The 72,089-nt window shown below is 34.3% G+C and overlaps 1 pseudogene; it reads left to right on the forward strand.

The window, feature by feature from the left end:
• The first annotated feature begins 9,250 nt into the window (after positions 1–9,250).
• LOC131054633 (uncharacterized) lies at positions 9,251–60,519 on the forward strand (annotated as a pseudogene).
• Positions 60,520–72,089: the final 11,570 nt, after the last annotated feature.

Here is a 72,089-nt window from a genome sequence, read left to right on the forward strand (position 1 = left end):
AAAATGTAGATTTTGAAAGTGAAAATATTGAAAATTTTGAAAATGTTGAAGTGATAATGAAAATGCTCAACATGTGGAAAATGTGCCACAAGTTATTGAAAATGAAAATGTAGATTTTGAAAGTGAAAATATTGAAAATTTTGAAAATGTTGAAAGTTATGATGAAAATGCTCAACATGTGGAAAATCTGCCACAAGTTATTGAAAATGAAAATGTAGATTTTGAAAGTGAAAATATTGAAAATTTTGAAAATGTTGAAAGTGATAATGAAAATGCTCAACATGTGGAAAATTTTGACATAGGAGGTGAAAATGTGGAAAACTTTAACATTGAAGGTGGAATTGCCTCACCAAGTGTGTTGAAATGTGGCGACTGATCAGCAAAGTACTGTACACTCAGCACGTATCCTCGCCGGGGTCCGGGGCCGGGCCGGGCCCCGAGCAGGGGTTCAGGGGCGGCAGCCCCCGAGAAAAATTTTTTTTTTTGCCGTTTTTGTTGATGAAAACCAACATTGTAATAAAACCCTAAAAAGGCCGACTTTGTTTGTTGCCCTAAAAATGCATGTTATAAGTGGCTGGGATGCTTAAGGCATTGTAAGGTTGATGTACTATTTTTGCTGGATAATAAGAAAGATTGGACGGCTGTGTATGGTGGACATAACCCATTCTGGGTGAACCACGTTAAATCTCTGTGTTATCTGTGTCCTGTTTTATTTCTTTATCTTTTGTATTTAAATCTGCATATAATTGTTAGTTCATATTTGCTTCGGATCTGCTTGAAACCCTAACAATTGGTATCAGAGCAAGGTTTTCTGTAAATTGGCAGGACTTTCAGATTTGAGTGGGAGCAATGGAGGATTCCAAATTCAAGGTCGAAAAGTTTAACGGCCAGAATTATCAGTTATGGAAAATGCAGATGGAGGATTACCTGTATCAAAAGGATTTGTGGCGGCCATTGGAAGGAAAGGCAAAGAAACCGACCACAATATCAGATGAAGAGTGGGACATTTTAGATAGAAAGGCACTGGGATCCATTCGATTGTGCCTTGCAGCGTCTGTAGCATTCAATATAACAGAAGCAAAAACGACTGTAGATTTGATGGCAACATTGGCTAAGCTGTATGAGAAATCCTCGGCTTCAAATAAGGTATTTCTTATGAAGCGTTTGTTTAATTTGAAAATGAGTGAGGGAGGATCTGTAGCGGAGCACTTAAATGAATTTAATACAATTACCAGTCAATTGTCTTCGGTAAAAATTACCTTTGCAGAAGAGGTTAGGGCTCTCTTGATTTTATGTTCTTTGCCAGAAAGCTGGAATAGCTTGGTTATGGCTGTAAGTAACTCTGTCTCTGGTAAAAATACTTTGGTATTTGATGATATTGTTGGTGTTATCCTAAGCGAGGAAATGCGAAGGAAAAGCACAGGTGAGACTCCAACATCATCGGGTAGTGTTTTGAATGTGGAGAACAGAGGAAGATCAAAGGAAAGAGGAAAAGGCCCTGGAAATGAGAAGTCACGAGGGAAGTCAAAGAAAGGACGCTCTCAATCTAGAGGAAAGAAAGATTGCTGGTACTGGGGAAAACCTGGTCATCTAAAGAAAGACTGTTGGTCTCGGAAAAACAAAGAAGGAGACAAAAATGAAAATGACAGTAAGGAAGCTAATATTGCAAGTAATACTCTACAAGATGCTTTAATCTTATGTTTGGATAATGTTAATGATTCCTGGGTAATAGATTCTGGGGCTTCATTTCATGCTACACCCCATAGAAAATATTTTCTAGATTATGTTCAAGGTGATTTTGGACAGGTATATTTGGGTGATGATGAGCCCTGTCAAATTGTTGGAAAAGGAAAGATAAAGATCAAGTTGCAGAATGGTAATGACTGGTTTCTGCAGGAGGTAAGACATGTTCCTAATTTAAGAAGAAATTTAATTTCTGCAGGGCAACTAGGTAGTGAAGGTTGCATAGTTACCTTCTCAGATAGTATGTGGAAGGTCACTAAAGGATCGTTAGTAGTAGCTAAAGGTGCGAAGGTAGGCACATTATATCTGTGTACTGGTAACACTTACTCTACCTTAGCTGCTACAGATAAAGTTACTGCAGGGACAACAACAATAAATGTTGCAAGAACAAATTCGATAATGTGGCACCATAGGCTTGGGCACATGAGTGAGAAAGGGATGAAAATCCTTCACTCCAAAAATCTATTGCCAGGACTAAAGAAGATTGATTTAGAGTTCTGTGAAAACTGTGTTTATGGTAAACAGAAAAGAGTCAGATTTCTCAAGGTTGGGAAAGAGAAGAAGAGTGAGAAGTTAGAGCTTGTACATTCAGATGTATGGGGACCGGCTCAAGTATCATCTCTTGGTGGCTCATGTTATTATGTTATTTTTATTGATGACTCAACTAGAAAAACATGGGTATATTTCCTAAAACAAAAATCAGATGTTTTTGAAACTTTTAAGAGATGGAAAGCTCTGGTTGAGAATGAGACAGGAAAAAAGTTGAAGTGTCTCAGATCGGATAATGGAGGTGAGTATTGCAGCAAAGCATTTGAAGATTACTGTTCCTTAAATGGGATTCGAAAGCAGAAGACAGTTCCAGGAACTCCACAGGAAAATGGTGTGTCAGAGAGAATGAATAGGACCATCATGGAACGTGCGAGGAGCATGAGATTGCATGCTGGATTGCCCTTACATTTTTGGGCAGATGCTGTACATACTGCTGTCTATTTGATAAATAGCGGACCTTCAACCCCTTTGGATGGTGGTATTCCAGAGGAGGCATGGACTGGTAAAAAGGTAAATTATTCTTTTCTAAAAACTTTTGGTTGCGAAGTTTTTGTCCATGTTGATAAAGAAAACAGAACCAAGCTTGATGCTAAATCTCATAAATGTACCTTCATTGGATATGGGATAGATGAATATGGCTATCGGTTATGGGATTTTGAAAATAAGAAAATAATTAGAAGTAGAGATGTTATATTCAATGAGAAGGTTATGTATAAAGAACAGATGCAGGAAAAGAAGCATGAACAGGACAAACAAGAATATGTGGTGTTGGATGAGATTCCTGAAAATGAAATGCCACAGGTACCTGATGCTCAGCAACAACAGATTGTCCCACAAACTCCTGCAAGTGTTAGACGTTCTAGGAGGACAAGTAGACCCCCTGAAAGATTTTCTCCTTCTTTGTATTCTATTTTATTAACAGATTCTGGTGAACCAGAAGAATATGAAGAAGCAATGCAGGTGGATGCCAAACAACAATGGCAACTAGGCATGAAAGAGGAGATGGACTCCTTGATGAAAAATAAGACTTGGGACTTAGTCCCTTTACCTGCAGGAAAAAGAGCCTTGCCTAACAAATGGGTTTATCGGCTGAAGGAGGAGGAAGGAGGTCAGAAAAGATATAAGGCCAGACTTGTGGTAAAAGGTTTTGCACAGAAAAAGGGTATAGATTATGATGAAATATTTTCTCCAGTTGTAAAAATGACTTCAATTAGAACTGTACTTAGTCTTGTGGCTGCAGATGATTTACATCTTGAACAATTAGATGTCAAAACAGCTTTTCTCCATGGAGATTTGGAGGAGGAAATTTACATGTTGCAACCACAGGGATATGAGGTCAAAGGTAAGGAGAACTTGGTGTGCAGGTTGAAGAAAAGTCTGTATGGCCTAAAGCAAGCACCCCGACAATGGTATTTAAAATTTGATAGTTTCATGGCTGAACACGGTTATCATAGATGTCATTCTGATCATTGTGTATATTTTAAGAGATTTGATAATGGCAGTTATATTATCCTGTTGCTTTATGTTGATGACATGCTTGTTGCTGGGTCTAACATGCAACATATAAATGATCTTAAACAAAAATTAGCCAGGTCATTTGCTATGAAGGATTTGGGTGCAGCTAAGCAAATTCTCGGTATGAGGATTACACGGGACAGGAAAAATAGAACCTTGAATTTGTCCCAAAGTGAGTATATAAAGAAGGTGTTGAAAAGATTTAACATGCAGGATGCAAAAGCAGTTAGTACACCTTTGGCTAGTCATTTCAAATTGACTAAGGAGATGTGTCCAAAGGCACAGGAAGAGGTTAATAAAATGTCTAACATCCCGTATTCATCAGCTGTTGGCAGTCTGATGTATGCAATGGTATGCACAAGGCCAGATATTGCACATGCAGTGGGAGTTGTGAGCAGGTTTATGAGTAATCCGGGTATGGAACATTGGAATGCTGTGAAATGGATTCTTCGGTATTTGAAAGGAACTACTACGAAGGCATTATGTTTCAAAGGATCTAATGCTGCTCTAAGTGGATTTGTTGACTCTGATCTGGCAGGTGATATTGATTCACGGAGGAGTACTACAGGGTATGTTTTTACTATAGGGGGAACTGCAGTCAGTTGGATTTCTAGGCTGCAAAAGGTTGTTGCACTTTCAACCACTGAAGCTGAGTATGTTGCTGCTACAGAAGCCAGCAAAGAGATGATTTGGTTGCAATGTTTTCTGAAGGAATTGGGTCAGACACAAGAGGATAGCCCATTGTATACTGATAGCCAGAGTGCCATTCATCTTGCGAAGAACTCTGCTTTTCATTCAAGGACAAAGCACATTCAGCTCAGGTACCACTTCATTCGGACTATTTTGGAGGAGGGTCAGTTACGGCTTGAGAAGATTCACACAAGTGAGAATCCTGCCGATATGTTCACAAAGGCAGTTCCACAAGAGAAGCTGATTTCTTCATCAGTTTCTGTTGGTCTTCTTGATTAATAATTGTGGAATTTATACCAGTCAAGTCCTAGTGTTTTATCCAGTGGATGTTGCATGTACAGTGGTGTCGTGTAGTATCAGTCTCCAAGTGGGAGATTGTTTGGTGTGGAGCCTGATCAGTCTCCAAGTGGGAGATTGTTGAAATGTGGCGACTGATCAGCAAAGTACTGTACACTCAGCACGTATTTTGCCGTTTTTGTTGATGAAAACCGACATTGTAATAAAACCCTAAAAAGGCCGACTTTGTTTGTTGCCCTAAAAACGCATGTTATAAGTGGCTGGGATGCTTAAGGCATTGTAAGGTTGATGTACTATTTTTGCTGGATAATAAGAAAGATTGGACGACTGTGTATGGTGGACGTAACCCATTCTGGGTGAACCACGTTAAATCTCTGTGTTATCTGTGTCCTGTTTTATTTCTTTATCTTTTGTATTTAAATCTGCATATAATTGTTAGTTCATATTTGCTTCGGATCTGCTTGAAACCCTAACAAAGTGAACCATATGTAACACCTAATTACTTTAGAAATGAAGACCCTCTCATGGATGAAAGACAAATTCCAAATCCAAGACCTTCAAGAACCCCAAAATGGTTATTTGAAATCGATGAGAACATTATTGCGAATCTTGAAGGCAAGAGGTCAACAAGAACCATTCGGTTGTGGGCTATGAAACTTTTCAACCAAAATTTTAGTAATAAGACATTGACTAAGCAATGCCAACTCTTTGTTCAATTGCTAAAGATGATAAAGATGAGACCATTGCTAAACAAATTGAAGATTCATATGAACAAGAAAATGGAGTGAAATTCTATTATTGCAAAAAATCTATTTGACGCTCTCAATTCTATTGGAAAGTGTTAGATTTTGCCAAGATCAAGAGCTCAATGAAATATACAAAATAGAGACACAATATAGGACAAGAATAAACTGTATTCTCATCAATAGAAAATGATCAACAATATGATTCAATAGTTACATACAATGAATAGAGGCCTACTTATATAGGCAAGGCCATATGGATGTATGAGCACACAAATATGACATGTGGCTCAATGAGAAACAAGGGTAGGTAAGAAATAGGTATGGGTAGGTAGGAGAAATAATATAATATTCCACATGAGGTGGATCAGCCACCGAAGGTGGAATTATCACTCCACTATCCCACTGTGGCACAAACACCCAAGTGTCTCATATCCAAACTACTATGAAATACATTATCCTAAGTAAACTTAAGTAAAGTGTAATAATATCCAAGATGAATAATTATTTAGACCAACACCCCCCCTTAAGTGCAACTTAGGGGAATGCACTTAAGTCTACAATGCAACTAAGCAATGCAAGATGGGTCCCGACTACTAGGCCATGTTAGGTACCCATGTACAAATGCAAATGCATGCAAAGCAATGCAATGAAATCTCTCACAAAGTGGGGAAAGAGAGAAAAACCCAATGGGAAAAAACCCTCCCCCAAAAGAGAGAAGAAAGCTATACAAAAGAACTCTCATAGAAGAATGTGAGGAACAAAACCCCATGTGAGGAAATAGTCCCCCCCATATGAGAGAAGAAGAGAAGTCAAACTATGACCCCTCCTCAATGGACAATCTGCACCAATGGAAGAAGCTCGATGTATGAAGAAACTGCTCCATGAACGTCGAAAAACATTCCTCCCCTTAGGAAGAAACAAAACCAAAGGTGTATCCATGAAGTCTCCCCAATCATGAAGGGAAGATGTATGAAGAAAACTCATGATGAAAGGAATCTCTGAAAACTACTCAAGTGTCCCCATGTTGATGCTAAAAGATACCCCCTCCAAAGGTGGTTAACTGTTCCACACTACTGAAAAAGGAACTTCAACATCTAGTGAAGATGAATGTAGAACAATATCCAAAGACTCATGTGTCTCCTCAAAGCATAAAGAGACCTCGTCCAACTGCTATACATAAGTATCCACAATCATGTCAACCTCGGAAGAATGATCATGTAGAGAATGAACAAGAGGGTCAGAGTGTTCCCTTGCAATAATTGAAGAAGGATCATCTTCATCAAAGAGAAGATGAATGTCATCAATGATGTCTCCCAAATCTGCAATGTAGGATTCCATAAATAAACCTACAATGTCTATCAAGTAATAATCCCATGATTCTGAAGCTGGAAGACAATGAATATCTTGCTGCACTGAATCACATGAAGGCAAAACTGTCACACTATCTGCATCATCAGGTGCAATAGGTGATGTGATATCAATATGAGGAGATGAAATACAAGACTCAAGAATGGGGTCACATGTGAGAATCCCCATGTTCAAGTGTCCAAAGTTCTCCTCAAAAACTGAACCATCACAATAAGTGTGATCATCATATGTAGAATCATCAAATGTGAAATCATCATCATCAACAAAATCTGAAAAGGAGTATAACTGAGATGCATGATCAACCACCCCAGTTGCAATGATAGCTCTAGTCTCCATGTCTCTAATGAAAACTAAGTCAAGTGTGAACTCCACAACTCTCTTAGTTGCACCATCTGTGATTTGATAGATAAAGAGGAGATTGTTTGTCAAGTGGGGTACACACAACACATCATTGAAGGAGTTATCCCCAATGTCAATAGATCCTTTCCCAATCACATCCATGTATGTATGATTGCCCATCAAAATCTGTGGCATGGTGCAAGGCTCAAATGTAGAAAACATAGACTGCGAAGATGCCATATGATGAGAAGCCCCTGAATCTAGAAGCCATCTCTCTGAATTATGACTTGTAGTAGCACATAGAGCTTTTCCTTTTCTTATTCCAAAAGAGTGAGTCTTCCCACTTGTAGAAGCCATGAATGCTTTCCCTTTATCTTTTGAATGTGAGGAAGTGGAAGTTGATGAATCATCCTTCTTGTAGACTTTAGGCAAATCAATGTTATGCTTTTTGATGATATGTGTGAGCTCATCAATCTTCTTAGAATGGCAACGATGCTCCTCATGACCAATCTTTTTACAATAAGCACAAGTAGGTCTTTCCCTCTTTGGTGAATTATCTCTCTTGGAAGAGGATGAATCTCCTTGTTGTGGAGAAGATGGTGCTTTTTCTTTAGGCTTTGAATGCCATTTCTTCTTGTTTGAGTTGTCCTTTCCTTGATTTCCTTTGTTCCCTTGATTTGCCACTAATGCTTGAGACTTAGAAGCTTTAAGAATGCCCATGCTTATCAGCTTAGTTTGTTCCATCATCAACATTTCATTGAAAGCATCAAATGTAGGCATTTTGTAGCTTGAACCCATTGTCATCCTATGGGTTTGGAAACTAGAAACAAATGTTGCATATTTTTGTGGAAGCTTTCCTATCAAGTTGAATATCAATTGAGTATCCTTCTTATCAATGCCACAATCTTTGAGTTGTGCCCTCAACTCATTTGCCTTAGTGACATAATCTTGTATAGTATCAAAGTTCTTGGGATCCAACATGGTGAGATCACTATCAATTTGATATCCCCTAATCTCATCAACTTGACCATACAAGTCTTGAAACTTTTGCCAAGCATCCTTGATTAGAGTACATTTCTCAATATGAAAAATGAGATCCTTTGATACATACTTTCTTAAGGTACCAATTGCCATGATATTTTTAGTGAGCCAATCTAAGTGACCAACTGGATCAACCTTAGGATCAACGGGAGCAACAATAGTTCTATCAATGTAATGAGTGAGTCCTTTTTCCATAAGTTTACTCCATGCATCAATTTTCCAAGTAGCATAATTTTGTGGAGTTAAGAGAGGAAACTTAGAAGAACCCATAGCAGCAAAAAACGAAGGAACACAAGAGCACAAAAGCACAAGAGACACCCCCCCACATTCAATCAATCAAAGTACCCCCCCTAAAGTGATGATTTTGGCACTTTATACTTAGTGTGATTACAATGAGCCACTTGCAAAACAAGGCAAAGTGGACTTATGATGCAAATTTTACAAATTCTCATATGAGATACAAGAGACTTCAATCAATAGTGCAATGAATCTAACTGAGATTCAAACAAATATACAAGTACCAAGAGAGCCAAAAATGGCCAAGATCTGAAAGTACAATTTCTACTTACAATGGCATCAATCTGATAGTATCATGTGAAAGTAGACAAAAAAATACGCACTTTCAAAAAAAACGGTACCTAAAAAGGAGGTCGGATGACCCCAAACAAAGCCTCTGAAGTTGCAAAAACTGGGATTACTCAGGTACAATCACCAAAAACTGTATTTTATGAAAAATACATGTATCAAAATCAAAAAAAAATTTCACCACTGCGGAGAGCATGAAATTCTAGCCCATTTCAAAAAAAATTGCACCCAAAAAAGAGCAAAAATGAGCAAGTTATGGCCATTTGAAGTTGAACTGCAAAATCAAAAAGCTCAATGAGAGGGGGGTCCAAAAATTTTCAAACCCCGCTAATGTGGCGCTGATGTCAGCAATTCACTGGGTTAAATTTGACGACTGTATGACCATCGCAAAAACTTTGCCCTCTGCTGACTGGGGCGTCCGTATTGTATGGATAGATGATGTGGCAGTCGACTGTGCAGTCTGTACCGTACGGATTTGCTGATTGTACAAGCTGATTTGGCTGCTAATGTGGCAATGTACAAAAATCTGACTATGTGTATGGAAAAGCTGACTGGGTACTGTACGGATGCTGATGTGGCATGGTGATTGGGCAGGTCTGCGTGGCAGATGACGTGGCTGCCTACGTGTACGGGTGTACCCATGGGCTAGTGGCCGCCTACCACATGGCAGGTGCAGGTTTGCCAGTTTTCCGTGTGGCGGTGTGGGCACTGGGAGGCGGCGTGAGGAGCCGAGCTGCGGGCTTTCGGGTGGCGGTGGAGCACAGGCTGCGACAGAGTGGAGGCGCGTGGGAGGCTGGGGAGCTTGGCTCGGACGGTGGCGTCGTGGATGCGGTAGAGTACGACACATGTTGGCTCTGTAGACCTGCAACGCGCAGGTATGGGCGTCACGGGGGGGGGGGTCTGCGGACCCCCCAAAAAAAACAGTTTTTTTTGGATGATTTTTCAATTTTTTTTTTTTTTGCTTTCGGAATTTTTTTTTTGATTTTTTTTTTTTGAAAAATATATTTCAGAAAAAGAAATTTTTTTTTTCTGAGAAATAATAAAAATTTTCAAAATCCATACAATATTAGCAAAATTGGAGAAAAAAATTTTCTCACTAAAATAGGCCGACTTTATAACCAAAATTCATGGAAACGGCCTTCTGGATGCAATGACAAGGTCGGATCTGGTCTAGGACACCTCCAAAAGATGCTGCTCCTCAAATTTGCCTCTTGACGTCGCAATAATGCCTCTTCAAGATGAATCAATGAAGCCCCAATGGCTCTGATACCATGTTAGATTTTGCCAAGATCAAGAGCTCAATGAAATGTACAAAATAGAGACACAATATAGGACAAGAATAAACTGTATTCTCATCAATAGAAAATGATCAACAATATGATTCAATAGTTACATACAATGAATAGAGGCCTACTTATATAGGCAAGGCCATATGGATGTATGAGCACACAAATATGACATGTGGCTCAATGAAAAACAAGGGTAGGTAGGAAATAGGTGTGGGTAGGTAGGAGAAATAATATAATATTACACATGAGGTGGATCACCCACCGAAGGTGGAATTATCACTCCATTATAAGTGGATATGATAGTGTAATAACAAGATCAACACCATAAAAGGTGGAATTTCTCCTACACACACTATCCCAATGTGGCACAAACACCCAAGTGTCTCATATCCAAACTACTATGAAATGCATTATCCTAAGTAAACTTAAGTAAAGTGTAGTAATATCCAAGATGAATAATTATTTACACCAATAGAAAGAATACCAAAGAAAGAGATAAGAGAGCCGCTCGAAGAGTGATTACAACCTCCTTAGTAAGCCATCAATTGAGGAAGGCTCGTCAAATGAGACAAACTTGTGTTGATTTTAACATAAACCGTAAAACTTTGGATAGAGCACTTGCATGAAGACAAAGACTTGACAATCCACTTCAACAAGATACATGGGCATTTGGTGGGAGGCTTCCACGTGTTGATAGAAAGTTGACTGACAATGTGAAGGAAGAGATTCAACAATTTTGGCACTCTAATTCTAGAGTGTCACCCAATGTAAAGGACATTTTGAAATTAAGAATTGACAACTGAGACCGCACACCGCATCCCAAACATTTCTTGGAATCAAGCCAAACAATGTTGTACAAATTTTTTTGTGAATTACATCCAACTTTGCAAATATCACAAAGGGCCTTTGAATCTTTGAAACCATTTTATTGTGTTCCTCTTAAGATTCGCAATACTTGTTGTTGCAAGTACCATGTGGAGTTTTCAATGTACCATGAACTTTTATGTCATATTCGTTCTACGATGCATACTAATGAGATGTTGCAGGAGTGTGGTGCAATGTTATTTCTGAGATCATCAAGAGACTTGCAAGATCTATTTTTATGCCCTAGAGATGATGGCTGCTATTTCTATAGAAATTATTGTTTGAATGAGAAGTGCTCAGAATGAGGTGGGTTGTCAAAGTTTGTTTCATGTTTTCATGAGGGCAGCGAACATGAGTTTGGAAATAATTATGTTGAGAAAAAAAGATACGAGACAGTGAAATATACTATGAAGAGTGGAGGTGAAGGTTCTAGATGCGAATTAGTCTCAAGAGAAGTGAGTATTGCTGATTTTATTTTGGATTTTAAGGAAAATCTTTTCTACAAGTATGCAAGGCACACCCATAGGTCTTAGTGGTTGGATCAACAATTCAGGATGTGTAAGAACTCTTTCCCGATTGGCACTATTGTATCGGTGGTTGATTTTTCAGAGAACTATACATTGCAACCACAGAATGAGGTACAGTCTCAGTACTACAATTCAGTCCAGATTGCTATTTTTGTTCACATTACATATAGACATGCTCCTAATAGTATAGAAGAGGATAGGAAGATAATCAAGGAGTATCATTTTTATATGAGCAATGATAGATCACACTCCTCCGAGTATGTGCAACATTCTTTCGAGAATTTTTTTGAGTTCTTGCATGAGAAAGATATTGCAATTGACCGACATATAATATGGTCAGATAATTGTATGGGTCAATTCAAGAATGTGCATATGTTTTATTGGCTGAGTAGAATGCATGTGGAGAGGCATATAGCTCATATTTGGTGTTTTTTTGAGGCGGGGCATGGGAAGGGAGAGCATGATGGAGTAGGTGCATGTTTGAAGAGAGTTCTAGTTAAGGAGCAATTGAGGATTTCATGTGCAAATTTCTCTGATGCACATTCTATTGTTGATTGGTGTAGTTCAGCATTGTCACATGGAGGTACTCTTGATTCAGTAGTGAGCAGATTCTTTTGGTTGGTTGAGGAGGGAACAGTGGGAGATAGATTGGATTGTCAAACAATTAAAGATTCTTCAAAGATGCATTCATTTCTCAGCTCAGATGCAAGTACATGGACCATTTGGACACGAGCGTTGGCTTGTTTTTGTTAGAGTTGTCTTTGATGTGATTGGGATTAGTGTGAGTCAAGTGAGTGAGTTGATACATGGGTTCCCTACTATCTAACTCCTTTATATCAAACAATATCCTTGTCAAATGATGACATGGAAAGTTCACTTGAGTATGATAGTCTATCAGATCTTGTACAACCAGGACATGTTTTTGCAGTTGTTGCACCGCAAGGGAATGAAGAGAGATTAGAATATTGGTTGGCATGATGTGTATAGCGAAAACAAAAGCTAACACAACCAGTGACAGATGATGATGGGTTCACATATCCTACAGGTTCAATTGTTGTTGTGGGAACTTGGTTGCGAACATACATGATTAGAAAGAATGACATACCTGCATTTTAAGACTATGAGAGACACAAAACCATTATAATGTATTCACACCTTATTATAGCTACAAATGTCAAGTTGTTGAAGCATCAAGCAAAACCGAAGACCAAAGAGCTATGGACAGTGACTACTGCTGATCATGAAGCAATACTGGATACTCTTAAACAAAGAGGTGACCCTTCAGGCACACTTGAGTAGTAGGTCTTTAATGGTGCCTTATTTTTTTATCATGCATTTCATTTCAAACAATGATCATTAAACCTTAATGTTCAAGTTTGTTACGTGTATATTAAGGATGTGTTCAAAATGCAGGTCTATTGATGAACATTTTTTTTTGGCAACACAGTTTTTGCATGCACATAGCGAGTACACTCGATATAATTGGAAGGGACGTATTTTTGCAACACGACTTATTATCATGCATTTGATGAGCTTTACAATTTTTGTTATTAGAGAACACTATTTGATAATTTTTTATGATATAATTATCGCATAACCTTTATGCTCATGAAGGTATTTTTTGATGATATACAACAGTATCACATTATGATTTTTGCATCAACATAGTGGGTTTTGTTGATATAATTTGAAGGGACGTATTTTTATGGTATATGATCCCACCTTTTCATTTATTATCATGCATTTCAGTTGAAGTGATTATCATAAATCCGTTATGTTCATCCATGCATTTTATGTGTAGACTAACAATTCTTAAAAATACAAGTTCATGCTAGATCATTCGTTGTTGACGAGACCCTCTCTTGGTGATGGTACATATTCCTTTGTGCATTAATGAGATTAAATTATGGGTCTTGTTGTATTTATTATCATGAAGATGATTCAAATGCATGTGGCTAGGACACATCTGCAATGGATCAAATTGTCATGATAGATGATCTATTGAATCAAACATTTGACATTGATAGTTAGGTAAATAGGTTAATGTTGGGCCTTCAACATCAACACCTACTAGTCAAAGTGGTCATCAAACTTTCACTCAGGTAACCTTGTCTATTTTTACTCATTAATGGTTTATAAAATAAAGTCAGTTAGATTTTGGCAATTGAATAACATTGTTTCATTTTCAGATGCTGACATCAGATGCACCTAATATTCTCTCCACAATGGAGCATGGTGTTCTCTAGCAGTAGCATCTTTGATGCTTTTGATAGTAGTATGAGTCAGATTAATAAATTTCTAATTTGATGCTTCCCACAGGGCTTAGCAACTTTAGATTGTGAGTGTGCCCCTGTTACAAATGAATTGTACTTTAATTGACATAGATGGTCTATGATGGCTTTTTTGTAAGACTATATGGTTTTATTACATATATTGTACTTTAATCGACATATAACAATATCCAAGTGGTGGTTGGCATGAGCTTGAATATGGTAAGTTGTATGCATCTTGAAGTTGAATATGATATGTTGTATACATCTTGAAGTTGAACTTTGATTAGACTTTGTCAGCATTTGATGAATCATAAATGTCATTTTATTATTAATCTTGTGAGTGTGACGTGTAGGAATAAATATCAATTACTTTGAAAGTCATGGATGGTTGTCCTCATATGATAACCACCAGATGGTTGTGCCTTATGAAGAAAAGCTGAACAGATAATAACTAGTTCAGAACATCAATTCAAATCCATAATCTAGAGGATACTAATAACAGACCTTTGTATATTTATCTTTTCTAATAATGAAACAGGTACAACTGTATTGAGATAAAATGAAGCTTTTCTCTCATATGAAGATGTCACATTGGAAAATTGGTCTTTATTATAATACACAAGACATAAGTAAAATCAAAATGCTCTCAGGGTATAGTTTTGGACTTGAACCATATTGCATAAATCTCAAGGCTTCAACTTGATTATCATTAAAGGTTTCTGATTGTTTACAAAATATCCCTTCATATCCCTTCATGGATGTCACATGCATAGGGTATGACCCTGAGCGTCAGATCGAGTGGGGGGAGGGGGGCAAAGTAGGAGCATGCGTAGGGTAATTATGCCTAACTAGACATGTCAGAGCTAATGGTTCGTCATCACAATGAGCTGAATGAGAAATTGACTAGGCGACAACATTCCATTTAGTGAGACTAATGATTTTTTTGCCAACCAAAAAATTGCTGCCCTAATAAAACCGTAGGGCAACTTGAAATACCGAGATAGGCTTTTGTAGGGACCCCTCTCATGGCCCCGTAGGTTCAAACAGATTGTTCATAGGTGCCACAGATTCCGAGTTAGGGCCCGTCAAAGTTTGACAATTTTGAGCACTTAGGGGCTCAAGGGACGACGTTGGCAGGGTATGACCCCGAGTGTTCGATCGAGTGGGGGGGCAAAATAGAAGCATGAGTAGGGTAATTATGCCTAACTAGACATGTCAAAGCTAATGGTTTGTCATCACGAGGAGCTAAACGAGAAATCGACCAGGCAACAACATTCCATTGAGTGAGACTGATGATTTTTTGCCAACCGAAAAATTGTTGCCCTAATAAAACCGTAGGGAAACTTGAAATACCAAGATAGGATTTTGTATTGACCCCTCTCATGGCTTTGTAGGTTCAAACGGATCATTTGCAAGTGCCACAAATTCTGAGTTAGGGCCCATCAAAGTTTGACAATTTTGAGCACTTAGGGTGCTCAAGGGACGACGCCAATAGGGTATGACCCCGAGCATTCTATTGAATGGGGGAGCAAAATAGGAGCATGTGTAGGGTAATTATGCCTAACTGGACATGTCAAAGCTAACGATTCATCATTGCGACAAGCTGAATGAGAAATCGACCAGGCGACAACATTCCATTGAGTGAGACTGACGATTTTTTCGCCAACCGAAAAATTGCTGCCCTAATAAAATCGTAGGGCAACTTGAAATATCGAGATAGGATTTTGTAGGGACCCCTCTCATGGCCCCGTAGGTTCAAATGGATCATTCATAGGTGCCATAGATTTTGAGTTAGGGCCCATCAAAGTTTGACAATTTTGAGCACTTAATACGCTCAAGGGACGACGCTGGTAGGGTATGACCCCGAGCGTTCGATCAAGTGGGGGGGCAAAACAGGAGCATGCATAGGTTAATTATGCCTAACTGGACATGTCAGAGCCGACAGTTCATCATCGCGATGAGCTGAACAAGAAATCGACTAGTGGACAACATTCCATTGAGTGAGACTGATGATTTTTTCACCAACCGAAAAATTGCTGCCCTAATAAAACTGTAGGGAAACTTGAAATACCGAGATAGGCTTTTGTAGGGACCCCTCTTGTGGCCCTATAGGTTCAAATAGATCATTCGTAGGTGCCACAGATTCTGAGTTAGGGCCCGTCAAAGTTTGACAATTTTGAGCACTTAGGGCGCTCAAGGGACGACGTCGGTAGGGTATGACCCCAAGCATTCGATCAAGTGGGGGGGCAAAACAGGAGCATGCGTAGGGTATTGTTCATTAAATGAATTGTATTGTTTATGAATTGTATTGTTCATTGACTGGATTTTATTGTATTGTTGATTAAATGAATTGTATTGTTCATTAAATAAATTGTATTGTATTGTTCATTAAATGAATTATATTGTTCATTATAAAAACAACACTTATGATGAAATGAAATGAATTGTATTGTTCATTAAATAGCCATTATTAACCATTGTTAATTATTGGAATGAAGATTAAAGATTTCCATGATAACACCACACACAGATGAGCAACAATTTATATGATCGAATATCAACTTCAGTATATATAAAAATGTCGAATGATTACAAATGTATGTCCATACACAAATATCGCATAAACACCAACTGAAAAAAAATGTATGTCTAAATACGTGAATGTATGTCCATATACAAAATATACATGCCAACTAGGCATGTAAGCATCCCAAAACTATCTATAACATCCTAAGTTGTTGATGGATCATCAAAATCGATCCTCTTCGCTGCACTGCTCAGCTCTAAAGGATCCTGTAAAAGAAAAACAAACCATGATTAATATTAGTTATATTATATAATTCACATTCGAAAAGTTAACATAAAAATGAACTATTTAATTGAACTATTCATGTTTACCTCATCTCCATGTTTTCTTTTCAGCTTTGCAGGACTCTTGATGTATGTCTTCGGTAGAGGAGGTATGTTTTGAATATTTTCATAAACAACCTACATATGTTTAGAAACATGACATTGATACAAGTTAGCATATAATTGTCACTGATAATAACAAATTATATCTACTAATCAAAAAATAAAATAAACACACATCTACTCGAGGCATCTCTTCTTCTTCTTCGGGTATACTGGGTGTAGTCATCAAGGATGTGAAGCCAAGGATGCTCTGTATATATACACAACACGTATATGAAACTATCAATCTATGTCTAGACATGTATAATCACTATAAGTTATTTAAACTATTCATTCAATCATATTTGTATTCAATTACCTTTCCCTTGTCTCCAATTGCACTACCAGATCCTAGATCACACTGCACCGTACTCGTGCTGCTTGTGCCCTACAAGAGTAAAATAAGATATACATGCAAGTTACTACTTAATCTAATTAATACAAATATAAATGATGAGCATGTATGTGCAATAAAATACAAACGACTAGGTGCAATAATATATGTATCGTCAAGCTATCGAGGCCAAATGAAATGACCGACAAGGTGCCCTCCTGAATCTATCTCAACTCATCCTCGGTCATCAACTGTTAAATAGACCATGTAAATAAAAATTAGTACTTAATATTATCTAATTTATAAATATTTAATTAAAATATAACATGAACTGTGAAAACACAAATCTTACCAATACATCATCAATGTATGATGATGGTGCCTCCTCGCCTCTAGCATGTGAGGACTCCCCAGGGTATCCTCCAGTCTATGTAATAACCTCTGGTGCATCATACATCTCATGCACCTCATAATCTGCACTATCCACAATAGGATCAATGGGCTGTCCAACTGGACCCAAGCATACGTGCCCACACATGACACAACTATGTGGCATGCATATGTGTGGAGCCGAGGATGACATGTTAGCACCACCTGATGCACTGCTACCTGTTGAGAAAAATGGTGTCTCAACCTTGCATTTATGTGAGTTTACTATTTATAGTAAGTTTTCATTTAAGCACGAAATGGTGCGAAACTCTCCCTGAAGCTTCTGGTTGGTTAGATAAGTATTCCGGTAAAGTTGCATCACAAGGTCACAGCTAGTTTTGAAGATATTAAAGTTTTCGTCTTGGAGGGGTGCAATAAAATATTTAAACTTAATTTTGGGGACTTTAGAGGCTCCGAAATGCCCTGAAAAGTGGCCGTAACCAGCGAAGCGGTTACGAGGTGATAGAGCACTTCGCGAGCTTTCTGACACTTCAAACGGTTCGTCAATCAGACACCCGGTTCTCAAGTTATGGCCTCCAGAAGTTTGTACTCCTGAAATAGGAAAAATAATTTGTATCGGATACATAAATGAGCGGTAAAAGGGAGCGACATGTGTTGATGTGTGCTTTAACATGTCATAGGGAATCTAGAAGGGAGATAAGGTCGGCTACACTTTATTGGGTGGTTTTAGCCCATGGTTTTGTAATACCGTTTGACGGTTTCTTGTATTGTATCTCCTATTTATGAGGTGTGTGAGATAGAGGTTGTGTGTAAGAGTCCTATGGCTATTGAGTTGCCTCTGAATCTTTGATTAGTGATACTCCTGCGAAGAGCTTGCTCTGCGAGTATTTTGTAATCTATTTTTGATTGCTGAATAACATATTGAGCTGCTTTTGGAGGGTGGGGTTTTTCTCCTGAAAGGGTTTTCCCCACGTAAATCATTGTGTTGTGGTATGAATGCTATTATATCTATTTCTATTTTCTGTAACTGTTGTAATGATCTGAAAAAGTTTTGCATTACCCTCCTCTCAAGGTTAGTGTAGGAAGTTGTTTCCGCTACTTAACTTCCTTACACTACCATCAAAAGTAGGCTGAGCTATTGACGCAGCCTGAGAAACCAAAAGGCTACTCAAAGAGTGAATAGCCGATATGGTCCATGAAGCCGCCTCACAAATGATATCAGGATACTGAACTGCAAGTGGGGGGTCAACAGGAGGAGGGGGGACATATGGGCCCTGGACTACTCTGACTGCCCTAGGTCTATTTTGGGGCATACCTAAACCTACACCCTAGAAAGGTTGGATGCCAAAGTAGTTCACATGTTTCTGTAAAACAAACTCAGCATACAATTTTTTTATGAAATAGAAGGGGATATCAAGATTATTGTTGGGTGGTTTGTCGAAAACTATCCACCAACAATCCCAAAAGTTTTTCACAATCCCATCATTTGTGCACCATTTGATAGAAAGTTTTGTTTTTTTGGGATCTACAGGCTGACTAGTACGGGGATTGACAAACAATGAGGCGATTTCGGCTTTGGATATCTCAAGATCCTTGATATCCTTATACGACAAGCCATCTGCATATTTTTCCTTCATAGAATCTTGCCACAAAAGGGTGGCATCGTGCTCCTCAATCATGGTTTCCATACTTTTTACGATTGACGTGAGAGGATCAAACAATGGGTTTAGACGAGGGATCCTACGATATACTTCTGCAATCCCCCTCAATTCATTCAAATTTTGTGCAATCAAATCTTGAATTGAGGGGGGGTTTGGCAAATGAGGGTTTGGTTGTTGCAGTTGTGGTTGGTCAGTGTTTTCATTGTTATCTCCCATTTTTAACCTAATTGAATGTAAACAATTAAATTTAGTTAACAAATTTAAACAATTAGGTATTTGATTTAAAAAAAACCTAGTTTTCATGAAAAAAAACCATATTTTCAATGAAAAATCAAATAAACATTCACAAAAAATACAAAAAATGAATGAAAATGATTCAAAATGACAAAATTCTTACCTCTAAATCAATTTTTTAGCAATTTTTTGTCAAAAAACTGGATATCGGATTTTGACAAATTCACGCGACCCGTGAGTTAAAAATGACTCATGGGATTGTTGCTGTCTAAATATAAAAGTCTCAGAAAATTGGATATCCGATTTCAACACTTAAATTATTTTTAAATAACATATATAATATAATAATATATTATATAATATAATAATATATTATATAATATAATAATATATTATATAATATAATAATATATTATATAATATATTATTATATTATATAATACGTATTGTATTATATATAATATAATATAATATAATATAATATAATATAATATAATATAATATTATATTATATTATATAATATTATATTATATTATATTATATAATATTATATTATATTATAATATAATATAATATTATATTATATTATATTATATTATATTATATATTATATAATATTGTATTATATTATAATATAATATAATACAATATTATATAATATATAATATAATATAATATAATATAATATAATATTATATTATATTATATAATATAATATTATGTTATATTATATTATAATATAATATAATATAATATTATATTATATTATAATCTATAATCTAATACAATATTATATAATATATAATATAATTTAATATTATATTATGTAATATAATATTATATTATATATAATATAATATAATACGTATTATATAATATGTAACATATAATATATTTTTTAAATTAAAATTACAAATAAAAATCAGATATCCGATTTTATTCGATATCCGATTTGTATAGGTAATTACCAGGCCAAGGTGTACTGACACCTAGGCCAAGCAAAAAGTCAACACGGATTTTCACATTTTTAGGCAAGTGAGGAAGGCTATTTTTTTTACATCACCACTTTTTGGCCCCCCTTGATCCTGCACTAACCCTAATCCTCCATCTGCATTTTCCATAACTGATAATTCTAGCCGTTAAACTTTTCGACCTTGAATTTGGAATCCTCCATTGCTCCCACTTAAATCTAAGAGTCCTGCCAATTTATAGAATACCTTGCTCTAATACCAATTGTTAGGGTTTCAAGTAGATCCGAAGCAAATATGAACTAACAATTATATGCAGATTTAAATACAAAAGATAAAGGAATAAAATAGGACACAGATAACACAAAGATTTAACATGGTTCACCCAGAATGGGTTATGTCCACTATACACAGCCATCCAATCTTTCTTATTATCCAGCAAAAATAGTACATCAACCCTACAATGCTTTAAGCATCCCAGCCACTTATAACATGCATTTTTAGGGCAACAATCAAAGTCGGCATTTTTAGGGTTTTATTACAATGTCGGTTTTCATCAACAAAAAATACCCCAAATTTTTTTTTCTTGGGGGCTCCTTCCCTCGAACCCCCACTTTTCTCGGGGGCTGCCGCCCCCGAACCGCTGCCCGAGGCCCAGCCCGGCCCCAGACCCAGGCAAGGATACATACTGAGTGTACAGTACTTTGCTGATCAGTCACCACATTTTAACACCCACTAGAAATGGGTGCCCAATTTTTACAAATCGGGCACCTATTTTGCTTTGGGTGCCCGAGCCATTCAAAAATAGGCACCCGTTTAACAATAGGTGCCCGAAGCTAAATGGGCGCCCATTTTTGAAATGTAGTTATTTTTTTTTAAAACCATTTTCCATCATTTTCACTATTTCAAAAATGGGTAGACGTTTCAGAGGAGCACGGGTAACCTTTTTCTTCACCCCAACTGACCCCCCAAACCATTTTTTTCCTCCTTCTAGGTATTTAGTTTTATTTATTTATATTATTTTTCATAAAAAAAATGTTAAGTTATTGTTATTTTTTTATTTTAGTGTTTTAAAATTTGAAAAATGTTTTTTATTTTATTTTATTTCATGTTTAAAATAGTTTTTAATTTTTAAATATTGCAAAAAACATGAATAGTAAAAACTGTAGGAAAAAAACCAAAAACATGAATAGTAAAAACCGTAGGAAAAAAAAACAAAAAAAAAACGTAAATGAACAATAAACATTAGACACAAAAAAAACAATAAACCCTGAACAGAAAAATGAACACTAAACCCTAGATAGAAAAAAAATGAACAATAAACCCTAGAAAATAAATGAACAACAAACCCTAAAAAATTAACAAACAATAAACCCTAGATGAAAATCAACAATAAACCCCCCTTCTCTCTCTCACACACACGTACACGTTACCATCTCTGTCACTATGCTCTCTCTCTCAAATTCTCTCTCTCTCTCTCTCTCTCTCTCTCTCTCACAATCATGCGTAAAAGTCTGAATGTTTAAATTTATATTTCTAAATGTTGTATTTAATTATAGGATTCTTTTGTAAAAGTTAGATGTTTAATTTATGTTTAAATTGAACTTTAAAATGATAATGAATATGAATGTGTTTTTTTTGTGTGTGTGAAAAATAGGGTTCTTAAATTTGATAATACTTTAATTATCACTATTAATCCTCACTACTTCCTAACTTAGCCCAATCTCTAAAGATATACTATATATTTACAAACATGATAACATGTCCTTTTTGTTTTTATTTTTTTTTCTCTTTGCTTTATCCTTTTCTCTTCCTTTAATAACGAATGCCTCCTTTTTATAGTAAATACCCCCCTAATAAGAGAGATAAAACAAGAATACAAAACTCCCCATAAAGAAGTAGGTTACATGCTAATGATGAAAGATTGAATAAAAAACATGATCCATTACTTGCAAACAACATTTTTTTCCTTTCGGAAGAAGTAAATACATTGGTGACTGGAAATGTCATTATAATAAGTTGGGTAAATACAAAATTCAAATCTAAATAGACTTGTGTCTCTAAAAACTTCACAAATATTCACATGTTGGAACAAAATGATGATAAAGAATCTTGTGAGGATCGAAGTAGAATGAGCACCAAAGATAGTATGATGGGTTGCCAATGATGGCATAGCTATCATGAAAGAGGATATCAATATCCTCAAAATAATATTTAACATATGTAATTCTAAACTCCTCAAACAAGGATAATATATTTAAAAGATATGAATCCAAAGTGGTCATGTTTAGAAGGTGATTAATGCCATGCTAGACTAAATCAATTGGGTTTATGAAATTGGTGATAATAATATAAAATAATAAAAAACATTTAAGATGGATATTAGGTCTTGATAGGATGAGTACTTGAAGAATGAGCTAAAACCGGTACTGGATCTGGCATAGCAGATGCTAATTTGAAGCAGTACAAGATATTGGATTTGTATAATCCATTTTTGTAAGTCAGTGTGACTTCCTTTGTAATTGAGCAGTGAGTTCTAGGTGCTTGGCCTTCCTGCATGTGTAGGCCCCTCTTGCAAAATAGAAATATTCTCTTATTGGCCAGTAAGTGAATATTGTGGGTCACAAATCCCACTGAGGTTTTTCCCACACCGGGTTTCCTCGTTAAACTACTGTGTTATGGTGTGCTTTTCATGTGGCTGTTGTTATTCTTGTTTACTGCATTATTTTGGTTTACTGGTACACAATATTGATATGCTTTACATGTTTTAAATCAAGTAAATTCTATCACCGGTGAGATACTGATTCACCCCCCCTCTCAGTATCTCTAGGAATCCTAACAATTGGTATCAGAGTTTGGTCCTCTATTTTCAGAAGCCTAATAGCTTGAGGAAGATCTTGACACCAGTAGAGATGGAAAATTTGAAGAAATAATTGGAAACAACTCTTTCAGACTATGATGCAGAAAAGTTGAAAAATATCAAACTTGAAGATGATCTGAAGGCTGCTCAGGATATTATTCAAGTGCTTCAAGAAAATCTTACAATTGCAAGAAATAAGAGAAGAGAACTTTGTGAAAAGATGCAGAATGAGAATGATGAAAAGGAAACTCTTAATGATCTGGTAAACAAGCTAAGACAAGAAAACAATACAACAAAGAATGAGATGCAGGATATGACTATGAGATTTTATAGGGAAATTGAAGATAGGAAGAAAAATGAAGAAGACTTGACTAGAAGACTGAATGATGTTGCAAATGAAAACACAAGACTTAGTCATGAAAATGATATGTTGAAGATAGATCTGATGCATACACAAAATGACACAAATGAACTCATGAGACAAAAAGGAATCTTAGAAAGAGAACTAGCTACTACAAATCAACACAAGGAAAAATTCAAGAAAAGCTCAGAAGAACTTGGTGACATGCTAAAGAATCAGAAACCAAATTGTGACACTAATGGCCTTGGCTTTGAAGTTGGTGAAATCTTTGGTACTGCAAACACACATGATCATAGCAAACCGGTAAGGCAGCCAAATGCTTATAAATTTAATGGAAAATGCTTTAACTATAACAAGTATGGTCATAGAGAAAATCAGTGTAGATCTAGAAATTATCAGAACACTAATACACCCAACGGTCAATGTTCTAAATGCAACAAAGTTGGTCATAATTCAAAGAATTGCAGAATGAATGTAAGATGTTATGTTTGTGGGATATTTGGACACTTATCTAATCAATGTAGAACACAAACCAGCATAGGATATGGAAAAGATATTCAGAAAAACAATGTGACCTATTATGCTTGTAACAAGATTGGACATATTGCTAAATTTTGTAGAAGTAAGGCACCACCGACAAATAATAATGGTGCTAGTTTGAAAGCTAAAGAAAGGGTTGAAGAGGTAAAGCAAGAATTCTCAAAACAATGGATCACAAAGTCAGATCAGAATGTTGATGGAAATACTCCTCCACAGACAAAACAAAGTAACACCTCATCGGCAGGACACTCCTCATCTAATTGAAGAAAAATCCTTTAAGGGTTTAGCAATAAATGAAATACATGCTATTATTCCCTCAGTTGATGGTAAGAAGTTGAAATTACTTCTATACCGGTAGATGAGTTAAGTTGTAACTTAACCGACAAGCATTAAATATGGTAGTTGGTGAAAGAAACATTATAAAGAAAGTGTTTTGGCTCTATTTTTCATTCATTGAGCATTCAAATCTTCGAGAGCACAAAAATTCCTGAATGAAGGCATTCCAAGCAAAGAAGAGAATCAATCTATCAAATCATTCATCCTTAAGGTAGATCAAGGTATTTATAGCTATGACATCTTCATCCACTCTTGAATTTATTGCAAACCCTACTGTTGTTGAAGTTGTTAAGCTACCTAGACCCATTTTTCAGCTAGTTCCCTAAATCACTAAGAAAGATGATAGCATATGTGCATTCTCTCAAATCCCTAAAGGATTAGTATATACTGAAGACCCTAGAATGTATATACATTGTCATATTGATGAACTAGGTGATGATGAAATTAAAAATATGTATAAAATAGTAATCTGTGATGAATCTGAAAATGTCAAACCTGAACACAAGATAATATAAATGCTAGGTTTCAGTGAAATTCTTAGTATCCTGGATTTTCCCAAGGATATCATAAGAATTGTGTTGAGCAGGGTACATGGTGAATTTTTCTGGTTAGACTCTATTCACAAGATCATAAAAGAAGTGGTAAGGGTAGTAACAGGGTTACCCTCCACTAGCATCACACCTGACAAAACTAAGAAGGTCTCAAATGACTTAGTGACAAACCTAACTGGTGCAACATTTGATAAAAGATCACTAAGGGTAAATGATGTAAAGGATACAAATATCAGATATATCAGTATGATCTTAGGTTACAAGGCTACACATGCAAATAGGTTAAACTCAGTTTCTAGCCTATGCATCAAAAGTGCCTATGATATGGTAAATGATAATGCAAGGATAGACATATGTGAATGGCTTAAAGATGAGCTAATAGACAATCTAGGAAAGATCAAGAGGGAAAAGAAAGGAACTTTCAGATTTGGAAACCTACTTGTTTGTCTAATGCTATACATAACCAAACAAGTACCCGGTATTGGTTCCAAAGATTTTGGATTTGATATACCGGTAGGTAAACAACTATCAGAATTGTTGAACAATATGGGAGAGAACAGGGAGAAAACCATAAATGAGCACTTTCAATCACTAAAGGCTTGAATGAAAACAAGAGTAAGGATATCACAAGCTATTGTGGATAAGTACCAAAAGGAAATATGTTTTGTAATAAAGAAAGATGAAATTTGGATGGAGGCAGTTATTCCTAGAACCATCTAGGTAATTGAAATGAGGTATAAGACTGATGACAACATAATAGAAACTTATGCAAAAACCCTCCTGGAAGCTCCTGAGGAACCAGAAGAAAAAGTATTTGGTGGTGCTGAAACTATAGAAAGCCAAATTCAATCAAGGAAAAGAGTTAAGAAGGTTGAGGCAATTGTTAGAAAGGAACCCGACAAGAATAGGCTATTAAAGAAGATGTGCTAAAACAAACTGGTATAACTGAAAGTGAGTTGGAAGCACTTCAACCAGAAACTCACCTTTCACCGGTTGGAACTTCTTTAGAAAGTGACATACCTGCTGTATTTAAGAGAGTTGAAAGGAAAAGAAAACCTTCTCCGACACCCAAGAGGACACGATAGAAACAACAGGTAGTAAGGCCCCCAACAAAGAAATTAACTCCAAAGAAATAGAAGATCACTCCTAATAAGAAGACACAACAAACTATTACTCCCATTGATAAACTTCTCAGTGAAATTACATAGGATGGAAAGTTGAACAACATCAACAAACTATATGACCCACTATCCACTGATGACAAAGAGAAAGTAGAGAATAATGTAATCTTACACTTAGATATTTTCAAGAAAATTTTGATGCAAGTTGTTGATGAAATACCAGCAGATCTATATAATAGACTAGAAGCTAGAAGAGTAGCTATTGTTGAGCTAGATAAGAAAATAAAGATTGAAAAACTACTTGTAGTGCACCCTGTTAAATCACCTAATGAGATAGATCAATTAATCTCTGAGGCTAACTAGTCAGTATTCTCAACTGCACACCAACATGTAGCACTGATGGCAAGAAGAGTGAATTAGGTAACAAAGGAAATAACAGATGCATGGGACATATTCCTGGTAGAAAAAGAGAAATAGGAAGAGTATCTAAAACCTAAAACCTTCAAGGTATATCAAAAGGATAGGGACAAAGGAAAAGGCAAGGTAGGTGGTCCTCCTAGTATAAAGATAATAGACAACTTAACCCCACCACATCTAGATACTCCACCGGTAGACACTACTGACAATCAACCGGAAATTGAGAGTATGGACACATCACATGAGGATACAAATCCTGATTCAGAGGTGTTATATACAATGAACATTGACACTCAGGAAGTCAATAATGTGGTGGATAAGGAATCAACTGAGAAATCGGATGTGGCAACAAAGCCACCGGTAGGAAATATTGCAGTAGAAAACATTGAAATTGGGGAACTAAAACAAACTAAAGGATCAAATGAACCCTTGGACACTAGAAAGGCAAAAACCACAGATGTGCATACTGATGCATCCACTAAGCCACCGATAACTACTGAAACTGAAAAACCAACTGAGTCACCGGCAATAGGCAGCACAGAGGAAAAACCAACAGTAGACAACACAGAGAAATAGGGAGAGCAATAGGCTCCTTCACAGGTACAGACAAAGACAGTGCCGCCAACCCAAAATGAAAAGCCTAAAATTTTATTTGTAGAAATGCAAACTCAAACAGATCCTCTAGAGAAAGAGGAAAGCAAAGCTATAACTACAGCTGATAGATTACAGATTGTAAAAACTGTTGGACAAACATCTGGTACAACCATGACATAATTTAGACCCACTAATGTAACTGAGGTCTTATTAGATTTAATAAAATAAAGAAAATAATAGAGTGCAATGCACAAGCCTATAAGGCTATAGATGACACTTTACCAATTTTGAAGATGATAGCACCAAAGTGTAGTGTTGAGAATAAAGATTCTTTGAGCCAATTAGACACATTGTCTAAGTATATAACTGACAACCTAATAACATTGGACAAAATAAATGAGGATACATTTAAGGAAAGAATGATAAAAGAGAAAGAAAATTTCTTTATGGAAATTGTCAATAAGAACAAAGAAGAAATGGATAGTCTTTTACTGGAATTCAGTGAAATCATATTTGACTTCAAGAAATTGTATAGGGACACATGCAAAACAGATGTATTAATAGAGTATCTTGACAAAGAAATTAGAAAAGAACAGGATAAGATTAATAAAATTGTTGATAATATGATTGGAATATCACACTCATATTTTGAATTAGAGAAGAAAATTGCAAAACAGGAAGAGAAAATCAAGAAACTGGAAAATGAAAAACAAAGGATAAAGGACAAAGCAAAGGACTTAAAATACAGACTTGGTCCAAGACTAGAATATCTTATTTCTTTGAGAAAAGAAATATCTGAGGCTCTGGTTCCCAGATTATAGACACCAAAAGAGAAAATGCACATACTCACTGGTACAGTGTAGAGGACTAAAGAAGCCATAAAAGACTGCAAAACATTCAACAATGGAATAAATCTAGTTTTGACAGACATTTTTCAGATTGTAATCCACCGGTTACAAGAATCTAGGTAGGACTCCATTGACAGCGAATGAAAACCTTTGTCATTGATGTCAAAGGGGGAGTAGAGGAATGAGAAAAATGGATGGTTCATCTGCTCAGGGGGAGCACACAGTTTTGGTAAGACATTTTTGGCAGACTATTTTTGATATCATTTTTGAACACTTTTTTATTTTTCTCAATGAGTGTTGCCATCAATGCCAAAGGGGGAGATTGTTGGCAAATGCACACTCCAATGAGACATTGTAAGTGATTGAAGGTTTTGTCATTGATGCCAACCTTGCAATCATATACTACCAAGACAAATATACCAACACCGACAACGACAAACTCTACATCGACACACAGAACACTGACAGTGAAAGGATGGATACCGACACTCTGGCCGACAGGAATTTTGTTGATAATATATTTTGTAATTAAATTGTAAGATCATTGTAAGCCGACATGGCGAGTTGTAATATGACTCATATATGTATGAGATCATTGTAGAACAATTAGGAAGAGTGTGATAGGAGAAATTATGCAGACCTAATATGTGAATCATAGGTTAAGGATTTATGCATGAAGCAGAGCTAAAATCGGTACTAGATCTGGCATAGCAGATGCTAATTTGAAGCAGTACAAGATATTGGATTTGTATAATCCATTTTTGTAAGTCAGTGTAACTTCCTTTGTAATTGAGCAGTGAGCTCTAGGCGCTTGGCCTTCCTGCATGTGCAGGCCCCTTTTGTAAAATAGTAATATTCTCTTATTGGCCAGTAAGTGAATATTGTGGGTCACAAATCCCACCGAGGTTTTTCCCACACCGGGTTTCCTCATTAAAATACTATGTTATGGTGTGCTTTTCATGTGGTTGTTGTTATTCTTGTTTACTGCATTATTTTGGTTTACTGGTACACAATATTGATATGCTTTACATGTTTTTAATCAAGTAAATTCTATCACTGGTGAGATACTGATTCACCCCCCCTCTCAGTATCTCTGGGAATCCTAACAATGTGCACAAAATAACATTAAGAAGAAGTTAACTAATACAATGTTGTTTATGAAACCAAAATTATAACAAATGTAGACAAATACAATGTTAAAGGGACAAAGAAAAACAATTATCATGATTAAATATAAAAGAGTTCACACAAGTAACACAAAATTACATGTATATAAATTTGATTCAACCTGTAGACACTCAAAATTGTCATGTCTAATTAAATAAATATTTTATTTATTTAATTATCTAAGCCTAATTCTTCTATTAATTAAATAAATCTTTATTTAATTAATTAATTCATTTATCCTCTTCTAGCCTTATTTCTCATTTAAATAAATACATTTATTTATTTAAATTATCCTTTTCCTAAATTAAATAAATATTTATTTATTTAATTGATCCTACTTCTTCTATTTATTAAATAAATCTTTATTTATTTAATTAATTCATTAGCTTTTTCTACCCATGACACATGTCATTCATCTCTTAATTCATACACTACCTACCCCTTTCATTATTTTATTATTTCTTTTACCTACCCTCTAATCATAGCCGACCTCCTTTTACACCTCTCAATCTTATCCCTCCATTTCATATAGTGTCTTCTATTTAAGGAGATACCTCCTTCATTATCAAACCCTAATCGACAATCTTGAGGACTTGACTATACTACGATCCTACTTGCAACCACATTCCGTTCTTTGTTGAGCTCTTGTGCACGTAAAATTTGAGAGCAAATATATCAAGCAAGATCAATGGAGATAGGAAGAATGGAGATCAAAAACCTATTGGACATTTGATGGTATAATCTTTGTGATTTCATTTGATTTCCATTGTCTTAGGTAATCTTCATATGTTATGGTGGATCTTTGTTGTTGTTAGGCTAGGGTTTGGTGGTTGAATTCATTTAGCCTTTCAATATTGTTATTATTGTTATCCATTTTCACCATACACATTGTCACGCCCCGTGGGACATGGATTTTTCTTAGATCTATGTTTTTTGCAGATTTTTCTAACCCTATATTGCTATTTTGTAAAACAATTTGGAGAATAACCTTGTGCAGCTAGGGTTTTGGACACAAAATCAAGATATTGGAGAGATTCAATCATATCTCATAAACGGCTTGGAAATTTTGCACCAAATTGTTTTTGCAAGTTGAAGAAAGTATCAGGAGCTCTCAATCCAAAATTTAGAATTTTTGAAGTACATTTTCATTTTCTATTAATTTTTTATGATTTTTCATAAAAATTTAATTTTGAGAGCAAATGAGAGAATTTTTCAGATTTTCTTATATTTTTGGAAATCTCTCATAATTATAAATAGGATCTGTTCTTTGTGAATTTAATTTTGATGCAAAATATTTCCCTAACAATCGAATCTTTAAAAATTAGGGTTTTTCCTTATTTTGATCAGATCTCACAAACGGCTTTGAATTTTGACATAAAATGTTTTTTGCAGGTCAAGAAAACTATCAGAAAGATTCAATAAAAATTTTAGATTTTTTGGATCAAGTTTTCATTTTATATGAATTTTTTATGATTTTTCATAAAAAATTAATTTTGAGATAAATTTAGTGAATTTTTTGGATTTTATTACATTTTTGGAAATCTCTCAGAATTATACATAGGATTTGGTCTTTGTGATTTTAAATTTGATGCAAAATAATTCCTCCAAAATCAGATCTTTGAAAATTAGGGTTTTGCATTATTTTACTCATATCTCACAAACTGCTTGGATTTGTTGTAGAAATGTTTTTATGCAGGTTTGGGAGACCATCAAGACTCTTTAGTAAAAATTTCATATTTTTTGGATCTATTTTGCATTTTATATGATTTTTTTATGATTTTTCATAAAAAATTAATTTTTGGAGCAAATTAGCAAATTTTTTGGATTTTCTTGCATTTCTGGAAATCTCTTGAAATTTTACAGGTTTTTTTTTTTTATGATGAATCAGATCTTTGAATTGGTCAACAAAATGCATTGTTGAAGGCCCCTATTTCACAAAGTCTTTTGGATCTAAAATTTACCTAACTTGTGTGCTTGCAGGAAGGGGTGATTATTTCAAACAATCCAAACTACTAATAAATATTTGTTGTAGGTCCTTGGCAAGGGTTTTTGGATTTTTATTGTGTGCCTTGTTTTCATAGACTAGCAAACACTTCAATTGGTGCACTAAAATTGAATCATTGTCTTTTGTGTCTTGAGCAATAGGCTCTTTTTGTTTAATCTTTAGAGGGCCTATCTTCCCGTGTAGTCATTAGGACTACTAGTGAGAAGAGAACAACCCAAGTGGTAGCGAGGAAAACTCACCTCTTCCGAACCACTATAATCAAATGTATTCATGGTGAAAACTATGAATAACGTGTGCTGATTAGTTCATACCGACACTATGTCTCCCCATAAATCCGTTTGATCAAATTTAATTGATCATTTGTAGGGCGTAACCCCTATCGGCTGGGAGCCTTCTATATTTATAGAGCTAAAAGTGCCACATGTATGGCCACACGAGCGGATGCCCTTACTAGCACCTCTTTGTTTTAGAAGCCCAAATCCTTCTAGTTGTTGGGGCAGGAGGTCGGACCTCTGGTAGCGGCCCACACACATACGGTTCTTAGTAGAGATACAAAGTTCACCATGGGGAGTTTTCATGGGGACTGATGCTTGGCTGACCTGAGAAGTGAGTGCCGAGGGTGGAGCCAATGAGGTCAACCATCTAAGTATCCGCTCTGAATAGCGTAGCCTCAGGGGTAAAACCCCATGTGGGATCAACAACTATTGTCTTGGCTAGCCATAAGAATTGTGCTTGACTTATTTTAAACATTCAAACATTCAAACATTCAAAAACCAAACAACAAAACATTGTGTCTTTTGTGTCTTCAAGTGTATTCAAAACAATTTTTACATCAAACAACACACTTTTTTTGGAGTCATTTTGGAGTCTAGACACTTGCAAACATTGTGTCCTCTTGTCACGAAAAACAGTCAAACATTCAGATTTGGTCACAACGAAAAAACAACTTCACAGATTGGAAAAATTGCACAAAGTTTACAGAAACGCATCTGTGTCTGTTTTAATCGTGTCTGTGTCGTGTAAGCGCATCTGTGAAGGGCAAAATCGCGTCTGTGTTTCTAATAGCGTCTGTGTCGGGGAACCATGTCTATGAAGTATACAGGCACGCCTGTGTCCAGAATTGAAAATTTTACAGTCCAGCAAACAAACACAGTCAGTTTTGAAATTCTTGATCTTCCTAGGTTGTTTCTCCAGGTTTCATTTAGCATTCAACTTGTCTTTGGGTCTCACACAGTCCATCATTTCTTCACATCTTGCTTTACATTCACACTTGTCTAAACTTGAGTCAAAAGGTCACTTGCTTGTCCTCATCATACTTTGTCAACACACTACATACAACAACACTTTGCTAAGTGGTCCCTCATCAAGGTTTCTTACCTTTGGGTCTCATTTGGTTTTACTTAGAGTCAAGGTCAACTTACCTCATCAAGAGAAACTATCCTCTCTTTGGAAGTCACACCTACTCAACTACATACATACTTGGTCTTACACTTTGGACATTGCAAGTACACTTCAGACTCATTTACATTCCATTCAACTCTTGGTCTTCCATACTCTTTCCATTTTTGATCTAGTCTCACACATCTTGGTCTATACCTAGTTCGTGGTTGAAACTCATCTTCAAAAATCTAGGAGAGAAACTAAAGAGGCTCAAGAGTCTGCAAACATGAGTTCTTATGAGTATGACAATGATTTATTTTTCAATACTGATCACACTACATTGCTGAACATGGATGCCTATAGAAACATTCCAAATGTTGAGAACATGGACACTACAAACAACAATGATACACACAATGACAATATGGACAACTTTTTAGTACATTCAGCAGATGTGGAAGAATCCATTATGGACCCCTGCTTCAATCGATTGATTGAGGAAATAATGAGGAGAGATAGACAATACTTCTTACAAATGATGGCACAAAGTGGAGCCAAGATACCTCATGATTTTGACATGTCTCAAATAATGGAAAATCGACCTTTGCAACAAACTCACTCCAACATGGATCAAAGAAGGCCTAATAGTGGAGGAAATAGAAGACCACATCTTGTGCTTGAATCACCATCATCTTTGCTTCAAAAACCAGAGGTCCCACATACACATGGTCAAGTATATGATACTTACCTTCGTAGACCATTATGGAAGTCTTACGCAGACAGATATGCTCAATCACATACTCAAGCTACGGATCAACCAAAACAATTGGATATTCAAAGGCATGCTCAAAATTTGGACACAAGGAAACCCCATGTCAAATTTGGGGGCAACACATTAGAACATGACATGCCTGTAGAGTATGGTATACATGCACAAAATAGATATGGTGTTCCTCAACATGAATCTATACCAAGTGCTCCATATATGTAGCATCACTATAGACCTCCTCCATATGAAAATGTGTATGATCAATATCATCCATATATGCAACATGCTCCTCCTCTAATTGGTGCCTCAAACATGGGGTATGCTTTAAGAAGTCAATCTCCACCTAAGAGCAATTTGGAGCAACAAATCAGGGACTTACAAAAGAAAATGGAGGACATAAATACACCAAAGCCAACATACACAATGAGAGACATATGTCCTTATCCATTCGACAAGAGCATTCCAATGCCTCCATTTCCTACACACTTTGTGATGCCTAAATTTGATAAGTATAGAGGAAAAGGGGATCCCAAGGCACACATAAGACAATTTTTCATAGCTTGCATTGAAGTAGCTTCAGAAGAGACATATTTGATGAGATTATTCCCACAAAGCTTAGGTGATCAAGCTATGGAATGGTTCTCCCAACTCCCACCTGGTATTAAGTCATGGGGTGACTTAGCAGAGGCATTTATTCAACATTTCTCCTACAATATAGAGACAGACATATTAGTCACTACTTTATGCAACACCAAGCAAAAAGAGGGAGAGTCTTTTGCATCATTTTTACAAAGATGGAGAAATCTAGCCAGCAGATGCTCTTGTGAAATTCCACAAAAACAAATGGTAGAAATGTTCACCCAAAATCTTAACAAAGAGATTGGTTATGACTTAAGGAAAGCTTGTTTGTCCACCTTCAAAGACGTTATTGAAAAAGGCTTAGCGATAGAAAAGGTCCTAATTGAACAAGGAGTCATTAAGATATTTAAGGAAAACAAAGATGAAGATGACTTTAAGGGAAAAGACAAGCCAAGATTTTGGAATAAAAACAAGAACACAGTCAATGATGGTGTTGTTGATGCCAACACAGTGCAACCCAAATTCATTTTTTCTGGATCAAGTTCTACAAACAATCAAGTGAATACTCAAACAACTTCTAGATCACGAAGGAAGTATACCCCGTTGGGAGAACCACTTGAGTCAGTTTTCAAGAAGTTAGTGGCAAACAAGGTGATCACAGTTCCAGATTTTCCTCCATATGAACCAAAGGTTAAACCAAATTGGTGGAATGATGATGAGTATTGTGAATTTCATAAGAGCAAGGGTCATAAGATAGGAAATTGTCATCGACTGAAGAACATCATACAAGATCTCATTGATAGAGGTGATATTGAGATTGAGGGACACTCATCCAATCAAGAACATGAGATGTTTAAGGAGTCGTTCCCAAAGCATGACAAGGGAAAAGCTAAAGCCACAGATGATCAAACCAACTATACTAGAGAACCTTACAACTATGATTCAACCATCAATCACATCTCGATGGACAATCATTTCTCTACTATTATCATCAAGGACAAAAACCCTGAGAATCCTACTCAAAGACCCAAGATTGTCCTAAAAGGTGTTGGATCCTCTTCCGAACCTACTTCTGAATGTCATGTTACAACCCGTCGAGGTAAAATTACTTTTCTAGTTGCTTCAAATAAAAATGCCGCTTCTTCATCAACCAAACCAGAGTATGACCTTGTAGAATAGTTAGGGAAGACACCTACGTTTATCTCCATCCTTGAGCTATTACGCATATCCCCCACACATAAAGCTATTCTTGACAAAATCTTGAGAGAAACTGCCGTTCCTACTGATCTGAACGTGGACCAGTTTCAAGCCATGGTGGGATACCTTTCCATTCCACACTCCCTTACATTCATAGAAGCCGATGATGCCTCCGTAAGTCAGCCACATAATGCACCATTACACATTGAGGCCTTCATACACAAACATCAAATAAAAAGAGTCCTGATAGATGGAGGAGCAGGTCTAAACATTTGCACATTGAGCACTATTACACAATTGGGATATTCTAATAAAGCTGTGAATTCTACAAACAAAATCACCATCAAGGCATATGATGATGAAGAGCATTCATCCAAGGGTACAGTCACCTTGCCTCTCAGAGTCAGGCCAGTTACAAAGGATGTGGTTTGTCAAGTCCTAGACCTGGATCTCACATACAACATATTGCTAGGACGTCCATGGATTCATGAGATGAGCGCAGTCCCATCTACATATCATTGATGTATCAAGTTTCCACACAATGGAGTTGAAGTGACCGTTAAAGCAGATCCAAATCCATTCATATATTGCAACAATCTGCAACCTAGATCAGAAATAACAATTCTAGCCAATCGAGAGGCTATTCCTTCATCAACATATGTGGATCCAGAATCCTTAAAAACTTCTACATCAAATCAAGCAGAGCTCAAAGAAAAATTCAAGGTTAAAGACCTGGGATGCAGTGAGTATATATTTCATGTTGACCAACTCCCATTATCTCCTAAGGTATTCAGTCAACAGGAACAATCTACAAACAAGTTGCAATGCCAAGGAATTGGGTATGAACCACCTAGTGTTGTGGCTACTAAGTCTGAATACAAATCTCCTCTAGTGGTGCAAGCAACTCTTGATATCAATAGTCCTAAGAGTGGTTCCAGTGAAGAATCTATGGAACATATCGCCAGCCCTCTTGAGAACTCACATAGCTTTACCATATCATCCACTCATTCCATTTCCACTCCACTTCCAAACTTGGATCAACAAGAATTACAAAAGCCCTTACTCATTGGGGATCAAAAATCAAACTTTGAAAAGAAAAATCTAAAAGTAAATAATAAAGAAAAGTCCTTTAGTCCAAATCAAAATCAAAAGCTATTGGACTCTGCAAAAATCAAGGTCAAGGATAAAAATCCAATGAAGCAAAAAGAACAAGAGTTGATCTCCCCTAATACCAGAATAACTGGGGGCAAAAGCTCTAAAATTTTAAGTCAAAAAGCATACTTGTTGATCCTAAGTCTCCATCATGCTATCCTACTCTCACTTCTTTTCATAATCATAAGCCTTCATCACTCATCTAATTGTTCCACACATCCTTTCCCTTTTGGCGATACATCATGGACCTTTAATGGAGCTTCCTCAAAGGACTTTGTTATCAAGGATGCCCAAACTTCTTCAGGTGACACGCATACGGGCCTGTGTAGTCCACACACTAGTAATTCTATCTCAGTTCCTTCGACAAGGAAGACAATCACTCGAGCTACACAACATTCGCTCAAGGAACAATGCAATTACAATCACAAGGTCAAGCCTCATACATTTGAGGTAGGTGACTTGGTTCTCAGAGAAAACCCCAAAAATCAGCAAGATAGAGAGAAGAAGGGCAAGTTCGAACCAAATTGGCTTGGTCCTTACATCATTACAGCAGCATATGGATCTGGGGCATATCAGCTCTCAACTACAGAAGGTGAACCTTTGGAGGATCCTATCAACAACATGCACCTTCGTAGGTTCTACACATAGCTCTTCGGAATATCCTAATTCAAAAATACAAAAAAAATCAAAAAAATTCAAAAATACAAAAAAAATTTATAAAACAAAAAAAATCGTTACTTGGTGAAAACCTGGCAAATAGGCGCCTTGTGACACAAAAAACATTGAAAAATCAAAAAAAGTAAAGAGAAATAATTTCGTCCAATAGTGAAAACCACTTCGGTGGTGCCCTGGGCAAGTACCATGGTGAAAACTGGGTCACCAGTGCCATGCATAGATACATTGCTCCTCCATCCTTCAGGATTCCACTTTCATCCTTTCACTTTGCACACACTCACGACCAATTCATCCATAATAAACTTACCCATTCCCATCATGGCTTGTTATTGTTCTACCCAAGATTGGTTAGCCATTCATAATAAACCTCACTTTCCATCCATAATAAATCAAATCCTATCTGTGGCTAAGGCAAATCCTACGTCTAGTGATGGGTGTGGACTAAGAACATTGCATGTTTCGAGGAGTACAGTTTCTTCCAGCTTCCTTCAGTCTATTCGCGCACAATCCGCAATAAAGCAACAGTTGCATCACCAGTCTGCAATAAAGTTTCATCTTCTTCGCAATAAAGTATCAGTTTCATGGATTCAGTCAGTTTCAGATGAGACAGTAACAACAATGAGCTTCAACAAATCAAATCTATCAACAGACTCAGACAACATTATGGTTTAGTGCTATCTATCCATTTTGTGAAAGTAAACATTGTGACCACAATCAAATAAGACTTATACAAGTGACAAGAGACACTAAATTTGAGGACTACAGTGGATGTTGGTGTCGAGTCATGGTTTTCTTTTGATTTCATCTTTTTGGTGACATGTCTTTTAGCTTTTCCAGGATGTTTCTGACTAGAGATTCTATCTCCAGGATGTCTTTGACTAGAAAGGCGAGGATGGGGTATCATCACCTATTTGTATTTGCTGTCTGTGGATTGTCTTTTAGTAATGCTATGACTTGTCCAAGGATATGAGGACACTGTGAGTCTAGTATGAACTGGGGCATTCCTTGTTTTTGATTGTCTTATCTCCATGCAAACGGGTACAATGACTTTCTGGGTCGAACATATGCCTTGTTTGTCATAACCTACTTGCCATAATAAAGCTTAATGATGATAACGCACAAGAAGCTCTTTCACTTTCATATCTTCTATCTTTCATCCCCCTTTCTTGATTGACTTCCATCATCCTTCTTGAGTCCGTGTAGCCTACTATCACATGACTGAGTATAATGACACACCAAAAACATTTGCATTTCATGTAGTTTGCACCTGCATTACCCCATATTAGCATTTCATACATACATATAGATATCACAATTGCATCACATCCTGCACACAACACCTGTTAGCACAATTTACATTTGCATTATCATATTCATCTGCATTACATACATTCACATTTGCATCATGCATACACATATAAAACATAAAAGAACAAAAAAATATATTGCATTGCATCATATACATATTTGCATCCATATCATAAGCATCACATAGAAACATACATCACATAGGTATGCATGCATATAGCTTCCACAAAGATGAATCATCTCATATATATATATAAAGTGTCATGATACAATGATGTCAAAATCATATGGCTACAATCACCCGTAGGTGTCTACATCATCATACAAAATGGTACAATACTGATACATAGGGAGTCCTCTATGGAAATGATGAATTCCCTTCCTCAGAGCCGGTTGGCCTCGACGAAGTTTGAGCCCTAGAGGGACCCACCCCAAGATCATTTCTCCTGGCCCCTGTGTCCCCTACAACCACCCCTCGTGTCGCCCTATCCGGATAGAGGAACCCACTGATAACTCCTGCCAACGCTATTGGTAGTGCTAATCCTGTCCTTGTCATGGTATCCCATGCCACATGTCCCACCCTCATCTCGAGTCCTGGATCCTAGAACACTCATCTCAGTGCATCCCTATCTCCATCTCAATCATAGGGTACTAACTTCCCATCGATCGATATCTGCAGAATCCTGTATACATCCTCCAAGGTGACTGTCATCTCACCCATCGGCAAATGCAAACTACAAGTCTCTGAGTGCCATCTCTCAGCCAGTGTAGTCAGCAATCCCATGTTCGCCTGAAACTCAGGCACATACAGAATATGTCTCAATCCCATAGCCTCAGTCGCTGCTTGGTCCTCAAGTGTCAACTCAGGTCGCAATCTCTGTGTCGACGAGAATCTCTCCCGTGACTCTAGCATCAGCAAATACTCCTGCAGTCAAGCAAATCAATCGTGTCAGTCATAGTGGCATTCACTGTTTATCACAAAATGCTACTTTTTATCTAAATGCATATGGCTATCTATCCTAGTGACACTCACTGTTCATCACAAAGTTTTTCTTCTATCCTAGTAGTACTCCTTGTTCATCACAAAGTACTACGTGTTTGGCACTCCCTGTTCATCACAAAGTGCTGCTCACATTTGCACTCCCTGTTCATCACAAAGTGCTGCTCATATTTTGGTACTCCCTATTCATCACAAAGTAGTCTATCTTGGTACTCACTGTTCATCACAAAGTGCCTTGATCTATCCTAGTCTTCCCTAGGGGACTTGCTTGAGTGTATCCTCTCAGCAGCTTATCCAATTGACAGTGTATGTTCATCATAGAACTGCCGATTTGACCTGGAAGACAAAAATTCACATTTTTTGGACATAAACGCGTTTTCCTGACATAAACGTGCATTTATTACATTACCTAGCATGCATTAATGACAACAATAAATGCATCAAAGTACAAGGCGGTTTTACGACACTTACCGGCTCTCCTGCCTCTGCTAGCCTCTGGAATTGGCGAACGCAGTCGAATCTATGAACGAAGGCCATCGCTGCTGACTGCTACTACTCTATTTTCGCTCTACACTCTGCTCTCATGGATGTGTGGATGACAATGAGGATGTCTTTTGCTCGTGGTCTATCTTATAGCCTACCCTCACCTAGCCCTCGTTTCCCAAGTCAATCTTCTTTATCCCGTGACTTTGTCACTTTATCCGGTCAGTCCATTCTATTCCGTCTTTTTTATCGAGAGATTGTCTGCGATCTTTTCAGACATTTTCATCCAATCTCTCGAGGGGGCATATCATTCCCATCCTGGGGCAACTCAGTATTAGTTCATCTTATCTTCTTTGAAACAACACGACAAGCCGCATTGTCTCAAAGAGGGGCAAAATGTAGACACTCAAAATTGTCATGTCTAATTAAATAAATATTTTATTTATTTAATTATCTAAGCCTAATTCTTCTATTAATTAAATAAATCTTTATTTATTTAATTAATTCATTTATCCTCTTCTAGCCTTATTTCTCATTTAAATAAATACATTTATTTATTTAAATTATCCTTTTCCTAAATTAAATAAATATTTATTTATTTAATTGATCCTACTTCTTCTATTTATTAAATAAATCTTTATTTATTTAATTAATTCATTAGCTTTTTCTACCCATGACACATGTCATTCATCTCTTAATTCATACACTACCTACCCCTTTCATTATTTTATTATTTCTTTTACCTACCCTCTAATCATAGCCGACCTCCTTTTACACCTCTCAATCGTATCCCTCCATTTCATATAGTGTCTTCTATTTAAGGAGATACCTCCTTCATTATCAAACCCTAATCGACAATCTTGAGGACTTGACTATACTACGATCCTACTTGCAATCACATTTTGTTCTTTGTTGAGCTCTTGTGCACGTAAAATTTGAGAGCAAATATATCAAGCAAGATCAATGGAGATAGGAAGAATGGAGATCAAAACCCTATTGGACATGTGATGGTATAATCTTTGTGATTTCATTTGATTTGCATTGTCTTAGGTAATCTTCATATGTTATGGTGGATCTTTGTTGTTGTTAGGCTAGGGTTTGGTGGTTGAATTCATTTAGCCTTTCAATATTGTTATTATTGTTATCCATTTTCACTATACACACAACCTAATGTACCATATGCATCTTCTCTCTTGCAATGTGTCTATGATTGCCTCATGCTCTTCTACTGAAAGTGTCCACAATACCTTATTAGTAGGTCTACCTTTGTATCTTTCTAATTTGGTGTTTGTTTCCACCACCAAATGAGAATAGTGTATAATCTTCTTTTCTGATTGGTAGTCTTCATAAGCTGGTAAGCCATTCCTTCTTGTTAAGTATTTGCATAGCCATGTGCCGACTACCACAACAAACCCAATTGGATACTGAAAACCATCATCATCTACTTGATCACATATCAACTTTTTCTTAGGTTCTACACATGTAGCTAGCCAATACTCAACCTGCTCATCATTATCCTCAGGTGCAACAACAACATACACATGTCCTAGAAAACAAACTTAAGTACATGTAGAAATAAAACTTGTTAAAATTTATAATTCAACTATGTAATCATAAATTATATGACATTATATAAAAATATATAATTTAAAGTTATAAATAAGAAATTAAATTAAATTACCAGGTTGTATGAGGTCTAAAACACGATCATAATCTTCTAATGCAAATGCATGATATGGGTCTTCATTTCTTCTAACATCTTCATATTGTGTCTCATTAGGTGTTAAGGGTTTGTGTTGCCATTCTTCGACCCATTCTGTATTCTAGCATTCTTCCCATTCACCTGCAACACAAAATTGACAAAAACATGCAAGCTCTCTAGTCCATATAGTCCAAATGTTAGAATTATAGCTCTTAAATGAATGCCATCTAGCTGATCAATTGATTGTATCACAATCATATCTTGGAAGGATATTCTCCTCTTTAACTAGCCAGAAGAAACATCTAATTGTAGAGTTCTAACTTGATCCTATGGATAAATTTGTACTAGACCAATCCACAATTGCACTTGCATTTTTAAATTTAGCCTTTTCCTCGAATTTGAGTTGCTATCTGCAGAGGGCTCTCTTAACACATGCACCAACACTGTCATGTTCTCCTTTCTCATGTCCAGCCTTAAAAAAACTCCACATGTGTTTGATATTAGTTTTCTTATGAATCCTACTTAGCCAATAAAACATTCTAGCATTATTGAATTTCCCTATGCAATTATCAGACCATATTAGATGTTGTGTCATCTGAATTTCTCTTCCCCTCAAATTCTGAAAAAAGGTCTTGAAGCAATACTGGACAAACTCAGATGAGTGTAATTTATTATCACTGATATAGAAATGGTACTCTCTCAAAATTTTGCGATCCTCTTCTGTACTATCTAGTGCATGCCTATAAACAATATGAACAAAAATCAATACTTGCACTGAATTGTAGTATTGTGATTGGACCTCATCTTGTGGTGCAAGCGTGTAGTTCTCTGCAAATTCAACAACCAAAAGTATACTACCAACATTAAATGTATCCTTACATATTCGAAATTAACCATCGAGCCATCTAGCATTTTGAGAGTGCTTAACATATTTAGGTACGATGTTACTCTTAAATTCATTCATAAATGCATGAACACTAACTTTTTCAGTGATTAGATCGCATCATTTTACAACCTTTCCATCCTTCAGTGGATACTCAATAGTTTTAAATATTTTAACATCAACTAATTGTTGTCCAAAATCATTTGAAATATTTTCATGCAAACATTCATCCAACAATGCAAGATTGCCACATATATCACATACACTGGAAACACATGCATTGAAAAGAAAATTTTGCTCAATTAGTGGGTTGAAAAACAAACTTGATATAAACTCCTTTATAGTTTCAGGTGTTATATTTATACCACATTCTTGGAACATTCCATTACTATCCATGGTAACACATATATATTGAAATACATCATAATGGTAGTGAAATTGAACATGAGTTTTACAACAACATGTGACTCTTTCCTTGTTAATTCGAACATACCAAGGTTTACACTTTTCAAAAGACCTTTGACAAATGCTAATAATAAACACTTTATCATCCAATTTTTTTTGTACAATTCAGTTTGAGTCATGTCCAATAGGTGTTTTGGATGTGGATCATGAATTTTTGAACCAACTCTTAATTTAAGAACATCTCTAACATTAGGTGATACTCTTGTATTATCGTGCTAGAATTTTTTTATCCAATTTTTGACTTCACTAGTAAGTTTCATATCAAACCTTGACAGTCTACCACTGAGAGTCCACAATTTGTTTGCTGGATCACTTTCAAAATTAACTCTTCTTTTTACAGCTCTTGACAAAGTTTTGCAATTAATATTAAGATATCCACTTATGTTACTCATCATTCTTTTATTAGAAGTTGTTTGGCTTACTAAAGTTGTTGTTATTGCCCGCCATGCTGCACTTTCATCTTTAGAATGACTTTTCTTTCCAACTGTATCAAAGGTGCTACCAACAGTCGATACAACTTATTTTAAAGACTCATCCTTCTTCTTGGGTTTGACATAAAAGCCTAAATTCTTCATCACTTTCCGCATTTTAGTCATTTTAATTAGTTTTACCATTAATTGACATTGAAACCCAAATTTCTTATTATAAAAAAAATGTCTAAACAATCTATTTGCATGTGTCCTAATCTTTCTCCATGAAACCAAACCAGGAAGGTTGTCTAGTACATCACTTTTAATTTCAAAATTTTCATTCATTTGATTATCATTTAAACATGTTACATTTTCAATTGGTGTTTCCATGTCTACATACACATTATTGGTTTTAGTTCCAGGTGGATTTTCAATTTCATTTGGAGTTTCAAATTCAGTTTCAATTTTAGTTTCAAGTTGAGATCTAGTTTCATTTGGGGTTTCAATTTGGATTTCAATTTCAGTTTCAACTTGAGTTCTAATTTCTTTTGGGGTTTGATTTTCAATTGGAATTTCATTTAGTAAGTAACCTGCTTCTACTAAATCACCAATTTCTTGATAAGAAAAAACATACGGCTGTGAAGACATACATGTATCCCATAATGGATTAGAAGATGCACTTGAATTAAATGGTTCTATTGTGTTTCCTTTGTCAGCATTTATGGTCTCATTGATGTTCTCCTCTTCAGAAATGATTGTGGAACTTGAAGCTCCTTGTCTCATTCTTGATCTTCTCTCTCGTTGATGCATTGCCTCCTCCCTATTTGTTGCAATCTCCTCAGTTGTCAGAACCTTCCTTTGCCTCTTCTTGCTTTGATTTGATCCCATGGGTACACCAAATTTTGAATTTGAATCGATCTCCTTACCAAATCGACAATAAGATAAACAAAGAGAATGATTAATCAAAAAATTCTCTTTGCAGATCGTACCTATCAGGCAATGATTGAAAAATCATTCAATCATTGGGATTTGTGCTTGTGGGCCAGATTCTGGCCCAATGGATCTTTTCAAAAATGGGTTCCCATTTTATAATTGGGTGCTTGTTTTTAAAAACGGGCAAAACGGGCACCCATTTCACTTTCAACGGTACAAAGCGAAATAGGCGGCCGTTTTTTGAATTTAAAAAATGGGTAGCTGTTTGTTAAAATTAGGGGCGTGAAACAACCCTTAGCATTGTTTTTTACTTTAGGATAGGCTTGGTCCCACCAAGTCTATGCTTGGACCTCAGATAGTATACAACATATTCTCCAAATAGTATACAACATATTCTCCAACTCCTGATAGATGTAGCTTCATCCTTTTCTACCATGTAGAGAAACTTGACTTGTTCAGCTTCGGTGCATCCCTCTTATACATCTTTGGATCTTTAATGCAAGTGCTTTTAAACTTTTCCTTTCGGAGTCCAAAGCTCTGATACCAATTAATAGTTCTGATACTTAATATAAGTACAGATCCGATAGCCAATAAGATGAGAGGGGGTGGGGGAAGGGGGGGGGTGAATCATACAAACTTAATCATCCATAAAAACATCAGATTCAACCTCGGCAACATAGATATCAGTAATATAACAAAAACTGTCAAACATGCAAACTCAAAAGCATATAAACATCATAAACCTCATAACACCAGATTTAATGTGGAAACCCAAATAGGGAAAAACCATTATGGGATTTTTGACCCACTAAGAAATATACTCTTCTGGTGTATGCTCGGTTAAAAGAAAATCCTATTAAAGATTACAAACACGTTGCTAGATGTGACCTGGTTAAGGGATTTCCCTCAGATTTGTTAGGATCTTCACCTTGTTAGAAGTGACCTTGTTAAAGGATTTCAAACAGTCAATCAGAATGTCATCTTGCTAGAGGGTTTTACAAATAAGACTGTTAAGTCCACTCGGTTAAGAGATTTTCTGTCACTTTCACAAAATAATAGTAATAAAACTCTATTTGTAACTTCACATCTAAAATGCTAAAGCAGATTCCTATTTGTTCAATACAATCTAGACATAGAACTAATCTTGTCTATCTGTTGGGCTTCTATACTCTGTTATTCAAATAGGTCTTCAAGCTTCTGTGCTCAGTAATCACTATGTAGCATCAATGTGCATACACTTGCCTGCATACATTGTTTATCAATAGTTTCCTATTTATAAACAATTAGGTAACCACTATATCTCCTTGATCACATTTCCCATGATCAATCATAGCCATCAGATCTTCAATTTTATCCAGGTTCAATGCATCTTTCGATCTGAAAACATTTTACCCCGCCTTGGAACTTGCATACATTTCTTGGAACTTGTGCCAGGGTATTGCGGTTCAATCTACGTTGTAGATCTTCATGCCAACTTTCCATTGCCTTAGATTCATTAACAAACTTCATCCATGGCTCACCAATCATTTAATCAATTCTAGCTCATCAGCTTCCTTCATTAAATAACACATGCAAACATTTAATGCATTTTGTTATAGTTTGGTTACTACTCGGTAGCAACTCAGTTATAACTCGGTGAATACTAAACTTCACTTGGTAGACATTCCGCCTTCATTAGCCGATAGCGATAACCTTAGGGTTTACCGACTAGGTTCTTTGCTTGATAACATAGTATAGTATTAACCTTCACAATTTATAACATATGTATGATGTTAAAACAATCTAAAACATCATGATCTCATCATTGTCTGACTCGGTAGTAGTTGCCCATTGAATACCTTATTCATCCCTTTATTCATCATATTCTTTCCTGTGTTTTCTACCGACATCTTTATACTCTTTTAAATCATACTTCTCAAGATATGGCAACATCATACTGAATTAGAAAATCAATTTCTTGACATCAATGACAAAATAATAATATCAAGACAGTAAACATCTTTAATCAGTTATATTCATAATCATCAACAACCTTCTGAATATCCTTATGAAATGCCAACAATCTTTCATTCTCTGTTATAATGCAATATTGCCAACAATCTCCCCCTTTGGCATTGATGGAAAAACCAATTAATTTGACCTTTAAAAGATTCGGATAGCTGTGATTCTGAAATGCTAAAATTCTCTCCCCCATACATTAGACTTCTCCTCTTTCTTCAGTCTTCTTTCCAATCTATAGTCTACTCAATTTTCTCTTAGTCTTCTCCCCTGATATTAGTCTTCTCCCCCTTTGACAACAATGCCAAAAAGTAAAGAACTAAAACATAATTTCTTTCTGTATGAAGTGATTTCCTGCTATTGTGTATCAACTGAGTCTCGGTCAGAGCATTTTGTCTTCAATTCCTGTTCCCTATATAATGTCCTGTAATAATTCCTGTACACCTTTAGAAAACATCCTAAAGTGTAATGCAACATCAACTCCTAAAAGATATTCAATCGAGTCATCAGATTGATGCTTTCACCAAACTCGTTTAGTGAGTAGAAGATAGGGGTAGGACCCCTAACTTACTTCTGAGATATTCAAAAGTGTCCCTTGGTAGTTGCTTGGTGAAGATATTTGCTATTTGTTCCTTTGTACTAACATACTCCAACACCACTTTCTTCTCTTGAGCTTCTTCTCTAAGATAATGATATTTGATAGAGATGTGCTTTGTCTTAGAATGCATAACAGGGTTTTTTGAAATATTAATGGCACTAGTATTGTCACAGAATATAGTTACTGACTTGGTAACTTTCTCATTTATACCTTCCAACAGTTGTGCTGTAGCAACGTATTCAGCTTCTGCTGTTGACTGTGAAACACATCCTTGTTTCTTGCTAAGCCAAATCACTCTTCTTTCTCCTAAAAAGAAAGCTCCTCCACTTGTGCTTTTTCTATCATCAATGTTGCCTGCCCAATCAGCATCAGTATAAACTTTTAAATCAAAATTATTTCCTTTCTGATATACTAAGCCATAATCCTCAGTGCCTTTCAAGTATCTAAAAATTCTTTTGATTGCTGTCATGTGTGTTTCCTTAGGATCTACAGAGAATCTTGCAACTATACCTACTACATGTGCTATGTCTAGTCTACTATGAACAACATATTGTAGCTTTCGAATCATGGATCGGTAAAGTGTCTCATCAACAGATGCAAATTCATCATTCTTTGATAATTTACAGTTGGTAGTCATAGGAGTACTTATTGGTTTTGAATCTTCCATTCCAAATTTCTTCAATATTTCCTTTATGTACTTGGATTGAGCAATAAAAATCTCATTTTTCATTTGTAGTATCTGTAAACCTATAAAATACTTTATCTCACCGATTAATGACATCTCAAATTCTTTTCTCATTTCATTTCCAAAGTTCTTGCATAAAGAGTCATTTCCACAAAATATAATATCATCAACAAATATGGCTGAGATCAGTATTCCATTTTCATCATTCTTCATGTACATGTTGTTGTTCTCACTTGTCCTTATAAAACCAATCTTAATCAAATAAGAGTGCAATCTTTCATACCATGCTCTAGGTGCTTGTTTCAAACCATATAAAGCTTTGTTCAATTTACATACCTGATCTTTATTATTGTCTTCAACAAATCCTTCAGGTTGTTCAATAAAAACTTCTTCTTTAATATTCCATTCAGAAATGCAGATTTGACATCCATTTGATATACCTTGAAATTTTTGAAAGTAGCATAGGCCAACAATGTTCTTACTCCTTCCAGTCTAGCAACAGGTGCAAAAGTTTCACCATAATCAATTCCTTCTTCTTGAGCATAACCTTTGCAAACTAGTCTTGCTTTGTTTCGAATAACCTCTCCTTTTTCATTTAGCTTGTTTCTGAAAATCCACTTTGTACCAATTACATTTTTGTCCTTTGGTCTTGGGATCAATGTCCATGTGTCATTCTTCTTGATTTGATCAATCTCTTATGTCATAGCATTTATCCAATCTTCACTGTTAAATGCCTCTTTTACTATTCTTAGTTCAAATTCAGATACCAAACATGTGTTTTGTCTCAGTTTGTTCCTTGTCATCACTAGATCATCCTTATCTCCTATAATATGACTTTGTGCATGGTGTCTTCTAACATACTTGGCTAATATAGGCTTGGTAGGCTTTGTATGATCTTCTTCATCACTTGGTAATTGGATATTCTCTTCATTTTCTTCAACAATCTTCTCGGTAAGACATCTCAGTTGAACATAGACAAATTCATCATAGTCTTTTGGTTCCTTGGAATTTCCTTCATCAATTCTTTCTGCAAATTCATCAATTTTCACATTTGCACTTTCTACTATTTTGTTAGATGATTTGATCAGACATTTAAATGCTTTGCTTCTAGAAGAATATCCTAGAAATGTTCCTTCTTCACTTTTCTAATCCAACTTGCCATTTCTATCATCTTTGTGAACATAGCATCTACTTCCAAATATTTTAAAATAACTTACATTAGGTTTCTTATCATACCAGATTTCATATGGTGTCTTCAAAGAACCTTTTTTCAATTGAACTCAGTTCAAGGTGTAAACTGTTGTGCTTATTGCTTCTCTCCAAAATGTTTGTGGCACCTTCTTTTCAATCATCAGTGTTCTAGCACAATCTACAATAGACTTGTTTCTTCTCTCAGCTATTCCATTCTGCTATGGAGTTATCGGTGCAGAGACTTGTCTTTTAACACCATGATCATTGCAAAATAAGTTGAACTCATCATATGCAAACTTGCCTCCTCTATCTAATCTAAGACATTTCAGTTGTCTTCCTGTTTCATTTTCCACTCTTGCCTTGTACCATTTAAACATTTTAAAAGCTTCTGATTTTTCTTTTAAAAACATTACTAACATCATCCTTGAATAGTCATCCACAAATGATATGAAATATTTATCACCATAATAACTTTGAACTTTCATAGGACCACAAAGATCAATGTGCACTAGATCTAAAATTCCCTTTGAAGTGTAAGACTTACTTGTAAAGATTGATCTTTTCATCTTACCCATCTGGCATCCTCAACACATAACATTCTCAGGTTTTTCAAGACTCGGTAGACCTCTTACTCTGTGCTTCTTGCTTATTTTGATCAGATTATCAAAATTGACATGACAAAACCTTTTATGCCATAACCAGGTATCATCTACCTTTGCATACAAACACTTGTTACGAGTTGAGTCAAGGTGAAATGTGTTACCTTTTGTTTGTGTCCCGGTAGCAGCTAACTTTCCATTCTTGTCATGAACTTTGACAATTCCTTTCTAAAATTCTATTTGGTAACCTGTGTTGTTTAGTTGTGCTACACTCGACAAATTGTATTTTAGACCTTCAACCCAATAAACATCATTCCATCTTGCATTATCAAGAAGTGTTATATATCCTTTACCTTTTACCGGACAGGGTGCATCATTGCCAAATCTAACATAGCCTCCATCATAATCTTCTAATATAATAAACTTGTGTTTATCTCCTATCATATGATGTGAGCATCCACTATCTATAATCCAAGAATCATTAGTGTTTATGTGAGATATTAGGGCTTTTTCTTCATACCTTTCTTCATCTGATCCATCTTTGATAGCCACATAAACTACTTCCTCTATATCTGTCTCATCTGATTTATCATCATTGGATTCCTCATCAGCTATTAAGCATGTCTTTCTATCTCTTCTTCTGAAGTCTCAGTGTCCTCTGTAATGATTATCTTTCTGTCTGTTATCTCGATAAACTCTTCTTGCTTTCTGATTTCCTCATATAGTTTGTGTACTTCTTCCATGTTCTTGCGAAATCTTTCACTTGCTCCACTGTGATCTCCTTCAGAGTACTTATACTTTCTTTCATTGTAATCATTAGATTCATCAAGATGAAAAGAACTAAATGCAGATTCAACTTTATTTACCAAAGATCCACTGTTATCAAAATTACTTAACTCAAATGCATGTAGCTTACCAATAGTAGCATCTAGAGAAACTGGCATATTAGGTACAGACCTCAATTCATTGATTGCAGAGACTCGGATTGCATAAGCTGGTAGAAGGGTTCTCAACAACTTACTTGTTATATCCTTTTCTTCAATAGTTCCACCTGCTCCTTTGATTTGATTGGCAATCTCCTTTAGTCTTGTACTGTACCGAGTTATGTTCTCACCTTCATTCATCCTCATAGATTCAAGTTGTCCTCTTAGACTATCTACTTTTTCTCTTTGAACATGTTCATCTCCTCCATATACTGATATGAGCTTATCCCACATTGCCTTTGCATCATTGCAGCCTTCTAGGTCATTAAACTTTGAATCGGTTGATGCAGATGTTATTTCAATCATTGCTTGAATATGTTCTTGCTTTGCCTTTATCTCTTCCATGTCAATGGATAGGTGCTCGGTGTAAAAAAATCATTCTCTAGATAGTATACAACATATTCTCCAACTCTTGATAGATGTAGCTTCATCCTTTTCTACCATGTAGAGAAACTTGACTTGTTCAGCTTCGGTGCATCCCTCTTATACATCTTTGGATCTTTAACTCAAGTGCTTTTAAACTTTTCCTTCCAGAGTCCAAAGCTATGATACCAATTCATAGTTCTGATACTTGATATAAGTACAGATCCAATAGCCAATAAGATGAGAGGGGGGGGGGGGGGGGGGGGGCGCGCTGAATCATACAACCTTAATCATCCATAAAAACATCAGATTCAACCACGATAACATATATATTAGTAATATAACCAAAACTGTCAAACATGCAAACTCAAAAGCATATAAACATCATAAACCTCATAACACCAGATTTAACGTGGAAACCCAAATAGGGAAAAACCACTGTGGGATTTCGGACCCACTAAGAAATATACTCTTCTAGAGTATGCTCGGTTAAAAGAAAATCCTGTTAAAGATTACAAACACATTGCTAGATGTGACCCAGTTAAGGGATTTCCCTCAAATCTGTTAGGATCTTCACCTTGTTAGAAGTGACCTTGTTAAAGGATTTCAAACACTCAATCAGAATGTCACCTTGCTAAAGGGTTTTACAAATAAGACTGTTAAGTCCACTCAGTTAAGAGATTTTCTGTCACTTTACAAAATAACAATAATAAAAATCTATCTGCAACTTCACATCTAAAATGCTAAAGCAGATTATTATTTGCTCAATACAATAGGACTAATCTTGTCCATCTGCTAGGCTCTATACTCTATTATTCAAACAAGTCTTCAAGCTTCTGTGCTTGGTAATCACTATGTAGCATCCCTATGCATACACTTGCTTGCATACATTGTTTATCAATAGTTTCCTATTTATAAACAATTAGGTAACCGCTTAATCTCCTTGATCACTTTTCCCATGATCAATCATAGCCATTAGATCTTCAATCTTGTCCAGGTTCAATGCATCTTTCGATCTGAAAATGTTTTACCCCACCTTGGAATTTGTGCTAGGGTATTACGATTCAATCTGTGATGTAGATCTTCATGCCGACTTTCCATTGCCTTAGATTCATTAACAAACTTCATCCACGACTCACCAATCATTTAATCAGCTTCCTTCATTAAATAACACATGCAAACATTTAATGCATTTTGTTATAGCTCGGTTACAATTCGGTAGGAACTCGGTTATAACTCGGTGAATACTAAACTTCACTCGGTAGACATTCTGCCTTCATTAACCGATAGCGATAACCTTAGGGTTTACCAACTAGGTTCTTTGCTTGATAACATAGTATAATATTAACCTTCACAATTTACAACATATGTATGATGTTAAACCAATCTAAAACATCATGATCTCATCATTGTCTGACTCGGTAGTAGTTGCCCATTGAATACCTTATTCATCCCTTTATTCATCATATTCTTTCTTGTATTTTTTACCGACATCTTTATACTCTTTTAAATCATACTTCTCAAGATATGGCAACATCATACTGAATTAGAAAATCAATTTCTTGACATCAATGACAAAATAATAATATCAAGACAATAAACATCTTTAATCAGTTATATCCATAATCATCAACAACCTTCTCAATATCCTTATGAAATGCCAACAATCTTTCATTGTCTGTTATAATGCAATATTGCCAACATGACCTCCAAAAAAATGACTAAGGTAAAAGGACATCAGATTTCTACCTTGGCCTAATTTTTTGAGGGCCTTTCTAAATGATTTTTTTGATGAAACAAAAACCCATTAGAGTTTTTAGCGTCCTGATTTCAGAAATGTAAATTTCATAGTGATAAGATTATTTTTACTATTTTTATATTATTTATTAATCAAAAGTGGAACCTAAAATACCAAGGTTCACTAAAACTTTAATAACTTTTTTGTTTTTAGGATTTTAGAAAAATAAATTATATGACATCAATATACATACAATTCTTTTGAATATTAAAAAAAAATTGAAAAATATGAAATTTGCATCAAATTATGGTGGTCATACACTTAATGTTTTGAAAATATACTTTATTGTCAGTTAATAATTAGTAAAAAAAATATTCCCATCAATATTTGATGTCTTAGGTATCGTTTCCCAGAAGAATTTGCAAAAAATCATTTATTTGCATCAAAAAAGGGTGGTCGTACATGTGTGGTATGCTCCTAAAATAGGCATTTTGAAAAACTGGTTTTTAAACATGCCTACTAAAAAGGGATTTCTAGCATGTGGGTATTAAAATAGATTACATATTTGAAAAGTAGACTCCGAGCAAAAAAGGGATTTCTAGCATGTGGGTATTAAAATAAATTACATATTTGAAAAGTAGACTTTGAGCACTACATTCTCTAATATTGAATTTTTTTGAGATTCAATCTCTAAGTGCATCAAATTTTGACATCAATTGACAGAAAATTTGGAAAACAGAGAAAATACTTCCACTTTTTGCCCAAAAGTGGGACTCAACTTCTTGCAGCCACCCATTGGTGTAGTACCTATTGCTCAATTATGACCTATAAGGACCATCATTGGTCAAGTTATTAGGGAAATTAAAGAAGTTAAACAAAAAAATTACACATGTGAAACAACTGTGCTTTTAGAATCAATTATTGTTCTTCCTTTTTCTCCAACCAAGGAACCACAACTAAATCCACAAGATTGTCAATTTTGACAAGATTATTCCTCAACACAAGAGAAAATTAAAAAGAAAGAGAATGACCATGTGGATAGAAAACTTGAACCTTTCATAGACACTCCTTTCAATACGTACTAGATACTAAAGTGAAATATTTTGAACAACATAGATAATATTGAGGAGAGTGTACATAAAGAGGTTATTCTTAAAAATAAAGAAGGATATTATTCTAGGAGTTAAAATGTACCTATGGATTATAATCATTAGGGTTTTTAGAGGAGGGTACCCAAGAGGATCATGTGTTGACATATGAGGAACAAAAAGAGTTGATCAATCTTATGGAGAACCAAACAAAGGTTGTTGATACCACCATATCTAAGGTTCTTGATAAAGAAATGCATAAAGAAAACAGCTTGCATAAAGCATAAAGGATAACTTAAAATACCAAGCTTTAGAAGAGTTGAGGCCCATGGCTTCCCTGCACTAGCTAAAAAATTTCAACACTTCACCAAAGACTCAAGAGTCCTCCATGGAACCAAGATGACAACCATCTCACAATTGAAAATCCTCCATGGCCCCAACATGATCAAAGAACTCAACCACAATCTCCAAACCTAAAAGATACAAATGCACACCCCTTGTCAATAGAAAAAAAACATGTCAAACTATTAGTGCAATTCGAAGGTTGAATCCAAGAGATTCACACAACATCAACATCTATTAAAAAATATAATTTATGTTCTAATCAAAGATTTTTGTGCTCCCAATACACTACAACCATAATAGCTTAGAAAACAATCTTGAAACAAAGAAGATATAATACTTTATATAACTACATAAAGCTCCCACTGAAAGAGATACTGAGTTATACATGGTATCATGAACATAATCCTTACCAACACTCCATTAAAAGTGAATAGAGTTTCTCATGCATCATAATTGAACTATATCAGATACTCCCAAAAAGTAATTGTAGCACTTCAACCATACCAATGCAATAATGGTGACCATCAACAAGGAGTACCAAATTGAATCCCCATTAGATAATTTACAAGATTAGCACATATGCAATGTTTTAAAAAAAAAAAAGCTAGTGCTCCAATCTTAAATAACTAAAAAATTTAATGTCGTATCAATATCATGCATAATAGAGATTATTAATAATAACATGGTGATTTCTAAGACTCAAACACCAAAATCAATGCTAGATCCATTTTGCCAAACAAACCCACATAGGAGTAAGCAAAGATCAATGATAATCTTCCAAACATCCATGCAAACCTAAAATTTGTCTTCATATAAATATAGAAGAATAGTGCAACACAACAAGTAACCCAAGTTGTCCAAGAGATTGAAATATATAAACCATAACGACTCCACAACTCACATAGAAGTCATTGGTTTATTTTCTATTACTTTCTTGTAACCATGGCCTGAAACCATTGATGCAAAATAAGAATTCCAATCTATATTCAAAAGAATTTTTTCTTCTCCATGTGTCTAGGATGTCAACACCCATCCAACATGAACATCTTTTCACTGTGCATGAACACAAGGTAAATAAACAAAACCGCAAAGAAAGAGGATACAGACATATTATAAAATAAGAGCTCTAGGTTACCAAATCATAACCAACTCCCTGTAGATCCACAATCATTAGCTCCAAATTCCCAACATAGATCATATTGACAATATCCATAGATTCCAATCCTTTTCTCAAATCCAGAAAACCACACAACAAAACTCCCACTATAGCCAAAAATCTGATCAAACACTCCAAGAAAGGTGTCCCCTTCTCAAATCAAGCCAATTTGGCTCTAGTACCAAATATTGAAAATAGGATAAAACTAAATACAGTGAAATTATTATGATAATTTTATGTATCCAAATAAATAGATAACAATAAATCATAGATGAAAATGGATAACAAAATAAATGTAAATCATAACTCAATAATTACATGGAGAAACCCTTTCAAGAAAAAACTCCACACCCAAAGAGATCTAAGACTTGTATTAATCCTTCAAACGAGTTACATCAATACAAATTCTCTCTCTAAATATCTATAACTCTTTTTTTCTTCAACAAGCTATGAATAACATATTTTTCCTTCAACTCGAGCACTAAATAAATAGGCTTGAGAAACATCATAAATCACAAATGGTTTGAAAAGAACTTAGGCACAAATCATAAAAAATAGAACACTTTCTCTTTCAACTTGTGATTTTATCCACCTTTTGAAAGATCTTACTTATCTTATCAAACTTTCATTTATCTTTTTCTCTTTCATGCTTTTACTATATTGACAGTTAGAAAACATCTTATAAGTTGTCGCAATTGAATTTAGCAACTTTCATGAAAACTAAAACATAATTACAATTTGTCAATTAATAAGTATATTTAAAAATAGAAACAACAAGTTTGAGATATTTTCTCAACAATTGTCACCACACTCCATGTTTGGATCCTATATTACATTAGCCTTCATAGGGTGCATTTGGGTTGCTTTGAAAGATTTCATCTTAGTCTTTGGATCTTGTGCACAATTAAAAGCCACAATTTTTTCTTCTTCCATGAGAATATTTTATGCACCTATCTACAATTTTGTTTCTTCCACAAGGTATAAATTTTGTTTGACATTCCAGGATCACAGTTTACATTTTGTTTTGAGCATCACTTAACACTACAAGATCTATCATCTTATGGAGGGGCTTCATATTATCTTTTTAAATATCTCTCCTATAGGGGCAATATTTCTTGTACTTATGTTGAATACAATTATTCCCTAGAGAGTCATCATGAGTCCTTCTATCTTCTTTCTTCTTCACTTGCACAGTATCATTTATTATTTAGAGAGGGTTTTTTCCCTATGGGCTTTTATCCTTTACTTTTTTTATGAAAAAAATATTTTTTACATGGGTAATCAACATGGTCTAGTATCCAAGACCCATCATCATTGTATTTATCCTCCCTAAGTTGCGAATAAGGGGAGTTGTTAGTTACATAAATAGGGTCATGATCCTTCTAGTTCATTTATCAAATTTTTTAGACATTGACCCATTTGGCCCCTTAGCTTAAGCTTACATAGAGAATTTTCTTTCATTTATTTCACCTTGTGTGGACTTTACACATGCCCTCACACTTATCTCATCTAAACTAACATGTGTTATATATTTGAGGGGGTAGTTAAATTTTCAATCCTACCTTACTACCTCATCCTTCTTACCTTTATATGCAAGTACCTCATTGTACATTTTACATACAATCATTTTATTTGATAGACAAGATTTTGTGTTAATTATTCACTGGTGTAAGTTTTTTGCAAGAAAAAAGTAAAGAGTCAAACTACTTTGGGAAATTACAAAAACTAGGATAGTTTTGGCCCTCGAAGCTTTATACAATGTTGAAGTAACTAATAGGATCCAACTGGTGGTAGGAATGTGGGAATCAACCTCTCACAAGGCAATGCATACTATGCTTATTATGTGCATAATTTAAAAAAACATCAATATTATAGCTATTTATGTGAGTAATAATTTAACTACATTAATAAGAGGGCTCTTCACCATCGTTGATAATATGTTTGGATAACATATAACCCATACTACCATCTATATGATTATTGTAAATTATGAACATATTTTCCATGTCATTTGTAGTTTAAAACCTAATCAAGCACTAACCAAATTATTTTTTTAAAGGAGGTTGTCATTACACTTCTAGTTAACAATTGTGTAAGGTTTCACATGATACTTTCAAATTGGGAGAGATATTTCATGTATGTTCAATGAAATGGTTTCAAAATTCATAAGGTGACAAGAATAATTATTTTTGTCAAAGGTCATGGCCAAATAGTGGTCTTGAGAGAAATTGATTGGTTGTCTTTTTATGAAGTATAAATAAAATTAAGAGGTCAGAAAGCATGCTGATAGTGGAAGGGAGAGGAGGAGAGGTCAGGAGGAAATTAAAAAAGATGATAAGTGAGCTTAGGATTATGACCATGAGAGGAAGATGATCCACTTGATAAAGTGGAGACAATATTAATCTCTTTGTACTCCATGGCCATTCTCTAATTATCATCAAGGATGTGATCATAAAAGCAGGCTAAAATGTGAGTGGGAGGGGCATATTAGAGTGAAAAGAAAGTGAGGAGGTAAGAGTATATTAAAATTGATTAAGAGGGACATATTTTTTCCATGATAAAGATCCATGCAACAAGGAGTGACATAGGTTATAAGTGAGAAAGATATTGAGTTTTGAAAAAATACAGGTTTGGAGAGGTTTTTAACTTCCAAATTAATCAATCTCTAATAAATTACCCCTCTTTGTGGTAATAAAAGAAACCATTAGATTGTTTAGATACACCAATGATTGGGTAAGATCTAACTCAATACATGACCTCAATTGCACCACTAGGTTGAATTCATATCTAAATTATTCTTACAACATATCTCATAGTTGAATTTGTAGCAATTTCCTTAATAAGGAGTTTGATAGTTAGTTCTAATAACAATAAATTTACTAACATTAGCTAGTAGCAATTTGAGGCTTCCTTAGAGAGAAACCTAACACAAAGTAGTGCAAAGATGAGTCTTCCTTAAGGTGAAATTCAAAGTTCTATTCCTAGAGATGGCATAATTGTGCACATATTACCCATGATGTACCATACTAGAGGGTAGCTTGGGCATGCTTGAGTGAGTTGAACATGCAAAAGATGTATTGCTCTCCAATTCCCTAATAGAGGCTAAACCCCAACCTTGGATTTACTATTACTCTTGGATGTTTTTAAAAAATATTCTCTAAGGGAAGATCATGAAGGGAGAACAATTGAGCATTGTTTACAATATCAAGGATTTCATAAGGGAGCTTGAATTCAAGAGTCTAACCTCTTGGGCAACATCCTAAATGAATAAATCTATGGTTAGTCATCACTTGATTTGTGCTAGTGAGGTTGAAGAACCCATCCTCTCCATGACATGTAGGCTAGTCACTAGTACCATTTGCTTCTATGTAAGGATTTTTGAGAGACTTGGAGGTGAAGAGTGATGATTCCATTTCAAAAAGTGGTAATATTTATCTAGATCATCTCATGCAAGTAGGATGATGGTCCAATTAATATACTTAGATTAGAGAGCATTTATTTGAAAATAGAAAAGTTAAAATGTCCTTGTACAAGAACTATACCTTAACTGATACAAAAGTAACTTCTTGACAAACTTACACCTTAAAATACATATCCCTAAAATATGTCAAATCCTAATCAAAATCCTAATTACACAACTCCATTGCTTGCTTAGCCCCTATCTCATCTCTTGATATCAATTTTTAAAATTGAAAAACAAATTATAATTAAAAATATAACCACTTATTAGTCCTTGTCCCACTTTTGTTTTGCTTTCTTTCGGATCACAAACTGTACGAAATGAAATTATTATGCCGAGAGACATCTACAATGACATCAAAATGTCCCTAAACAAAAATCCATTTTTTAAACAATTTGACATGCAAATGATAGGTAAATACATGAAATATGTCATGTTTCAGCTTTTGGGGAGGTATTATTTTATTACTCCAAATAAAATAGAATCCTGATCACTTATCTCCAACTAGATTCACAGGTTTTTGCATGCAGGACTTTAAATAATTTGTATTCTTGATCGCCATATTTTACATATATTTAAAAAATATAAATATGCTAATTTAGTACTATTAGATTTCCACAATCCATTTAAAGTAAAGTTATTCTAACGAGCCATGTGGACAAAGAGTTCAAACACAATGTTATTCCAATGAGCCATATGGACAAAGCGCCTCCAAACACTGTTCACGTGTTCACGTGAATCAATGATGTTGATACGAACACCACGCGTTTTGACGATGAATGAGTTAAAAACTTTATAAACACAGCCAATCTTTAGCTCTGAACATCTGTATTTTCACAATCGACTAGCAATATTCATGGAGAAAGCATGTTGATGTTGGGGAACTGCAACTACATGTTGCAGAGATTGGATCAGGTATTTCTCGCACTCTGTTCAGGGTTTCTTAATGTGCTCTTAGCTTATTCTTCTTATAATGTATGGCCATGCCTTAATGAGATCTCTGTTACAGGTCCAGCTGTGCTGTTTCTCCATGGCTTTCCTGAAATCTGGTATTCATGGCGTCATCAGATGATTGCCTTAGCAGATGCAGGATTTCATGCAATTGCCCCTGACTTCAGAGGCTATGGACTCTCTGATCAACCTTCCCAAATAGAGAATGGCAACTCTGTAGATCTTGTAGAGGATATGGCCAGCCTTCTTGATGCATTGGGCATTCAGAAAGTGAATACCCAAAACTTTATTCAATGAATTTATAGGCCATTGATAATCTAGAATACCCAACTCACATTTGAAATGTCTGCTTCCCAGAGTTTTACAGGTATTTGTTGTGGGCAAGGATTTTGGAGCACCGATTGCATATTATCTGTATCTCCTCTACCCTGAGCGAGTGAGAGGCATTGTGACATTGGGTATACCTTATATGAAACCAGGCCGAGAACCTATTCAGTTGGATTTGTTTCCACAAGGATTTTATATTAGACATTGGAAGGTCTCTTTCTCTCTGCCTCTTTCTGCAACTTAATGTCAGCCCTTAAATTGGCTTGTTTACTAATGGATTTTCTTTCTGGTTTTATAATAGGAGCCCGGAAGAGCCTTGGCAGACTTTGGGCATTTTGATGCAGAAACAGTGGTAAGGAATATATATACCCTTTTCTCTGGAAGTGAACTGCCAGTGGCAGAAGAGGATAAAGAGTTCATGGACCTGTATGATCCTGCAACTCCATTGCCATCTTGGTTTACTGAGGATGACCTGAAAATATACTCAAGCTTGTATGAGAAATCTGGTTTTGCTTTCCCTATGCAAGTTCCCTACATTTCTATGATGAGGTAAATCTTGAGATCAATTGATTTTGTTTTGCCTTCGAAACATTCAGTAAGGATATTTATCATACAACTTACATGGTCTGCACCATGGATGTTGATTGACAGCAACTTGGGCAAATTGCTGGAGTTAACAGACTATACTATCAAAGTTCCAGCACTTTTGATCATGGGTATCAAAGATTATTTTTTAAAATTTCCAGGAATGGAGTATTATATTGACAGTGAGATCCTGAAATCTGAGGTGCCCAATCTGGAGATCAAGTTTTTGGCAGAAGGGGGCCATTTTGTTCAAGAGCAATTCTCTGAGGAGGTGAATAAGCTGATTCTTGGATTCCTCAACCAGGAGCTGTAATGGCAAAACTACTTAGAAGATTATGCATTTTAACAAATAAAGAATGATAGTTAAAGTATTTCGTGAAAGGGGATACCATTACTAAATGTAATATTAGATGTTATATATATAAAAATAGTTATATCAGTTAGACAGTGTTTGATCCATAAAGTTGGTCATATTATGTTTTTATTGATAGTTTAATAGTGATGAATTAATAAAGAGATTTTGATGAATATGTTAAAAGAAATAATATTAAATGTATTATAATTTAGCAATATGGATATTTATTTACAAAGTTAAAAAAAATGAATGCAATAAATCAATATTACAAGAATTTTTTTATTTTTGTAAAGAAATAAAGTTTCTGGTAATACTATTATTTTTAAACAATAAATATATTATCTCTCATATTCATATATAACTAGCTTATATATATTTAATAGAGAGATATCCTTTTAGAGGCGCCTATTTTTTATTAATTTATCAACATTAAAGTGCAATAGGTGCCTCTAGAAGGAATTAATTTCAAATTATATATTGTTGTATAGTTGAATATATTGGATTGGTACAGTGTTAGATTTAGGATTCCATTTGGTTCCATTCTAGATTTAGAATTATAGTTAGGATTGGAATCAAAATAGTAGGCCTAATTCAATAAGGATTAGGGTTCATTTTGGTTTACTATTAGGGTTAGGATTTGATTTGGTTTAAAATAGTAGGCCTAATTCAATAAGGAATAGGTTTTTTTTTTTTTGCTATTAGGGTTAGGGTTAGGGTTATAGTTAGGGTTTACATCATTGTTGGGGTTAGCTTACTAATTAGGTTTTGGATTTACATCATGTTTAGTGTTACGGTTATCATTTAGATTGTGATTAAGCTAGGATTTAGGGTTATGGTTTATATCATAGGGCTATGATTAGGGTAAGGATTATAGTTTAGGGTTTACATTATTGTTAGGGTTAGGTTAATGATTAGGGTTTGGATTTATTTCATGATTAGGATTAGGGATAGGGTTAAGATTGTTGTTAGGCTTTGGATTTATCAATATGGCGAGGATTATGTCTAGGGTTAAGGTTAGAGTTAGGATTATAGTTAGGGTTTACATCATTGTCACAGTTAGGTTAATGGTTAGGGTTTAGATTTACATCATGGTAAGGGTTAAGGTTCTAGTTAGGCTTAATTTTTAGGTATATGGTTAGGATTATCTCTATGATTAGAGTTTATATCATAAGGTTAGAGTTATGATTACGGTTAGGGTTAGGGTTAATGGTTAGGTTTAGGATTATAGTTAGGGTTTACATCATTTTTAGGGTCAGGTTAATGGTTAGGGTTTGGATTTACATCATGTTTAGTGTTACAGTTAATGTTAAGATTGTGGTTAGGCTGAGGATTTAGGGTTATGGTTAAGATTATATGTAGGGTTAGGACCTTTATATCATAGGGCTAGGGTGGTTATGGTTAGGATTATAGGTAGGTTTTACATCATTGTTAGGGTTAGTTTAATGGTTAGGGTTTGGATTTACATCATGATTATGGTTAGGGTTAAGATTGTGGTTAGGATTAGGATTTACATTTATGGTTAGTTTTTTGTTTAGGGTTACAATTTATAGATCACAATGTTAGGGTGAGGGTTAGCAAAATGGTTAAGTTTAAGATTGTGGTTAGGCTTAACGTTTATAATTATGGTTAGGGTCATGTCTAGGGTTAGGATTTATATAATAGGATTAGGGTTAGGGTTAGGATTATAGATATATTTTACATCATTGTTAAGGCTAGGTTAATGGTTAGAGTCAGGGTCAGGGTTAGGGTTAAGACTATGTTTAGGGTTAGGATTTATGGCTATGGTTAGGATTATGTGTAGGGTTAGGATGTATATCATAGGGTTATACTCAGGGTTAAGGGTTAGTGTTAGGGTTATAGTTATGGTTTGTATCACTTTTAGGAATAAGTTAATGGTTAGGGTTAGGATTGTAGTAAGGGTGTATGTCATTGTTAGAGTTAGTTTAATGGTTAGGGTTTGTATTCAAGCTTTAAAGTTATAGTTAGGGTTACAATTGTTGTTAGGTTTAAGATTTAGTATTATTGTTATGATTATTTCTAAGTTTAGGGTTTATATCATGGGATTAGGATTAGGATTTATGATTATGGTTAGTTTTACATTTAGGGTTAGGGTTTATATCATAACGTTAGGGTTAGGATTAGCATCAGGGTTAGGGTTATGGTTAAGTTTATGATTGAGGTTCAAAGGCTTAATATTTAGAATTATGATTAGGGATATGTCTATGTTTAGGGTTTGTATCATATGGTTAGGGTTAGGGTTAGGATTATAGATAGATGTTACATCATTCTTAGGTTTAGGTTAATGGTTAGGGTTAGGGTCAAGGTCGAGATTGTGTTGAGGCTTATGATTTATGGTTATGATTAGGATTCTGTGTAGGGCTAGGGTTTATATAATAGGGTTAGACTTAGGGTTAGGCTTATAGTTGTGTTTTGCATCACTTTTAGGGTTAGGTTAATGGTAAGGGTTTTCATTTACATCATGGTTAGGGTTAGGGTTAATATTTTGGTTATGCTTAGGATTTAGGGTTATGTTTAGGATTATGTCTAGGGTTAGGGTTTATATCACAGGGTTAGGGTTAAGATTATGTTTATGGTTTATATCATTGTTAGGGTTAAGTTAATGGGTACTGTTTGGATTTACAACATGGTTAGGGTTAGGGTTTGGCTAATGGTCATGGTTTGCATCACTTTTAGGGTTAGGTTATTGGTTAGGGTTAGGATTGTATTAAGGGTTTACATCATTGTTAGGGTTAAGTTAATGGTTAGGTTTTGGATTTAGGGTTTAAGATTAGGGTTAGGATTTAGTGTTACTGTTATGATTATTTCTAGGGTTAGGGTTAGGATTTGGATTTATGATTATGGTTAATTTTATGTTTAGGGGTAGGGTTTATATCACAATGTTAGGGTTAGGGTTTATATTAGAGGGTTAGAGTTAGGGTTAAGGGTTAGAGTTAGGATTATAGATAGAGTTTACATCATTGTTAAGGTTAGGCTAACGGTTTGGGTTTAGATTTATATCATGGTTAGGATTAAGGTGAGGGAAAGGGTTAAGATTATGGTTAGGATTAGGATTTAGGGTTACATTTAGGATCGTGTCTAGGGTTAGGGTTTATATTTATAGTTATGGTTATGGTTTGGATTTATAGTTATGGTTTGCATCACTTTTAGGGTTAGGTTAATGGTTAGGGTCAGGTTAATGATGAGGTTTTGGATTTAGGGTTAAGGTTAGGGTTAGGTTCACAATTGTTGTTAGGATTAGGATTTAGTGTTATTATTATGATTATTTCTAGGGGTAGGCTTTATATCATGGGATTAGGATTAGGGTTAGTATTATGATTTACGATTATGGTTAGTTTTGTGTTTAGGGTTAGGGTTTATATCACAACTTTGGGATTGGGGTTAAGGGTTTGAGGTTTATATTAGAGGGTTAGAGTTATGGTTAATGGTTAGGGTTAGGATTATAGCTAGGGTTTACATAATTTTTAGGGTTAGGCTAATGGTTAGGGTTAATGTTAGGGATAGGGTTAAGATTATGGTTAGGCTTAGGATTAGGGTTACGTTTAGGATTATATCAAGGGTTAGGGTTTATATCATAGGTTAAGTGTTAGTGTTAAGGGTTAGGGTTAGGGTTATATTTAATATTAGGGTCAAGTTATGGTTTAGAGTTCATTCAGGTATGGATTAGAGATATTGTCAAGGTGAGGATTTGATTATGGTAAGGTTTTCATTATAGTTAGGGTTTGTATTTTTTTATGTTGTTAAATGAATCAACAATTAGTTTTAGAATAAATTTAAAACTAAAAATTATATAGCTTTCAATGATTAGAGTGTGATATTGAATGTTTATCAAAGCCTAATGGTAATCAAACCAAAACATTAGTTAAGGGTTTAACCTTTATGATATAATTTTAAAAATTTTAAAACTATATTGTTAGAGATAACTTTAAGGTTAGGTTAGGGGTGGCATTCAATTAGAGAGATTAGGTTTATGGGTTAAGGTTATAGTTGATTAGATTTTAGTTTGAAGGTAAGGCTAGTAGGTAACTATTGTAGGATGCATTCATAACACTTATTATCTTTTTTTAATAAAATATTAAAAGAATCTTTATTATTATGTACTTTTCTTATGAATATTTTGTTTCCTTATTTAAATGTTTTTATGAAATAATTACATTGAAACTTTGTTCTAATGACATAAAGACATTTTAAAATAGCTTAAACTCTCTTTTAATTGAAATGATATTTTTACCATAAATTTAAAATATAGACATTTGAAAATAGTTTAAAGTTTCTTATAATTAAAATTATCTTACTCATAACTTTTATTCTAACCCTAACCCTAACAATAATTAAGCCAAAATCTTAGTTGAATTCTTATCAAGCCCCAATGATAATAAAATCAAATACTTAATATTAAGGGTTTAACCTTTATGAAATAATTTGAAACATCAATAAAACATTTAAAAATTATTTGAATAATAATAAAATTAACAAAGGTTGTATAAATATATACTTTATTAATAAATATATTAGATAAATAAGAATAAATGAGTATAATCCATAGTAATTTGATATTACTATTTTTTTCTTATACTTATTTATGTAATATATATTATTTATATATTTTAAAATAAAAGTTAAACTTATACTCTATAGGCATTAGTAAAAATTAATTATGAAATTGAAAAAAGAAAAGAAATTATTCTAAATATATTAACAACATTTCTATTCTACCCTTTTTCTTTTTTCATGAAAATCAACTCATAATCCTAACCATAACCCTGAATCCTAGCTTAATCACAATATTAACACCAACCGTAACACTAAACATGATGTAAATCACCCCAACAATGATGTAAACCCTAACTATAACCCTAACCCTAATCCTAATAGCAAGAAAAAATGAACCCTATTGCTTATTGAATTAGGCCTACTATTTTAAACCAAATCAAATCCTAACCCTAATAGTAAACCAAAATGAACCCTAATCCTTATTTAATTAGGCCTACTATTTTGATTCCAATCCTAACTATAATTATAAATCTAGAATTGAACCAAATGGAATCCTAAATTTAAAAATAGATGCCTATAGAAGGATATCTCTTGACTTATTTTATATATATTATTAAATATATATAAGCTAGTTGATATTAAATTGTTAGAGTGTGCTTTTAGTTGCGAAATTGAAAAATGAAAAGAAATTAATCTAAATATATTAACAACATTTCTATTCTACCCTTTTTATTTTTTCATGAAAAGCAGTTCACATTTTAAAATTAAAATAAATTTATTTTTAAATGTTGTTAAATGAATCAACAATTATGTTTAGAATAAATTTAAAACTAAAACTTATATAACTTTAAATGATTACACTATGATTTTGAATTATTATCAAACCCTAATGGTAATCAAATCAAAACATTAATTAAGGGTTAAAAATTTTATGATATAATTTGAAAATTTTAAAAACTATATGATTAGAGTTAACTTTAAGATTAGGTTAGGGTTGGCATTCAATTAGAGAGTTTATTTTTAGGGGTTAAGGTTATAGTTAATTAGAGTTTAGTGTTAAGGTAAGGCTATAAATAGGGAACTATTGTAGGATAACACATTCATAACACTTATTATCATATTTTTATAAAATATTAAAAAATCTTTAATATTTTGTACTTTTCTTATGAATATTTTTTTTCCTTATTTCAATATTTTTATGAAATAATTTCCTTGAAACTTTGTTCTAGTGAAATAAAGACATTTTAAAATAGCTTAAACTCTCTTTTAATTGAAATGATATTTTTCCTATAAATTTAAAATATATTACTCATAACTAAATTATCTTACTCATAACATTTGTTCTAACCCTAACCAAAATCTAATGCTTATCAAACCCTAATGGTAATCAAATAAAATACTTAATTAAGGGTTTAACCTTTATGAAATAATTTGAAACATCAAATTAATAAAGACTATATCAATATATATTTTATTAATAAATATATTAGATAAATAACAATAAATGAGCATAAATGAGCATCATCTATAGTAATTTGATATTTCTATTTTTTTCTTATACTTATTTATTAATACATATTGTTTATATATTTTTTAATAAAAGTTAAACTTATATTTTATAGCATTTGTAGAAACTAATTGATATTAAATTGTTAGAGTATGCTTTTAGTTGGGAAATTGAAAAATGAAAAGTAATTAATCTAAATATATAAACAACATTTCCATTCTACCCTTTTTGTTTTTGCGTGAAAATCTATTCACATTTTAAAATTTAAATAATTTTTTTTTTTTTTTACGATTTTAAATTATTCAACAATTAGTTCTAGAATAAATTTAAAACTAAAACTAAAACTTATATAACTTTCAATTAGAGTTTTTATTGTAACATTGAAAAACAAAAGAAATAATTTAGACATATAAGAAACATTTTGAAGCATTTCTATTCTACTTTTTCTTTTTGTATGAAAATCATTTCAAATTTTAAAATTAAAATAAATTCACTATTTTTATTTGTTATATGAATCAATAATTAGTTGTGAAATAGATTTACAACTCTCACTGGCATCTTCATCTTGCATTCCTTCTCCAATGCACTGATCTCCTCATTGCTGCAATTCAAATGAGTTTATTAAAATTTAAAAGAAGCTATTCATAAAGATAATGATATATTTTTTCAAGATCCATTTATGTTTAATTTAAAAAATAAAACAAAATCATACAATTCTACCACATATGTTTCTAGTGCAATAAATGAAATATTAACATCTCAATACTCAACATTATATTAAAACCAAAATCTAATTTTACAGAGTATATTGATCAATTAGAGAAATCTTTTGAAAGTAATGATTACAATAGCCAAATGCACAAATCTATAACACAAATCTATAATTCATATACCAATCACTGGCAATTAGGGAAGAAAAGATATTAAATGTCAACCTTGAAAAATTTACAAATTCACAAAATGCTAAAGAATCCCTCTCCAACCCCAATCCAAATCAACCCTCCTCTACCCAATCATTGCTCCAATCTCCTACAATTTTTTCCAATTTTTGAACTCCAACCAAGAAGCCTCCCTCTCAAAAACTTTCATGAACCATTGCACAACTAACTCTCGTGAATGGAAACATATTTAATTATTTAACAAATTTGTATTAGTTATTCATACAATAATCACATACAAGAAAATACACATGAAATAAAATATTTTTATATTTTGAAATACTTTGTAAGTGTATACATATATATTCAAAATATGTATCATAATATCTAAAATAAATCTATTTTTTTAAATGCATAATAAACAATTCCAAATTACCTTTCAAACATGTAAATTCTTTTTAGTTATACTAATATTAGAGTGAATAGAATTTTAAAAATATACTAAGGCTTAAATTTTGATGGTGAAGGCAGTAGAAATTAATAAATGTTCTTGCCTTCTTAAAAATAGAAAAGAAAATTGTATTTAAAATTACATTTATAAATAATCTCTTTAATCGATAGTTAATGGAGTTCATGGACGCAATAATTTAAGAGTTGTGATTCAATATTAAAAAGAAGTGAACTTTATTAAATTATAATTTATCAACTTGAATATTTATTTCGAAAAAGAACTAAAAATATATACAATAAGTCAATCGCAAGAATTTAATTAATTAACTTTTTTCAATTGAACAATAGATGCAATAATTTTTTATGGTGTACATGGTATCTCCTTGCATCCAAAAAGAAGCCCTAAGTGGCTATTTTTTTAAATCAACAGAAAATACCTTCGATGAGAAATAAAAAATAGTCATGCTCAAAATCTAAAGATGTAACAAGAATAATAGCTGTGGTGCAATGACATTACATGCAACAATGTTGTACGTTGGTTATAAGGTTAATGATAAATTATTAGGTGTCAAAGGGTGAGGCAATAGTTTGACACTTTATAGTTGTTCTTCTATTAGAGATTATTTGGAACTGAATGGTTAACTACAATGTTATCATTAATGCGGTAGCATGGAAGTGCTATTCTATGAAAGGATGAAAATGATAGATTAATAAAATATAATTGAGATAGGTCAAGGTGAACATAGGGTTACATAGGATTGTGAAATATTTCTCAATTGTATGACTTGAGACAAGTAGCATGATAAATATTAAGTGATGTAGGAAACAATATGTAAATGTGATAAGATAAGATCTTAGGACACCTTAGACTTATAGAAAATTTTTAAGGACTTATTTGTACCCTAAATAAACTTAATATTTGTACCTTAAATAAACTTAAGTAACATATGTGAAGAGGACTTAGATGATGACTAGATAGATAAAACACCCCTTTTACACCAACACTCCCCTTTTAAAATCTTTTCTATTTAAACTAAACTTTGTTGACACATCATAGAAAAACCTAGACATATTTGAGGCAAGCTATGTAAAAAGGGACAATGTGGATAAACTCTTAATGACCAATGTAAAATCAATTGTTTTACGCACTAATAATAAGACTAAATCTCAATCATTACTCATGAATATTCTTATGAAAAAAGAGAGAAACTTTTTTATTTTTATTTTAAGCAAACTGCTACTGAGAGGTAGCTACCATTATATTGCAGAAGAGAAATGATTACTATCAAACACAAAGAGAGAACAAGAAGGTCCATATAGCCTCTATGACCTCTCGAGATCTCTCGATTTGTGTAGACGAGAACAGGCTCTCGTTTACAGATATTATACTAAATATTATAAGTCTCCAAATTGTTGCGACCAATACTATCATGCATCACCTTGATGGTCTCATATTTGTGTCCATTCTCTAGCACCTCCATCGTGAATATATCCACAACCAGACAAGTGTGGGCCGTCAAATTCAGATTCTCTAATGCTACAAGTGCATTGTCCTTGAGTCTCGGTGCCACCAATCTCTGAATCGTTAGATCTGCATCATCATTTGTCACCCGTCGTCCATGCAATGTTGTATATAAAGTGTTCCAAAAGGGCAGCGTTGTGGGAATGTTCCCCAATAAAAAAAGATCTCCTAAGATCTATTTTAGAACATCCTCTTCGACATCGCCCTCCAAGACAAAGATGTCTTCCAACTGTTCTTCCACCGAACCATAGCTGCATTTGCATTCGCAATTTTGGATCGAAACATATTGGGAACCTGGTGCTTCGCATAGTATGAGAAATGAGTCTATCATCCTTATATCTTTATGCTTTGGGGGTCACGTGGTCAAAACTAATCTGAGAGAATCCTGCCAGTTCGATCATCTCAGTGTCCGACCATCCTGCCACATTTACATATTGGAACTAGATCCTTATCCTGCCGTATTAGCATGTTAAGGCATTTCCTTGTCATCTTTGTAGTTTGACGACAACATGTGAAGATGTTTCTGGAATAGAAAGTTTTACTGAGCCTCCCCATACTAATTCTCCTCTCTCATTTCTAATGATGAATCCTGCTCCAGACGGACCCAGGTTTCTTTTGGAGGCTCCGTTGAAATTTAACTTCAATAAATGTGGGAAAAAAAAAGAAAAAGAGAAAAGGAGAGTAACTTTAATAGATATTAAATTAAAAGAGATTTTATATTGATGCCAATAAGAACAAAAACTAGAATAGTTGAAAGCTTCAATAATCATTTAATCTCTTAAGCAAATTTTGGATAGTTTTTCAGTTATTTTCAATGTGTTCATTTTTAGATAGACAAATGGAAATCTTTATTTTTGATTAATTTATCATTATTCAAGATGGGAAGTCAAAGGAATTTAACTACATTTTTATAATCAAAGAATTTAACATTTCTATAATAAAAAACGAAGCATTGAAGAAAGTTTTGATTCAAATGAAATGAACAATATTTCAACTTATTCTCACCCCATCTTTATTTTTTTTTTTTTCACTAACAATTTATTTTCATGATCACAATTTTTTCTTTTACTAAAAATAAATATGCTCTTACCATAAAGAAATTTGTTTCTTTTCATCAATAAAGTACCTTAGGCTTGCTTTAAATATTCATTCACATGATCTAGCTCATTGTTTCTCATAATGTTGGAAACTAACATTTGCATGGTTTGCATGCAACGAAAGCTGATAAGGATAGGCGGATATTTTTTAAAAAAATTTGAAGGGTAATTGTTTGTGGTTGGTTATGCTTTATTTTATGTTTTTTTTAATTTGAATTGATTATGATATTGTTATTAAATATTTGATAAGCAGACTGAAATGTTTATTAATGGTGTAGCATTAAATGCATAATGTAGATTTTTAGTTGGTGGGATTAGAAAACTGATAGGAAATGCGGATTCATGGAAAGGACATATTTTTTTGAGATTTTAATTTTGATTTGGATATTCAATGCTATATAGTAGTTTAACTTTGGAAGTACAAAGTTTAAAGAAGATGGTGTCATTTCCTTTGGGGTATGAGAAATGTGGTGTGAAATTTGCGTATGTATAGAAATTGGAATAGGCCTTGGAATAGGCTTTGGAAGGCAACAATAAATTTATTTTTTATAAGTTGGGATGGAGGTAAAATAGCAAGTTTTGGTAAAAAAAATAAAGAGCGAGATAATTTTTTGTATTATTTTAAAGTTTATGAAAAAACAATAGCAATCTTATAAGTCATGAATATAACTTTGTTAAATATGTTTTGCAAGGTCGAACTTAGAAGTGTTTTTTTTTTGCAGTGGGATACGATAAGGGTTGTGTCAAATTTGTGTATGTAAACAAGATGCAATGGACTTTGTAAGACAACAATAATTTTGTTCTTTATAAGTTCATATGTAGGTAAAATAACAAGTTTTGGAAGGTAAAAAAGTGAGATATTTTTTTGCATCATTTTAAAGTATATGGAAAACTTATTGCAATAAGTATGCTTTTGTGAGTTTTTATAAATTAACAAGAGCTATATCATTCATGAATATAACTATGATACATATGTTTTTAAAAGGTTAAGTTTAGAAATGTTTGTTTAGAGTTAATATGATTCATGAAAAGAAGTATCATAAGTATGACTTTTAAACTTTGTATATATTATCTATAAAGAAATGGTGGTGACTATTGTTATTAAAAAGTGCATATTAAAGATGACCATTAAAGGAAGTTTGAAAGTATCAATAAAGATGCAAGTAAAAGAGCAGGAGAAAAGAAGATAACTATAATGAGCTAGATTTTTTTAATATTTGGAAATAAGCTAAGATGTTTGGAGATTATTTAAGTATATGAGTTAACCCAAAAATAATTATAGATTTATTGAATGTTTTGAAAAGCTTTAAGTACATAATAAAAGGGAAAAATTTGATATGAATGTATCATAGTATTGCCATTTGGTGAAACATATACACAAATAGAAAAATAAGTAATATTACATTTTGTTGTGAAAGAATATAGTTAAAATTGAGAAAATTACAATGCTTTGTTTGCAAATTACAATTATTGTACAATAATAAGTATTTCATATAAGCCACTATAGGCACTTAGTACATTTTAAATATTTTTTGTGTGGTTTGCATGGGAAATTGCAAACACAAGCAACTATATTATTCCTCTAATGAAAATGCATTC

Source organism: Cryptomeria japonica, chromosome 8 (genome assembly GCF_030272615.1).
Source record: "Cryptomeria japonica chromosome 8, Sugi_1.0, whole genome shotgun sequence".
NCBI lineage: Eukaryota > Viridiplantae > Streptophyta > Pinopsida > Cupressales > Cupressaceae > Cryptomeria > Cryptomeria japonica.